This window comes from Hevea brasiliensis, chromosome 3, assembly GCF_030052815.1.
Source record: "Hevea brasiliensis isolate MT/VB/25A 57/8 chromosome 3, ASM3005281v1, whole genome shotgun sequence".
In the NCBI taxonomy this organism is placed as follows: domain Eukaryota; kingdom Viridiplantae; phylum Streptophyta; class Magnoliopsida; order Malpighiales; family Euphorbiaceae; genus Hevea; species Hevea brasiliensis.
Genome location: NC_079495.1, coordinates 6251188 through 6323276, shown reverse-complemented (window position 1 = coordinate 6323276; position 72089 = coordinate 6251188). Strand labels below are relative to the sequence as shown.

The 72089-nt window shown below is 35.4% G+C and overlaps 2 protein-coding genes across 3 annotated transcripts; both read left to right on the top strand.

The window, feature by feature from the left end:
• Window positions 1–12949: 12949 nt before the first annotated feature.
• Window positions 12950–70591, top strand: LOC110668388 (40S ribosomal protein S5-like). 2 transcript variants are annotated; one of them, XM_058143727.1, is made up of 5 exons: window positions 12950–13077; window positions 67957–68062; window positions 69567–69838; window positions 70011–70214; window positions 70307–70591. In XM_058143727.1, the coding sequence occupies exons 2-5, from the start codon at window positions 67964–67966 to the stop codon at window positions 70359–70361; spliced, it is 630 nt and encodes a 209-aa protein (XP_057999710.1). In that variant the 5' UTR covers window positions 12950–13077; window positions 67957–67963; the 3' UTR covers window positions 70362–70591. The 2 variants fall into 2 exon arrangements, with proteins under 2 accessions (XP_057999710.1, XP_057999708.1); XM_058143725.1 differs by lacking the exon at window positions 12950–13077 and adding an exon at window positions 67714–67867.
• On the top strand, window positions 12958–15751 carry LOC131178609 (40S ribosomal protein S5). The gene is made up of 5 exons (XM_058143728.1): window positions 12958–13077; window positions 13167–13266; window positions 14759–15030; window positions 15207–15410; window positions 15505–15751. The coding sequence occupies exons 2-5, from the start codon at window positions 13174–13176 to the stop codon at window positions 15557–15559; spliced, it is 624 nt and encodes a 207-aa protein (XP_057999711.1). The 5' UTR covers window positions 12958–13077; window positions 13167–13173; the 3' UTR covers window positions 15560–15751.
• Window positions 70592–72089: the final 1498 nt, after the last annotated feature.

The following is a 72089-nucleotide window of genomic DNA, read 5'->3' as shown; positions in this document are numbered from 1 at the left end:
CCCCCTTAAATAAATTTCATCCCAAAATTTTACCTGGTTTTAGTCTCTGAATAGTTGTGGATCCTGTCTCCTCATGTCCTCCTCGCACTCCCAAGTAGCCTCCTGGTTTGAATGATAGTTCCATAGCACTTTCACTAGAGGTATTTGCTTGTTCCTCAGCTGCTTCACCTCATGTGCCAGAATTTCTAGGGGCTCTTCCTCATAAGTGAGGTTTGGATAAGGTCCCTTAGGCAAATCCGACATCGGCAAAGCACGGAGATGGTCTTAAGTTCAAAAAATAATGATATATTAAATGGAAAAACTAATCACTAAAGATGCCTTTTGGTGGAATGGCCTGTAGAGTTGGAAGAACTCTAGGATTAAGCGTGCTCGCTTGAGAGAAATCCTAGGATGGGTGACCTCCTGGGAAGTTCTCCATTCCACCTATGGGACAAAATCGTGAGGCTTATGGCCAAAGCGTACAATTCCTCTAGTGGTTCATGCCCCATCGTTACAATTTGTATCAGAGCCGCTCACGTGTCCTCTTGGGCGATGGTGGGGCAAACCTCAGCGAGGACGCTGAGTCCCGAAAGGGGGGGAAGAAAGGTCCCTTAGGCAAAACCCACATCGAAAAAGCACGGAGATGGTCTTGGGTTCAAAAAGCAATGATATATAAAGTAGGAGAACTAATCACTAGAGGTGTCTTTTGGTGGAATGACCTAGAGAGTTGGAAAAACTCCAGGGTTAAGCGTGCTCGCTTGAGAGAAATCCTAGGATGGGTGACCTCCTGGAAAGTTCTCCATTCCACCTATGGGACAAAACCGTGAGGCTTATGGCCAAAGCGGACAATTTCTTTAGTGGTTGGAGCCCGATCGTTACAAGGCCAAGGATAGAGTGGCTCAAGCCCAAGCCCATTAAAACAAAGGTATATCCCCAACAAAACCCTTAACCCCAGTTGCACTTTTATAAATGTCACGACCCAACCTGTGGACTGGATTGACACTAGGATCTAGGCCAGCCTGAAGCCCCCGAGGCTCGTAGTAAGCCTAACTATTCCTTAACTCAATTCTAAGGCCCATTTTCAAGAAAATAATCGGACAGAGTCCGACCATAACATGGATCATACAACAGAGAGTTTTTTACTCACCCGACCTGTAAGCACAATATATAACAAATTGGGGAGCTCAGCTCACCCTCCACATGCTCATCATGTCATAAAATCAAATGGGAGCTCAGCTCCCTCACCCAATCCTATGGACCTAGGCCCAGCCTAAAGCCCACGAGGCCTGTAGTAAGCCTAACTATTCTTTAATCCAATCCTAAGGCCCATTTTCAAGAAAACAACCGGACAGAGTCCGACCATAACATAGACTATACAACGGAGAGTTTTGTACTCACCCGACCTGTAAGCACAATATATAACAAATTGAGGAGCTCAGCTCACCCTCCACATACTCATCATGTCATAAAATCAAATGGGAGCTCAGCTCCCTCATCCAATCCAATTGCAGATCTGGGCGACGATCGAATTTCCACGAAATGAAAGTACATAAGTAAAGTCCACAATACTAGGGTTAGAATAATATATATATATATATGTATATATAATTATTTGAAAATTATGGATGTTATACTTTTTCTTTCTTTTTTCTCCCCTTTTTTCTTTCCTAGTAAGGTATTTATAGGGTTTTGAGAGAGAGGTGTAATAGGGTTTCGAGTCCTAGGGTGATAAGTTTTAGATAACTTAATCAACTGGGGTTGCAGAATTTGGGTGAGACTGGGATATGGGTAAGGTGTTTCAACCAATAGAAAGAGAGAGAAAGGGGGAGGTACCAATAGGGAGTGAGAAAGAGAGTGGGGCTAAGAAGGAGAGAGAGTTTGCATGGGTGAGGGATAGAAAAAAAATATTTTTTTATTTTAATTTTCAGAAAATAAATTAAATGGATCCTATTTAAAATTCCTAATTAGGCTTTCTTAGGCCCATTGGGCCGAATTAAATTTAATTACGTCCATTTAAGAACTACCCATATTAAATTTAAACAAAACAAAATTTTATTTAAATTTAATTAAATTAATTTCTTTAAAAAAACATATTACTATTTTTTGTTCAAGATCATGCCACGAAATTAATAATTTAGCTCCATACCTCCAATTATATCTTATAGTCATATAATTTGTCTTCATTGGGTTTCCCACAGCCTCAATGCATATACTCATCATAAAATAAGAGTTTACAGTTTGCCCCCTACTTTGACAAAAGTTGAAATCAATGTGAAAGCATTGCTCAAGTTTCGTCAAAGTGAAACTCAATCTTCTAATAACTATGAAACATTGGCTATAAGGATCGAGTACATCTTGCTCGGTAGACATACTCTATGTTATGAGACTAGCTACAGTCTCATTATCGTGATAACTGTGTCATGTGAAAATCGAGTGCATCTTACTCTATCGATACACTCTGCGTCATGAGACTAGCTACGGTCTCATGACAATGGCAACTGTGTGATTTGAAATATTGTGGATTCGTATTTAGGATTGCGGTCCTAAACTATCTACGTATCCCCCTCACTATCCTGAGGAAGAATCAAACCCACTCGTAGTTCGACACTTAAAACAGTGGTGATGCATGTTCTTCTACGCCTTACACACCTACAGGGACATGTTGATGTGTGTTCTTCTACGCCTTACACAACTATGCCATGTGCCCTAAACAACGTTTAAGGACTTACCAAAAATATTTGTCTTGAAATGTTGTGGATTCGTATTTAGAACTACAGTCCTAAACTGCCTACACATCCCCCTTGCTATCCTGAGGAAGAATCAGACCCTCACATAGTTTGACACTTAAAACTATGGTGATGCATGTTCTTCTATACTTTACACACCTACAGGTGACATGTTGATGCATGTTCTTCTATGCCTTACACAACTATGTCATATGCCCTAAACAACGTCTAAGAACTTGCTAAAAAACATTTGTCATGAAATATTATGGGTTCGTATTTAGGACCACAGTCCTAAACTGCCTACGTATCCCCCTCGTTATCTTGAGAAAGAATCAAACCCCCTCATATTTTAACACGTGAAACTGTGGAGATGCATATTCTTCTACGCCTTACACACCTACAGGTAACATGTTGATGCGTGTTCTTCTAAGCCTTATGCAACTATGTCGTGTGCCCTAAACAATTTCTAAGGACTTACTAAAAAACATCTATTTCATGATTTGAAAAAAACTAGGATGACTGGATCTCAAAACTCTCTTTGTGAATTTTATGCTTCCTGTATGCTACTTCTTATCATGGGCATGCTGATTTCACTAAAGATTCTAAAAACTTAGTCCTCTGAGGGACCTCTTTTTGGAAAAACTTTCTTTTAACCTTAAAATTTTCTAGGAAAAATGTTCACTAAAAAGACTTCCTTAAAGTCATAAAACAATTCCCCTCTGATTTTTCTTTTTCTTCGCTCCCCTCATGCTCATTATTCTAAAGTTATTTCAAAACCTTGTTTTGCCTTGACTCAATTCTCTTCCATGAACTCCATTCTTTGTTCCCTAACTTTTGCCTGAAATACCCTTTCGGGTTTCATCTCAGCGAGCTTGCTCTAACTTTTGCCTAAGTAGCCCTTTTGAGTTTTCCACCTAGCGAGCTCTTTTTTTTTTTTTTTTGAAATTAGATAATTACCAGGGTATTCATATCAAGCACCTATTCTGTCATGCTCACAAGACAATATGTTAAATCAAAATAATGTAGTTCAATTAGTTAATCTTTTGATGTATCCTTCAAGACACAAACATTCATAATCATAATTAAATAAAACATATTCCTGGTTAATGCAATAAAAGTTTTTTTATTTATTCAGGTACACCATTACTCCCTCTTACATTTAGTTTTACCAAATTTTCAATCTTCCAAAGTTAGAAATAAGTTTATAACCTGCAGAATGGCCTTTTCAGGTTTTCCATCCAGATCTTCTTTCATCTCTCCTTTTGCCTAGACCACATTTTGCAGATTTTTAATCTGACATTTTTTTTCTTTTCTTTTTTTTTTTTCTTTGACACTTACGCCTAGACTACCTTTTGCAGGTTTTCAGCCTAGCGGACCTATCTCACACAAAGTACCATTTGAGCCTGTTTAAATTGACTGGTTCTTAAAATTCATTCTATTCCAGGTTTGATATTCTTACTATGGCAAAATCTTTTTGACTAAGTATGGACCATCCTAGCTTAGGTTAAATTTTCCTCTTAAATCAAAAGGGACAGGCCGAGCTTGTTTCAAAACCATGTCTCTCTCTTTGTTTTTTCTTGGCTTCACCTTCTTATTAAAGGCCTTAGCTATCTTCCTCTGATAAGCCTGCATATGATACAAGGTTCACATTCTCTTTTCATCAACCAAAGCTAGTTCTTCATATCTCTTCTAAGCCCACTTATTTTTTAGGATCTTAGCTTCTAGCATCACTCTTAAGGATTTGATCTCTGGCTTAATAGATAGCATTGCTTTAATTCTATACACTAAAAAGAATGGGGTTGCCCCCGTGGATGTCCGTGTAGTACTACGATAATCTTAAAGAACATAAGGGAGTTTTTCAGGCCAATCCTTATATGTTTCGAACTTTTTTCCCAAGTAGAACCTTTCCATTCATATGGGAACCACACATTCCTACATATACTTCTTTCATTATTTGCTCAGCCTATTTTTCTATCACACATAAGAGTTTATAGAATTGCCCCCTAGCTAAAGTAAGTTGAGTGGTTAATCTATGAACTATTGTTGTATCTCTTTTGTTGGCTTATTGCAAGTATTCTCACTTCCAGAGACCTCCTTATGTCTTCATATCATTTTTCTTCTCCCTCTAGGTCCACATGTGCTACTATTAATCCTTCATAGCATAAAATTTTACTCTTCATTAGGATAACTAGCTAAGTCAACTTTTGATCACTCTTTTCCTATGGGGACACTAGCGTGGCTTGGGAATCGACCATCTGATTTTAAGCTCGAGGCACGTGCTTCTTGGTACTTTGTTAACAAGGCTATAAATTTATCTCTTTTTTCTTGGGTTAAATCTTTAGCTAACTCAATATCTTTAGGATTATTTGGTATACCCAAATTAATAGAGATTGATTTTGATGCATTAATAAAAACTGATTCTAAATGATTATGAATGCCATGCATATACCCATTAGAATAAATATCAAACAAGTAAGTAGAAGGACTGGTCATGTTATTGATCTTCGCCTTAAAATTAGCATCAAGTATATCAGAAATGGAAATATCAGTATCACTACTGTGAGCATTACAAAAGACAAACTCAAACCGAGGGATGTAGCTTTAAGTGCTTAGTTTTCCATGCAGTCCTTAAATCAATGGTCCTAATTTTCTGCTTTAGCACTTTCACATATAGTAACCCCTAATTATATGTCCAGGTAATTGCCCCCCTCTTTCAAGAACTTAGGAGATTTTGGCTCTTTTTCCTCTTTAGTTGGCTCATAGCCCAAACCACACCTTGTGATCTGCCCCTTCATCTCACTAAAAGTTACTAGGCCATCTATAGGTTTTTTGAGGCCCATGCTAGGAAAAAACTTCATCCCTTTCTTCACAGTAGCCACTTTTGGATCCATCAAGTTTTTATAGATCCTACCAACTTGAAAAGCAGACATTGGTAGATCTGAACTATCTACTTGTAATGCAACTATCTCCTCATCAGAATCGGTCCAGATATCCAAAGGACCCTCATCATAGCTAGAATTATGACAAATGTCAACAACTATTATAGGTTGAGGTTTATTGGGCTTTTGGATGGGTTAGATTAAGTCAACAATCCCGTCAAGGTTATTTGGGGTGGTGGAGATCATGTAAAGATCTGGTGGAGATGGAAAACTTGGTTAGGCATAGGGTTGGTGCAAGTGTTTGGTCAGTTTTCTGGGTTGGTTATCTTTTTGGCATCAATTAGGTTTTAGATATCATGCTTAAGTTGGAAGCATCAATCGGTGTCATGACCGTGGGTTTGGTGAAACTGGCAATATTGGTTGATATCATAGCTAGGTGGAAGTGGATTTGGTGTCAGTTTGAGTGTTAAGAGCTACAAGAGGTCTTGAGATTTGAGACAATCAAAAACTTTGGATAAGGATTAGTTGAATTGGGAAAATCTCCTTAGGGTACGAAACACAATTTGAACCTTAATAACTTTAATGCCACTTAATTGACCTACCTCAGGGCCTCTTCTAAAAGTTTACTATAATTTTCTCTTCCAACTCAAATATCTTGGCGTTCAAGGTTTCATCAAGCATGGCCATAGTTTCTTCCATCTTAAGTAGTACAGGTGAAATCCTTATTAGTCTCTTCCCTTCCCTAACCTAAGTGACCTAATCAGAAGTCTCTTTGGTGTGTTTCGAGGCTATGTTTGCTCAAAAAAAAAAAAAGGATTTAAGGGTTAAACTAAACATCCTATGTACATGAATGCAATGCATGAATGAACCTTTTTTTTTTTTTTTTTACCTTTACCTTTACAAAACCAAAACCAAATCATACCAATAGAATCAAAACTGAACCAAAACCAGACCATATAAACTGAACTAAAATAGGACCAAATACTAAATCAAAATAAAAAAAAATATATATCTCTAGAACTAAATCTTTGTCCCCTTATACCTTCAACTCTCACGTGTAGGGTAAGAAAAAAATTATATCCTAGGCTACGGTACACTGGACACACCAACAGGGGGTGGTCCAGGACGATCCTTCCCTCACTAATAAAGGATTTATATCCTTAAAGTTTAACCATAAGTAAGCATCCTCTTGCTTAACATGGGTTTTAAAATGGACTTGGGCCTATACACACATTGGGTTTATGCATAGGCCTAGGTTCATCACAACTAACACTAGAACTTATGGTTTGAATAGTAAGGTTATAAATCCAGCACAACAAAAATCTACGGAGTACCTAGGGCTAAAATCTATGGCTCATGGGCTTTATTGGGTAGGAAAAGGGTCACCCATGTGAGAGCTTGTCCATTAAGCACAACGGCCGGAGCTATGGCTCTTTTATATACTTGAAGGTACGGGCATGGGGTGCTTGTATTCACTAATTCATCATAGCTCGAGTGGAACTATGGTCTCTTTGGCCAGTACTAGCAGGGCTAAAAAGGGCAAGGGTGAACTGTGTGATAGTGTAGTGCAATGCAAAAAGTTTAACAGAGGAATAATATTAGACTAATAGAAACATGTTGGAGGAACTATCCTTTTAGTCCCCAGTGGAGTCACCAAACTGTAGAGCGATAGGGGGCCGTGAGGCAAAATATCATCCACTAGAATTATATAAAATGCACCGGGTAATGCTCAAGAAAAATGGTGAAGTCGCAATGGTCTCACTTAAGTACCACTTCTTTAGATAGTATTTCCTAGACATGCACTTCATACAATCCTAATAGAATCAAACCACTGGTAAGTATCGTCTTCCTATAATACTACCACAGTACTAAGGATTTATGCCATGAAGGCATAGACAGACAGGAGTTGCCACCCGGGTAATAACCGGGACATATTCAGTGTTTCTTTCGAAGGTCATGGATGGTAACTTACTCCTTGCAGAGTTTCCATAATCGTCATTACCATAGCCCAATGTCTAGGTTCGAGATAGTGGATACGTACGGGGAAAGTGTTAGGCACCCCTTACACCTGGTCTAACCTCGTTAATTTGAGTGCCAGTCATCTACTAATATTTCTAGAAGTCTTGTTTATTATTCCTCTATTAAACTTTATCCTAAAAATGTAATTCTAATCCTACACACGCAAGTAATTCATAAAAGGGTTGTTGTTTGCAAACAATTTTCATGCACAAGTAATTCCTATCTATGAGATTGCTAATTATTTAAATGATATTTACCAAATGACTAAAATTAATTTATTATTGATAATTTAATTTACAAATAAATTCAATTTCAAATAACCTTAAGTTTCTATTTAACCTAATTAATTGATTTTTCACCAAGTTACCCTAAGGATAATTAAACTAAATTAATTATGTACATGTGTAATTTATTTTAATATCATATAAGGCCCAAACAATCACAACCTAATAAAGATTTCTAACATGTAAATTTATTTTACAGTTACTAAGTATTAAATTATATTTATTTTACGTGCCAAGGTTAGTTTAGTTACAAACAAGATTAATTTTAATTTACTAAGTATTTATTTAAATTAATTATATAAAAAGTCAATTAAATTAAAAAACATAGTTAATTTTAATTTACCAAATAAAAATCTTATTATTACTACATTTTCATGCCAATAATTATTTTAAGAATTTATGGCTACTTACTTATTGATAATTACAGTTGTCATTAGGGCAAGCTACCCTTAAAAAAGGACTTTCTCTTCTAGTATGGCAATGATATCTCTGGCTTACTCCTGTTTAGCTCCATGTAAGCTCCACGCAAATGTCCTCTTTGATGCTTACCTTAGGGCTACTTACCAATTTTGTTTGTAATAAAAAAATAAAAAAAACTAAACAAAATAAGAAAATGCAAATAACAATTCACATTGAATTCTAATTCTAGTCTCCTAAAGGAGTTAAAATTCCTAATCAGTTATGACTACCTAATGCTCTAAGTCTTCCAACATGATCCAAACACTTTATAACACCTCTTAAATTAAAAGAACACAGAAAAATAGATCAAATATCAATTAGAACCCAAGAACAAACAAGAACTTGCATAAACATACAATTTTCAGATTTTGGCAGATTGACAGTAGTAAGAAATTCGATTTTTGAAAAATAGTTAGACATGCCTAAAAATCATAAAAAAAATTACAGAAGACAGTCAACACATCATACAAGATAGTAAAATTTATAAATTAAACAAATCCCTAACCGAATGGCCTACACAAATTGTAACTTTTTCCAGTGATAGAATCGCACTACTTTTTTTGTAAAATTCATAACTCATCATCCATAATAGTTATGAATGCGAAACCAATTGGAAAATATTCATAAGATTCTGAAATTAATTTTAGACACTAGATTCACACAAAATTATTAAGAAACAAGAGAGATATGGGCTTCACAAATTGGGTATACTGTAAATCGGATTTTGCAGGAATCTTAACTTTAAATAGTTATAACTTACAAATACACAAGCTTTTTAAGTGATTCTTGAGCCTAAAACTAATAGAATTTCGTGAAGAATATGAATATAATTTTACTAAAATTTTTACAGATTCAAAAAATAACAAAAAATAATAAAAATGTGAGAGACAGAAAACTAAATATGTGCAAAGTTGTGTATCCCCTCAAATTAAGCATGATTACATGATCCACATGAGCATGCAAGATAAATTAACAGATAAAGAACATTGAATTAAATATTACATGGCATAGATCCTAAAAAGAAAACAAAAAAAACCAACCTTCAAGAAATCTTACATGAAAATCTTCTCGAAGAAAGGAAAAAAAAATAAGAAATGACTACAAGAGTTTCTGAATATATTTAAATTTTCTATAGTTCTTAGGTATCTCTAAATAGCCCTGAATATTTCTGAATCTTTTTTTCCTTTTTTTTTTCTTTTCTTTTTTTTTTTCTCTTTTTCTTTATTTTTTCTCCCCTTTTTTCTTTTCCAGTAGGGTATTTATAGGGTTTTGAGAGAGATGTGTGATAAGGTTTGGAGTCGTATGGTGATAAGTTTTAGATAACTTAAACAACTGGAGTTGCAGAATCTGAGTGAGACTGGGATATGGAAGAGGTGTTCCAACCAATAGGAAGAGAGAGAAAGGGGGCGACACCAATAGGGAGTGAGGAAGAGAGTGGGGAAGATAGTGGGGTCAAGAGGGAGAAAGAGTTTGTATGGGAGAGTGATAGAAAAAAAGATATTTTTTTTATTTTAATTTTTAGAAAATAAATTAAATTGGTCCTGTTTAAAATTCCATTAGACTTTCTTAGGCTCATGGGGCTCAATTAAATTTAATTAGGTCCATTTAAAAATTACCCATATTAAATTTAAACAAAACAGAATTTTATTTAAATTTAATTAAATTAATTTCCTAAAAAAACATATTATTTTTTTTTCAAGATCATGCCACAAAATTAATAATTCAGCTCCATACCTCCAATTACATCTTACAGTCATATAATTTTTCATTATTAAGTTTTCTACAGTCTTAATACACGTACTCATCATAAAATAAGAGTCTACATAGATATTTTAGATGCTCATCTTTTAGATATATACAAGCACATTGCCGGTGCCTTGCAACGGGTTGAAACAATATATATATATACATCTATAAACTAAAACCTATATAAATAAATTTTTAATTTTATATTAAAGGCTCTTTATAATAAATCAATTTTGAATGTTTACAATTTGATATATTTTTTTCATTAAATTATTACTATTATACTCCATTATTTTTTTTAATAATTATGTTCAACTTATCATGTGACATTTTTAATCCAAATATTTGAGATTTTTTTGCATATAAAATAAAAAAAAATATTTAAGTAAACATTTCAATTTCACTGATATTAGAAATCTCAAAGATATTACATTTAAAAATCAATTTACTAATTAAAGGAAATAAGATACATTATTAAATTATATTAGTTATATAATAAAATATTTCATATTAAAGAATAGTGAAGAGAGTAAATTAGTCATTAAATATAAAAAAGTAGAGATATAATTAAAAAACCTAGAATAAAGTAGCATTTTTTATTGTTTTTAAGAATAGTGAAAGTGATTTCTCTTTTTATATATTTGTATAATAATAATAATTTAATTGAGTTTTTAATGTGTTAATTAAATATATTTTTTTTAAATATATTTTTTTACACTGACTAAAATAATGGGATTATGTTGTTGTTAAGTCTACGGAAATAGTGTAACAAAATTAACAAATTGCATGTTTTGTTAAAATTATTTATTACGCAAGATTTATAAAAATATGTATTAATATATAAAATTTTAATTAATATATAAAAATATGTATTAATATATAAAAATTTTAATTAAATGTTATCCTTATAAATTTTAATGTATAAGGAGGAAAATTATTAACTTAGACTCTTCAAAGTTAACATTTAACTTCGCATAAATATTAATGAGATAAAAAAATTAACATGTTTTTTTTTTAATTATTCAAACAACATTAATAAAAGTTAAAAGTTATAAAAATAATAATCACCTCTTGTTAACCTCATACTAAATACGATATTAGAGTTAATTACATTTTGTAATTCAGTTAATGAACATTTAATCAATATTGCTTCTACTTTTAGGAACTTTTTCATTTTTATCACTAAAATTAAAATTAATTAAAAATAATAAATATAAACTCTTTTGGTGATACAAATATAATTAAAACACACATATTTTATATGAAAAAAAAAATTATTAAACACTTATTTCATTAGTATTTTATTGAATTTTAATTATTATTTTTAAAATGATAAATTCTTTTAAAAAATATTAATTTTTTTATCAAATCACTCGTGATTTATTTTGTATTGTATTTATCATATAATTAGTCATATTATATAACATAAATAATATAATTATTTTCATGCTATTAAGTAAATTTCATCCTTCTTATTTATTGCAAAATAATAACTAAAATTTAATTATATTTAAATAAAAAAGTAATTTCATCATTCAAATTTTAAAATTAGGAAAAGTGATGGTATTTTTTTTCATCAGTTTGAAAATGTTTAAAATGATATAATAGAAAGCATAAATAAATATTTGAGAATCGGAAAAACTAAAACAAAAATATGTTAATGTGATGGCTATAAATATAAGCTAAAATAGAATATGGTCCATACATTAAAATATATTTAAATTAAATATAAATCAATTCATAGAGCACGTGTCATTCATTTTTCTTTGAAAGATATACCAAACGTACAAAGACATAGTATGTCTTATCAGTTGATAAACTGATATTCAACGACATTATGCCTTTGCTCATTTTTTTTACCATCAAGTCAAGTGATAAATGGATATGTACCGATAAATTTTATTTGTCATTCAAGTGCATTGATTTTAATACTATTTCAATTCAAGTGAGAATAATATTTATTTATTTAAATAAATAAAAATACTAATTATTATATAACATTATTAAGATATTTTAAAATATATTATTGCCTTTAGTATTTTAAAGATTAGCCATTTTTTTATCTTTATATCATTAGGAAAAGTTTGAAATTTTTAAAAATTATAATATTTTATGTTATTAATAAATTCAAAAGCTAACATCTTATAAAATTTTTAGAATTTTAAAAACAAAAATGGAAATTTTATTTTAAAATTTTTAAATGTTTCTTATATATAATGCAATTTATATCAATCTTAAAAATAAAATTTAAATACGTTCATCAGTTTATTTGATTCAAACTCTAATTTTCTAATGTTTGAATATTAATCTCATTATTTGATTGATTCTATAAATTTATCGTGATCAAATGAAAATGGGTCAATATATTTTAACAGTGTTTAATAATCAATGGGTCTTATAAAATAATTTAGATTGAAAATATTAATTCACTATAAATTGAATATATAATGGCTAACAAGCTTAAATTACATTATAATCTATAAATAAAAAAAAAGATTTTTTATTAAGTTAATAAAATAACTACATATATATTTATATTTATTGAAAACTACAATAGAAATTGATAAATAATAATAATAATAATAATAATAATAATTTTATGTATTAATATCATTATGATTTATGAAGGATGAATGGAGGAGGGATAGGCGCATTTGCGGGTGATAAGGGAAAGGAAATATTATTATTTATTTGATTAGTGATGTTGGTCCGTGGCGTGGGGCTTTGGATCCAAAATTAAAGTGCAGCTGGGCTTTGAATAGAAGAATCTGTAGAGCACAGCATACCAAATTTAAGCAAAACGAAGAGTCAGGGATAAAAGAGTCTTTTTACCGTTCTCTGGCTGTCTTTTGGTATAGTATAATAACCCGATCAGAAGGAGGGTTTCAATCAGAAGTTTTTCTCTGTTCCTGGTCGCTGAGAGCCGCTTAGCCCTCTCTCTCTTCTCACTCACTCTCTCTACTCCTTCAGCTCTTGGAATCACAGGTTTTCTAGCCTATGTCGTGCTACGATTATCTTTTGTCTACTCTGGAATCTTTCTCTCGTTTGCTTACCATTATGTATCATGTTTTCAGGTAAGCAATGGCGGCAACCTTGACGCCAGTGATGGGAGAACCTACTCAGCCTTACAACGAGGTCAAACTCTTCAACCGATGGACCTTTGAGGAAGTTCAGGTTATAAGTTGCTTCTCCTGTTCACTCTCAATCATTTTAATTATTTTTTTTATTATAATAAGTGTATTTTGCTTCTGATTGATGTTTGGATTAGAACGTGGTTAAATCTTATTTGCAATTGTATGTATATGTTGATCTGTGTTATTATGATTTTTTTTCTGTTTATCATTTGATCTGCTCTTCTGGGTTTTGGGTAATCTCTGGTGGTTTAATATGTGTTGTCCAGTTCCATATTTTATTCACTGTTTTGTATAGAGTTGTGTATAGCTTATTGAATGTAATCTTTTTTAAAATGAAATATCACAGATATTAGAGATTGTGTGGTGTTTCTGAGTTTGTTGCTTTTTGTTTGGATTCATTCTGTTTTGCTTTGTGCCTGCCAATTGTGAATGTCGGGTAGTTTTCCAAGTCCCAACTTTAATTTGGGTTTTTTACTGTGAAAATTTGCCTATAAATTTTTGTTTGGGACGTTCTTAATAAAGATAGCGGTCAAAGGATGAATAACGCAATTCTAGATAATTTGTTTGCTTTATGTGCCTTCTTGCATGTCTCAATTGAGGGAAGAACTTAAAGAATTGTGATAATTTTGTGGTTAGGAAGTATATAGCCGTGGCACTGAGATATTGTTTTTAGGTTGCTTTTGCTTGTCTTGTTGAGGGCCCAACTTGTTAGGCTTAATTGTAATTGTATATAATGTGAGTAGCCACATGCAGACATAGTAAGGCACACCTCATCGAAGTTGTTTCTTGTGCTTTACTGAAATTGTGATAGGTATTAACATTTGCTTTATTGTGCCTATCCAGAGCTCCACCCCCTTTTTGAAATATCACAGCCTATTGTTGTTTTAGGCTCCGTTTGTTTTACGGAAAATATTTTCCTAAAAACATTTTTTGTATTTTCTAGTGTTTGGGAACATCAATGAAAAGTATTTTTCATTTTTCTGGTCAAAGGAAAATTAAGTCATTTATAAGGAAAATGACTTTCATTTTTCAAAAGAGAATGTTATTTTCTATTTTCTAAATTTTGAAAATCTTATTAAAATGTGAACACACTTATACATATATGAGATAAATAAGTATTATTAATTTAATATTACAACCAGAAAATATTTTTATGGAAAATATTTTTTTGGAAAATATTTTTCATATTTTACATATAAAAGTCATTTTTTCCGCGAAACAAACGGAACCTTAATGTGTTATCTTTTATTTTTTGGGCTTGTATAATTTGATGAACTTTGGCTTAAACTGATGGTTGCTGCCTCATGGGACTGCACCTGCTAGTGCTAGTTCCATGGCTTTGCAAACTGGTTAGCCAGTCAAATATATGTTCTCAATTAGATCATATAAAATGCCCTCTGGATCTTGAATCTTTAATATGACTATGGTTTTTATATCTGTGTGTTGGGGCCATATTGCTGTGATCTTTAAAATTAATATGTTAAGATCTATCTTCTCAATTAGGGTTCATTGTTGAATTTTTGGTGCATCAGGTTAATGATATTTCCTTGAGTGATTACATTGGAGTCCAACCAGCCAAGCATGCAACCTATGTTCCACACACTGCTGGGAGGTACTCAGTCAAGCGTTTCAGGAAGGCCCAGTGCCCAATTGTAGAGAGGCTTACAAACTCATTGATGATGCACGGCAGAAACAATGGGAAAAAATTGATGGCAGTTAGGATTGTGAAGCATGCTATGGAAATCATTCATCTCCTAACTGATCTAAACCCAATCCAAGTTATCGTGGATGCGGTGATTAACAGGTGCATCATTTGGTTTTATGCTGGAGTACAATTGGATGTTGGGTTTACTCTGGATATTTAAAGTTCATTGCATGATGTCCCTGTTTTTGTAGGCATTTGGATTTTATGTTTCCTACCTTTATCGATCCATTTGACTCAATTTTTTCTTTGTTTCGGTCAATGTTGTATTACTAAAGCGGGCCCCGGGAAGATGCCACTCGAATTGGTTCTGCTGGTGTTGTCAGGCGTCAGGCTGTGGATATCTCTCCTCTGAGGCGTGTTAACCAGGCCATCTACCTCCTTACCACTGGTGCTCGTGAAGCTGCTTTCAGAAACATCAAGACTATTGCAGAATGTTTGGCAGACGAGCTCATCAATGCTGCAAAGGGCTCTTCCAACAGGTTGAATTTCATTCTTATTTTTCATATTCTCTCTTTCTGAACAGTTGATATCTGTTCTGCTTACTTCTGGTCATGACCCACCCTGCGTTTTCAGTTATGCTATCAAGAAAAAGGATGAGATTGAAAGAGTTGCTAAGGCCAACCGATGAGATATCAATGCAGGATGGGGATGGCGGTGCACAAAGTTTTTTGCTTGTCTCAGGATTTTTTTAGTTCTGTTGTAAAATTTTGAGCATACTAATGATGTTCGCCTGGTGTTTATTTGTGCTAACGATTGCTTTCCTTTTATTTGGAGTTTTATCATGTTATTAAGAATGCATTAGCAACTTAAATTGCTCAAATTTTGCGTTTTCTCTTTATAAATATCATGAATTTTATTTGTATGTGTGCTTTTAACTTATAATGGCATGTGTGTTTCATAGCATGATAAATGCTCGTCTTTGGTGCTTTGGGCCTCGAGATGATTTACTGGATTTTGTCAACTGGCTTCTATTTTGTTTTCTGGAATCTGTTCATCATTTCTATTTGTGCGGAAAAAAAGTTATTGCAAACTGTTTATTAATGACTTCTAAATTCTAATTTAAGTATTTTAGTTATAAAAATTTTAAAATACCAAAATGCTTTTTCAAAATTTTTAATCAAATTTAATGAGTTTTTCTTTTGGGTATAAATCTAGTTTTTATTATTCACGTATTGTTTGTATAAAATTTCGAAAGTGGAGTTCTTATAACACAGGAAGTGGTTTGTCTGAGAAAGCCTTCAACGCTGATGTCTTAGGGTGGTTGTCGAAGTATAACCTATTTTGGGGCCTCATTAGACAACAAAGAGAAAATGCCGATCGTGTAATGTTTTTATTGTTAAATTAAGTTAAAGCTTCAGCACATCGTGGACTTTCTAATTATCATAAGCCCTTTAAAGTTCTCTCGAATAACGCATGCAACAGCTTCTAAGGTCCTACAACAAGATTGGAAGGTTGACATTGGGATATAGCGTTGCTTTTGTAGCCACCAAGATTCAAGAGAGTGAGAAATCAATCTACTGAGCTTCCATTTTTTCAACAAAGTAAGAGCATAAAACAATTAAATAACAGTTTTCTTCGCTAATATGAAATGAAGAAACAGGAATTAGGTTGTTTTTTTATCAAGGACCCAATGATAACTAAAACATATAATTTGTAGAATGAGCATTGTAGCATTTTCTAAGTAAATTATGTCAACCGTCTGCCAATTGAGGTGATTATTTTATTTAAGTTACATAATTTAAAGTTATCAAAATAAAATCTTTCAACTCCAATTATTTTTTAGAAAAAGTTTTTGTATATCTACATTAGCAAGTTTCTAACTAAAGAAATAAATTAAAATTGAAAAATTAAAAACTCACGAAAGCACAAATGAAATAAGAAAAACATAATGAAAAATTGTGGGATGTTGCTCAATGCTAATATTTTCACAAATGACACTACTGATGTTGTCAATCCCTTTGACAAATCTGATAATGATGTACGCCTGTAATGCATATAAATGGTGAGGTTGATGGCCAATTCTAGCCACTCTAACTGTTAATTTAGTGGTTTGTTTGAACGAATAAGAAAGCAATAAGAATAGATTGCATTAATCAATTTGGCATAGTAAGCATGCCTGACTTATGGAGTTGTTCTAATACTTATAAACAAATACTTGGAGAGCATAACCATTACCAAATGCATGTCCATTGCTGGTTAGTTGCGATAAGCCATATTTAGCCGATGATCGGTTGGTCATCGCTCAGGTTATCGATAAAATGTCCAAGCAATCTATTGCTCGGGTCTCACTACCTTAAAATGTCCAAGCAATCTATCGACATGTCCAAGCAATCCAAACAATCGATAAAATGTCCACTCTAACTGTTAAAACTCATTCAATTTTAATTTGAGTATAATTAAAATCATGATAATTGGCTATTGCATATTTCTAGATTAATATGTATTATTTTTTCACTCACAATCATTCAATTTTAGTTATTTTTTCAATATTGTCGCTGAATTTTAATTTTTTTCTTAAAACTCAAAATTTCCTTAATTTCAACTTAAATAAACCTAAAGTCTTATATTATCTATAATAGAAGATTTACAAGTTACCATAAATAAAAAATTCTCTCTCTTAATTTCATATTTTTAATAAATTTCAAGTTGCATGTTTTGTTAAAATTATTTATTACGCAAGCCTTAATAATTTTGGCACATTGTTTTATAAAAATATGTATAACTGAATTCGTAACTGAAAAAAAAATCCTCTTGAATTAATATATAAATTTTTTTTAAAAAAATTGATTAAATGAGATTGATTAAATTTGTTTGGACTTACAGTGTATTTGACAGAAGGTTAAAAAATAAAAAATTTAATATTATCCTTTTAAGTTTTAATCAGTAAGGAGGGTAATTATTAACTTAAACTCTTCAAAGTTAATATTTAACTTCGTATAAATATTAATGAGATAAAAAATTAACATATTTTCTTTTAAGTATTCAAACAACATTAGTAAAAGTTAAAAGTTACAATAGTAATAATCACATCTTGTTAACCTTGTACTAAATATGATATTAGAGTTAATTACATTTTGTAATTCAGTTAATGAACAATTAATCAATATTGCTTCTACTTTTAAGAACTTCTTCTTTTTTTATTATTAAATATAAAATTAATTAAAAATAATAAATATAAACTCTTTCAATGATATAAATATAATTAGAACACACATATTTTATATGAAAAAAAAATTATTAAACACTTATTTCATTAGCATTTCATTGAATTTTAATTATTATTTTTAAAATGTTAAATTCTTTTTAAAAAATTTATTTTTTTTATCAACTCACTCATGATTTATTTTGTATTGTATTTATCATATAATTAGTCATATTATATAACATAAATAATATAATTATTTTCATGCTATTAAATAAATTTCATCCTTCTTATTTATTGCAAAATAATAACTAAAATTTAATTATATTTAAATAAAAACGTAATTTCATCATTCAAATTTTAAAATTAGGGAAAGTGATGGCAATTTTTTTTTTCATTAGTTTTAAAATGTTCAAAATGATATAGTAGAAAGCATAAATAAATATTTGAGAATTGGAAAAACTAAAACAAACATATATTAATATGATGACTATAAATGTACGCTAAAATATAATATGTTTCATACATTAAAATATATTTAAATTAAATATAAATCAATTAATGGAGCGCGTGTCATTAATTTTTCTTTGGAAAACATGCAAAACGTGCAAAGACAGAGTATGTCATATGAGTTGATAAACTGATATTTCACGACATTATGCTTTTGCTCATTTTTTTTACCATCAAGTCAAGTGATAAATGGATATGTACCGATAAATTTTATTTGTCATTTAAATGCATTGATTTTAATACCATTTCAATTCAAGTGAGAATAATATTTATTTATTTAAATAAACAAAATACTAATTATTATATAACATTATTAAGATATTTTAAAATATATTATTGCCTTTGGTATTTTAAAGATTAGCCATTTTTTTATCTTTATATCAATTAGGAAAAGTTTGAAATTTTTAAAAATTTTAATATTTTATGTTATTAATAAATTCAAAAGCTAACATCTTATAAAATTTTTAGAATTTTAAAAACAAAAATGGAAATTTAGTTTCATAGTAAAAGAATAATGGATTGGATAGCTGATAATTTTAAAATAGTAAATATATAATATAAAATAAGAAGAATTTTTAAATTTTTATAATTTGTATATGAATACTAATCAATCAAAAAGAAAATATTTTATTTATAAATTACTCTTAAGATTTCAATCACGATATGATAAATTGACTTACAAATTGTTAATTAAAGTAATTCTTAAAATTATTATTTTTATAATAATTTATATTTAAAATTCCTAATTAGGCTTTCTTAGGCCTATTGGGTCTAATTAAATTTAATTAGGTCCATTTAAGAACTACACATATTAAATTTAAACAAAATAAAATTTTATTTAAATTTAATTAAATTAATTTCTTTAAAAAAATATATTATTATTTTTTTTTTTCAAGATCATGCCATGAAATTAATAATTTAGCTCCATACCTCCAATTATATCTTGTAGTCATATAATTTGTCATCATTGGGTTTCCCACAGCCTCAATGCATATACTCATCATAAAATAAGAGTTTACAGTTTGCCCCCTACTTTGACAAAAGTTGAAATCAATGTGAAAACATTGCTCAAGTTTCGTCAAAGTGAAACTCAATCTTCTAATAACTATGAAACATTGGCTATAAGGATCGAGTACATCTTGCTCGGTAGACATACTCTATATTATGAGACTAGCTACAGTCTCATTATTGTGATAACTGTGTCATGTGAAAATTGAGTGCATCTTACTCTATCGATACACTCTGCGTCATGAGACTAGCTATGGTCTCATGACAATGGCAACTGTGTGATTTGAAATATTGTGGATTCGTATTTAGGACCGTGGTCCTAAACTACCTACGTATCCCCCTCACTATCCTGAGGAAGAATCAGACCCACTCATAGTTCGACACTTAAAACAGTGGTGATGCATGTTCTTCTACGTCTTACACACCTACAGGGACATGTTGATGTGTGTTCTTCTACACCTTATACAGCTATGCCATATGCCCTAAACAACGTTTAAGGACTTACCAAAAATATTTGTCTTGAAATGTTGTGGATTCGTATTTAGGACTACAGTCCTAAACTGCCTACACATCCCGCTCGCTATCCTGAGGAAGAATCAGACCCTCTCATAGTTTGACACTTAAAACTATGGTGATGCATGTTCTTCTATACCTTACACACGTACAGGCGACATGTTGATGCATGTTCTTCTATGCCTTACACAACTATATCATATGCCCTAAACAATGTCTAAGGACTTACTAAAAAACATTTGTCATGAAATATTATGGGTTCATATTTAGGACCACAGTCCTAAACTGCCTACGTATCCCCCTCATTATCCTGAGAAAGAATCAAACCCCCTCATATTTTGACATATGAAACTGTGGAGATGCATGTTTTTCTATGCCTTACATACCTACAGGTGACATATTGATGCGTGTTCTTCCACGCCTTACGCAACTATGTCATGTGCCCTAAACAATTTCTAAGGATTTACTAAAAAACATCTATTTCATGATTTGAAAAAACTAGGATGACTGGATCTCAAAACTCTCTTTGTGATTTTTATGCTTCTTGTATGCTACTTCTTATCATGGGCATGCTGATTTTACTAAAGATTCTAAAAACTTAGTCCTCTGAGGGACCTCTTTTTGGAAAAACTTTCTTTTAACCTTAAAATTTTCTAGGAAAAATGTTCACTAAAAAGACTTTCTTAATGTCACAATACAATTCCCCTCTGAGTTTTCTTTTTCTTCGCTCCCCTTATGGCTCATTATTCTAAAGTTATTTCAAAACCTTGTTTTGCCTTAACTCATTTCTCTTCCATGAACTCTATTCTTTGTGCCCTAACTTTTACCTGAAATGCCCTTTCGGGTTTTCATCTCAGCGAGCTTGCTCTAAATTTTGCCTAAGTAGCCCTTTCGGGTTTCCATCTAGCGAGCTCTTTTTTTTTTTTAAAATTAGATAATTACCAGGGCATTCATATCAAGCACCTATTCTGTCATGCTCACAAGACAATATGTTAAATCAAAATAATGTAGTTCAATTAGTTAATCTTTTGATATATCCTTCAAGACACAAAAATTCATAATCATAATTAAATAAAGCCTATTCCTAGTTAATGCAATAAAAGTTTTTTTTATTTATTCAGGTACACCATTACTCCCTCTTACATTTAGTTTTACCAAATTTTCAACCTTCCAAAGTTAGAAATAAGTTTATAACCTGCAGAATGGCCTTTTCAGGTTTTTCATCCAGATCTTCTTTCATCTCTCTTTTTGCCTAGACCACCTTTTGCAGATTTTTAATCTAGCATTTTTTTTTCTTTTCTTCTTTTTTTTTTCTTTGACACTTACGCCTAGACTACCTTTTGCAGGTTTTCAGCCTAGCGGACCTATCTCACACAAAGTACCATTTGAGCCTATCTAAATTGACTGGTTCTTAAAATTCATTCCCTTCCAGGTCTGATATTCTTACTATGGCAAAATCTTTTTGACTATATATGGACCATCCTAGCTTGGGTTAAATTTTCCTCTTAAATCAAAAGGGACAGGTCGAGCTTGTTTCAAAACCATGTCTCTCTCTTTGATCTTTCTTGGCTTCACCTTCTTATTAAAGGCCTTAGCTATCTTCCTCTGATAAGCCTGCATATGATACAAGGTTCACATTCTCTTTTCATCAACCAAAGCTAGTTCTTAATATCTCTTCTAAGTCCACTCATTTTTTAGGATCTTAGCTTCTAGCATCACTCTTAAGGATCTGATCTCTTGCTTAATAGATAGCATTGCTTTAGTCCCATACACTAAAAAGAATGGGGTTGCTCCCGTGGATGTCCGTGTAGTACTACGATAACCTTAAAGAACATAAGGGAGTTTTTCAGGCCAATTCTTATATGTTTCGAACTTTTTTCCCAACTAGAACCTTTCCATTCATATGGGAACCACACATTCCTACACATACTTCTTTCATTATTTGCTCAGCCTATTTTTCTATCACACATAAGAGTTTATAGAATTGCCCCCTAGCTAAAGTAAGTTGAGTGGTTAATCTATGAATTGTTGCTCTATCTCTTTTGTTGGCTTATTGCAAGTATTCTCACTTCCAGAGACCTCCTTATATCTTCATATCATTTTTCTTCTCCCTCTAGGTCCACATGTGCTACTATTAATCCTTCATGGCATAAAATTTTACTCTTCATTAGGATAACTAGCTAAGTCAACTTTTGATCACTCTTTTCCTATGGGGACACTAGCGTGGCTTGGGAATCGACCATCTGATTTTAAGCTCGAGGCACGTGTTTCTTGGTACTTTGTTAACAAGGCTATAAATTTATCTCTTTCTTCTTGGGTTAAATCTTTAGCTAACTCAATATCTTTAGGATTATTTGGTGTACCCAAATTAATAGAGATTGATTTTGATGCATTAATAGAAACTGATTCTAAATGATTATGAATGCCATACATATGCCCATTAGAATAAATATCAAACAAGTAAGCAGAAGGACTGGTCATGTTATTGATCTTCGCCTTAAAATTAGCATCAAGTATATCAGAAATGGAAACATCAGTATCACTACTATGAGCATTACAAAAAAACAAACTCAAACTAAGGGATGTAGCTTTAAGTGCTTAGTTTTCCATGCAGTCCTTAAATCAATGGTCCTAATTTTATGCTTTAGCACTTTCACATGTAGTAACCCTTAATTATATGTCCAGGTAATTGCCCCCCTCTTTCAAGAACTTAGGAGATTTTGGCTCTTTTTCCTCTTTAGTTGGCTCATAGCCCAAACCATATCTTGTGATCTCCCCCTTCATCTCAAGAAAAGTCACAAGGCCATCTATACATTTTTTAAGGCCCATGCTAGGAAAAAACTTCATCCCTTTCTTCACAGTAGCCACTTTTGGATCCATCAAGTTTTTATAGATCCTACTAACTTGAAAAGCAGACATTGGTAGATTTGAACTATCTACTTGTAATGCAACTACCTCCTCATCAGAATTGGTCCAGACATCCAAAGGACCCTCATCATAGCTAGAATCATGACAAATGTCAACAACTATTATAGGTTGAGGTTTATTGGGTTTTTGGATGGGTTAGATTAAGTCAATAATCCCGTCAGGGTTATTTGGGGTGGTGGAGATCATGTAAAGATCTGGTGGAGATGGAAAACTTGGTTAGGCGTAGGGTTGGTGCAAGTGTTTGGTCAGTTTTCTGGGTTGGTTATCTTTTTGGCATCATTTAGGTTTTAGTTATCATGCTTAAGTTGGAAGCATCAATCGGTGTCATGACCGTGGGTTTGGTGAAACTGGCAATATTAGTTGATATCATAGCTAGGTGGAAGTGGATTTGGTGTCAGTTTGAGTGTTAAGAGCTACAAGAGGTCTTGAGATTTGAGACAATCAAAAACTTTGGATAAGGATTAGTTGAATTGGGAAAATCTCCTTAGGGTGGGAGACACAATTTAAACCTTAATAACTTTAATGCCACTTAATTGACCTACCTCAAGGCCTCTTCCAAAAGTTGACTATAATTTTCTCTTCCAACTCAAACATCTTGGCGTTCAAGGTTTCATCAAGCATGGCCATAGTTTCTTTCATCTTAAGTAGTACAGGTGAAATCCTTATTAGTCTCTTCCCTTTCCTAACCTAAGTGACCTAATCGGAAGTCTCTTTGGTGTGTTTCGAGGCTATGTTTGCTCAAAAAAAAATTAGGATTTAAGGGTTAAAGTAAACATCCTATGTACATGAATGCAATGCATGAATGAACCTTTTTTTTTTTTTTTACCTTTACCTTTACAAAACCAAAACCAAATCATACCAATAGAAGCAAAACTGAACCAAAACCAGACCATATAAACTGAACTAAAATCGGACCAAATACTGAATCAAAATAAAAAAAATATATATATATCTCTAGAACTAAATCTTTGCCCCCTTATACCTTCAACTCTCACGTGTAGGGTAAGAAAAAAATTCTATCCTAGGCTATGGTATACTGGACACACCAACAGGGGGTGGTCCAGGACGATCCTTCCCTCACAAATAAAGAATTTATATCCTTAAATTTTAACCATAAGTAAGCATCCTCTTGCTTAACACGGGTTTTAAAATGGACTTGGTCCTATGCACACATTGGGTTTATGCATAGGCCTAGGTTCATCTCAACTACCACTAGAACTTATGGTTTGAATAGTAAGGTTATAAATCCAGCACAACAAAAATCTACGGGGTACCTAGGGTTAAAATCTTTGGCTCATGGGCTTCATTGGGTAGGAAAAGGGTCACCCATGCGAGAGCTTGTCCATTAAGCACAACGCCCGGAGTTGTGGCTCTTTTATATACTTGAAGGTACGGGCATGGAGTGCTAGTATTCACCAATTCGTCATAGCTCGAGTGGAACTATGGTCTCCTTGGCTAGTACTAACAGGGCTAAAAAGGGCAAGGGTGAACTGTGTGATAGTGTAGTGCAATACAAAAAGTTTAACAGAGGAATAATATTAGACTAATAGAAACATGTTGGAGTAACTATCCTCTTAGTCCCCAGTGGAGTCACCAAACTGTAGAGCGATAGGGGGTCGTGAGGCAAAATATCATCCACTAGAATTATATAAAATGCACCGGGTAATGCCCAAGAAAAATGGTGAAGTCGCAATGGTCTCACTTAAGTACCACTTCTTTAGATAGCATTTCCTAGACATGCACTTCATACAATCCTAATAGAATCAAACCACTGGTAAGTATTGTCTTCCTATAATACTACCACGGTACTAAGGATTTATGCCACGAAAGCATAGACAGACAGGAGTTGCCACCCGGGTAATAACTGAGACATATTCAGAGTTTCTTCTGAAGGTCATGGATGGCAACTTACTCCTTGCAGAGTTTCCATAATCGTCATTACCATAGCCCAATGTCTAGGTTCGAGATAGTGGATACGTACAGGGAAAGTGTTAGGCACCCCTTACGCCTGGTCTAACCTCGTTAATTTGAGTGCCAGTCCTCTACTAATATTTCTAGAAGTCTTGTTTATTATTCCTCTATTAAACTTTATCCTAAAAATGCAATTGTAATCCTACACACGCAAGTAATTCATAAAAGGGTTGTTGTTTGCAAACAATTTTCATGCACAAGTAATTCCTATCTATCGGATTGCTAATTATTTAAATGATATTTACCAGATGACTAAAATTAATTTATTATTGATAATTTAATTTACAAATAAATTCAATTTCAAATAACCTTAAGTTTCTATTTAACCTAATTAATTAATTTTTCACCAAGTTACCCTAAGGATAATTAAACTAAATTAATTATGTACATGTGTAATTTATTTTAATATCACATAAGGCCCAAACAATCACAACCTAATAAAGATTTCTAACATGCAAATTTATTTTACAATTACTAAGTATTAAATTATATTTATTTTACATGCCAAGGTTAGTTTAGTTACAAACAAGATTAATTTTAATTTACCAAGTATTTATTTAAATTAATTATATCAAAAAGTTAGTTAAATTAAAAAATAAAGTTAATTTTAATTTACCAAATAAAAATCTTATTATTATTATATTTTCATGCCAATAATCATTTTAAGATTTACGGCTACTTACTTATTGATAATTGTCGCAATAGATTTTGCGGTCGCCTGGTCGATCACTCACCGAAGTGGGAAAAAGTGAGGAGTCGCCACTTTAGTTTTGAGGGAAACTAAAGAAAACCATTTGAGAAGTTAAATTAAAAAAATGAAACCACTTCAAAACAGAGATTCTAAGTTCGGGGTCCGTAAACGGGTGGGGAAGGTGTTAGGCACCCCACCTCGTCCCTTAATAAGGGTAAGTAGATTTAATTCTGCGTCCTTTATAAATTAGTTAGGAGGGCTTAGACGGCAATGTTAATCCTTTTGGTAAAAGGAATATTTGATTTTTCACTAAATTTGGATCACCCAGATACATAAGTAAATGAGACAACCTTAGTGTACGGGTGTGAGAATCGGATAAGAACTCTCCTCCGATCTCTTTTAAGTTGTTTATTAAAATTTTGAGGGGAGATCGGATAAGAACCCTCCTCCGATCTCTTTTAAGTTATTTATTAAAATTTTGAGGGGAGATCGGATAAGAACCCTCATCCGATCTCTTTTAAGTTATTTATTAAAATTTTGGGGGGAGATCGGATAAGAACCCTCCTCCGATCTCCTTTAGAGTTATTTATTAATGTTTTGAGTTGAGACCGGATAAGAACTCTCCTCCGATCCCCATTTAATGTTTATTAAAATTTTGAAGGGAGACCGGATAAGAACTCTCCTTCGATCTCCTTTTACGTTTATTAAAATTTTGGATTGAGACCGGATAAGAACTCTCTTTCGATCTCTTCCAGATTGACAGGAGCCTGGAAGGGATTTCTCCGATCTCCCGGATTTTTAATTTCGACTACATGACATAAGAACCTAAAGCTAAAGATTCTGGCGTTCTAAGATGCCGGGGATAAGGCTTCTCGATACCTTTTGACTAGATAGGGAAAACTAGACTTGATTTATTGACCTTCCATGCGTTCATTTTACCGATATCTATTAATGACCGATCTACTCTGTTTCGTTTACTTTGGTCTTATTCCACTCTATGACATCTTTGTCGAATTGCTGTTTACGTCGGCCTAATAGTTTGGCTATCTTCCTGACGTGTTATTCATGTTCTCTCTTTTAAAAGAGACCCCTAAGTTGCAATTACCTACGTTTACCCAACCACTTACATACTATTAGGAGTTAGAAAACTTGCTTTCAAAAAAAATGAAGATTAATAAAAATGAACTGATCACTAAATAGATGATTTGAGAGTGTCACTCTTTGGGGATTGTTTGTGCAAAAATAGTCTTGAAGAAAGTTGCAGATATAAGAAGAACACAGGAAAATGCGGAAAGTAAATGTAGACACTCGATAAAACAGTGATATGAGCTCTTACAGTAACATTCTTTGGGGATCGTTTGTACAAAAGTAGGAAGTCACAGATGTGAGAAGAACAAGGAAAATGCAGAAAGTAAATGTAAGCACTTAATAAAACAGTAGTATGAGCTCTTACCTGTAAGGAGCCAAAGCTACTAAAATAACTATGGGGTGCCAAATAGTGATAAGGCAAGGATTGATTGGCCTGAGGGGTGGTGTTCCTCGTGAACTGGAGGGTGATTAGCTAAAATACGATCGATCAAGATAAAAAGAACCGAATAGAATGAAGTTGAGCTTGGACAGAAATGATAAAAGCGAGAAAGTGAGAGTGTGACCGGATAATGAACAAGCGGAAATGTAGAGTTCCAGATTCGAATCTTTTCAAGAAAAACACTTCAGAAAACTTGTTTCAAAAGTCTTTTTGATTGACACTTCTAAGTAGCAGAGTAATAAACTAAATGAAATTTCAGAGTTCCTCTGCTATAATAACAGCCTCTTGTCTATTTTTCTTGCCCGTCCGTCTCTTGAAAAGTTTTTATGCAGGTATTTATAGGAATCGGGTGCTCTTCGTGAAGGGTCAGGATTTATTTGAGGGAGATGGAGGGTCGAGATTTCGAAGGACATGATCGGAGGTTCAGGAATTAAAGAGAATCAAAATGAATGGTTGAGATCACTCTTCATAATATTTGTCCTTTTCTTCTTTCCATCTGACGGTCCCAAATTTCCTTGTCCGGAACGATCCGAGGGCTAAGAGCGAAAGACGCTGGTATTGTCGTCTTCTCTCTTGATCTAAGGGTTCCGGGTTTGTCCTTACAAGTGGGATCAACGGTGGAGATTGGGATGTACAGGACTGTCATGACATACCCTGGCACCTGTCAGCATTGCGGGCGATTCTTAGGCGTGCGGTGGAGATCTCGTCTGCAACGCCTTAACTACCTCGGCTCTGATTCTGACGACGGTTATTGGAATTTGTCTTATTCTTTTTGCCTACCGATCCCTCCTCTTTCTGATCTCTTTCACATGTTCTTTTCGACCTTTCATGCTGGTCTCCCACCTTCCGATCTATTATTCCGATCTCTCCTTTTCTCTGGTCCGGTCTGGTCAAAGCATTAATTGTCCCTCGATTCCCGAAGCGTCCGCTTCGTTTTCTGCTTAGCAATAAATGCTCATCCTCCCCTATATATACCCCTGTCGACGGAGACATTTCCTTCATCTGATTTTCCTCTCTTCCTTTCTTACTTTCCCTGTTCTAGCTGCTCCGGTGGAAGTTCTGGCTATAACTGTGGCTTTGATCTTTTTCCGATGGACTTCTTTACTCACCGACTGAAAATTTACGATCCCGGTGATCGAATGACCTTAACTGACGATGGTGAGAGGACTGGATTTGACCGATCTGTATTGCGGACCTTGGTTGTACCGATCTCGAGTCGCTCAACTGAGTTCATTCGGTTTCTCATCACATTGAGTGTTCCGACAGCGGTTTTCCTCCACATTGGGTGTTCCGACAGCGGGTCGGTTTAGGGTGGTAACATCGGTGACGATGTCTCTCATCTTCATGGGAGTCATAGTCACCCCATCTGAGCTGCACATCTATCCGATGTCAACAGCCGGTCTTCTGGTCAAACACGTCTTTTGACTCAGCCACGAGACTAGGCTTTGACATAGGCCTTTTAGATAGGATGTTCCACCGGTCTCTAGAGATCGCCCAAATGATGTAATCCTAAAATGTAATCAGATCTCTAGAGATCGCCCAAATGATGTAGTTAGACCTTTATTGTAGTCCGATCCCTAGAGATCGCCCAAATGATGTATTTTATTTTCAGTGCAATCCGATCTCTAGAGATCACAGAAATGATGTGATCCAATGTTAGTGTAATCCGATCCCTAGAGATCGCCCAAATGATGTAATCCGATCTTTTAAAAATAAAGACTTTATTTTATCGGTTATCATCTTATTATTTTTGCATTGATTATTTTTCCGATCTCTAATGTGGTTATCCGATCTGGTTCTTTACCTGAATGACACTTAACTGATCCTTTATTCAAAATATTTAACTTATTATGCCGATCTCCAATTAACCGATCTCTGAACATTCGGATATTTGAGAGAAGTGTCGAAACATTGTCGAGTCCCACCAATCGATCTGTTGCCTAGAACCTCGCGAGCATTAAATGCTCGGACTAGTATAAATAGGGGTGGGAGGGTTAGCCGGTTGTTCTCTCATTCCATTTTCAATCCCACTGCTCACAACTTCAAGCTCTCGTTTTCTCAAGTTCTTCCGACGCGATCGGACTCGGTAAGGGCTTTGATCCTCTTTTTAGTTTAAATTCTTTGTTTCTTTTGAAAATGAGCGGTGCAGAAGGTCGAGAGCGGCGAGCCCTCCTTCCATTCGGTTCTCGTGGTCATCGTCGATGAAGAAGAGGCGATCGAATAGCGTTCAACAAGAACCTCCCGTGGCCTCCGCTCCAACTCTGGGCGGGTCATACCATCGAGGCTCGCACCTTCTTCGAGGAGAAGACTCTCCCTATAGACGAGCTACCGTCGGTTCTTCGAGAATCCGATGCAATCGTTTAGCCAAGAATATAACATTCGGCCCGATTAAATGCGAGCTAATCAAGTGCCACGGCGATCTTCGTGTCGATCACTCCTTTGAAGAGAATGACATGGTTATGGTGTACGAGGAAGCAGTTAAAGGCGGTGCGAGGTTCCCTCTAGACGATTTCTATAAGGAGGTCCTAAAACTTCACCGAGCATGCATTGTTCAAATTCACCCCAACTCGTGGCGGATCTTGGTAGCCTTAGAGGTCTATGCCGAGCTAAGGGAATCGGACCTACGGCTAAGGTGTTCGCCGAGCTGCCGCAGACTAACTCGCCAAAGGATGACGAACATCGGTTCTTTCAGCGAAGCCTCATTGCGGGCTCTTTTCCGATCTGCCCTCATCCCTTAAGAATTGGAAGAACCGCTTTCTTCATTCCGAGGAGCAAAGATCCGAGCCGCTTTGAGGACTTCCCCGTGGTTGGTGGTACCAGGGCCCTTGCTTCAAGCACATTACCACGAGTCGAGGAAAGTTTAATAGTGATGGATCGAAGAGTCGGCCGCCACTCAAAAGTATTCTTGTTTGGATGCGGTGACTGCCGAGCTGCACCATTGGACTATTCAATTGCTCACCGGCCAAGACCGCGAACTTCCGCTATCTGACCTCGGCATTGGTATTTTCTATATCTCAGTTTTCACGACCTTAGCGATCTCACTAACCTTTTCTTTGTGCGGTATGGCGGGTGGTGAGGGTTCTAGGAAGCGGAAGAAGGAAAGGAGATCTCGGAAGATAAAGGAGATGAAGCGTTGAACGACTTCAAACACCGGTCATGAGCACAGGGAGATACAAAGAGACCCGCCTCAACCTTGGGTCCGCCACCCTCGAGCTGTCCGATCTCCTCCTAGAACGGAAGAGCGACCTCCACCTCTCCCAATTGTTCCAAGCACGAGAAGGGGGCCTACTCAAGCTTCTGGGAGGACCTCTTCTCGTGGCGCTCAAATACTGATCGACTCCTTGAAGAATAACCGGACTGTTAGAGAGAACCCAGATTTTGCCAAAGTCCTGGGGTCTACCATCTTCTTTCAGGAGGATCGGGATAGGCTATCCCGGAATGGTCTCGATGATATCTTGACTCGATCCATGAGCCTAAACGTAGAGTGTCTGGTGAACCAGACCATGGTTCGGGAAAAGATTCAGCGTCTGGGTAAGGAGATCGGGAAGAAGAATGAGGAACTGGCTTCCCTCCGATCCCAACTCTCATCCGCTCGGGATTATATATCTCAAGTCGAGGGACGGGCAAAGTTCCATGAAGACAAGCTGGCCGAACAGAATCATATTTTGGCTGAGAGGGACCGTGCTCTTGGGGAAGTCCAGGCGCTTCACGCCAACGAAGCTGCCCAGGTCGCCCAACTCATCGAGGAGCTTAAGGAGAAAGACGAGGAGCTTAAGGCGAAGGATGAGGAGCTTAAAGAGAAGGATGAAGAGATGGTGACAGGGATAGCCGAAGCCTATGTGAATGCTCACAAGGACCTCTTGGCCGAACTCCAGAAGCGCTACCCTGAAGAGGACTTCTCCTGGATGGCCGACCTGGCTCCTGAGGGCGACGATGAGGACAGTGGGGAGGAAGCCGAGGGTGAGAGAGAGAGTGAGCAGAATGTAAATCAGGCTGGGGGTGATCCCCCAGCCGAGTAACTTGTACAAATTATGAAATGAAATGGAATGCCTCTTTGTTCAATGAAGGGTTGTGATCGGAAAATTTTAAACCATTGTTTGTCTGAGTATTTGATTGTATGAGCACAGCAAGACAAAAATGCAATTATTAATCTAAGTATAAGAGATCGAAAAGCACAATAAACATTAGATCGGTGGGGAAGAAATGCAGAACGGGACTTGATTAAAATTGAAAATTTAACTTGAAAACTTAAGATCGGAACCCTCGTTAAACCGAAACAAAACCTTAGCTCTTAATCTTCCGAAAAGGAGATCGGCACTAAAACTGGTAAGAAAAGATCTAATGCTAGTTCACTTCATTTATCAACAGAGATCAGGGATATACCCGAGAGATCGGTAAATGATTTGAGAGATCGGCAGGGCTTTAACGAATGTTAGGACTTAGCATTGATTCAATTCCTTTTAAGGAGAGTTCGGAAATATGGTCATCTGGTAAAGAAAAATGAAGAGAAGTCGGAAATGTCATTGGCTGGCCCAGGGAGACCTAGTGCTGGGGATCGGTTTCAAAGTCTTGTTGATTTTGGGGATCGGCCAAAATATGGTGTCGATAATAATTACAGTTGTCATTGGGGCAAGCTACCCTTAAAAAAAGGCTTTCTCTTCTAGTATGGCAATGATATCTCTGGCTTATTCCCGTTTAGCTCCATGTAAGCTCCACGCAAATGCCCTCTTTCATGCTTACTTTAGATCTACTTACCAATTTTGTTTGTAATAAAAAAATAAATAAAAAAAAACTAAACAAAATAAGAAAATACAAATAACAATTCACATTGAATTATAACTCTAGTCTCCTAAAGAAGTTAAAATTCCTAATCAGTTACAACTACCTAATGGTCTAAGTCTTCCAACATGATCCAAATACTTTATAACACCTCATAAATTAAAAGAACACAGAAAAATAGATCAAATATCAATTAGAACCCAAGAACAAACAAGAACTTGCATAAACATACAATTTTCATATTTTGGCAGATTGACAGTAGTAAGAAATTCGATTTTTGAAAAATAGTTAGACATGCCTAAAAATCATGAAAAAAATTACAGAAGACAGCTAACACGTCAAACAAGATAGGAAAATTTATAAATTAAACAAATCCCTAGCCGAATGGCCTACACAAATTGTAACTTTTTCCAGTGACAGAATCACACTACTTTTTTTTAAAATTCATAACTCATCACCCATAATAGTTATGAATGAGAAACCAATTGGAAAATGTTCATAAGATTCTGAAATTAATTTTAGACACTAGATTCACACAAAATTATTAAGAAACAAGAGAGATATGGGCTTCACAAATTGGATATACTGTAAATCGGATTTTGCAGAAATCCTAACTTTAAATAGCCATAACTTACAAATACACAAGCTTTTTTAGTGATTCTTGAGCCTAAAACTAATAGAATTTCGTGAAGAATATGAATATAATTTTACTAAAATTTTTACAGATTCAAAAAATAACAAAAAATAATAAAAATGTGAAAGACAGAAAACTAAATATGTGCAGAGTTGTGTATCCCCTCAAATTAAGCATGATTACATGATCCACATGAACACGCAAGATAAATTAAAAGATAAAGAACATAGAATTAAATATTACATGGCATAGATCCTGAAAAGGAAATAACAAAAACCAACCTTCAAGAAATTTTACATGAAAATCTTCTCGAAGAAAGGAAAAAAAAATAAGAAATGACGAAAAGAGTTTCTGAATATATCTAAATTTTCTATAGCTCTTAGGTATCTCTAAATAGCCCTGAATATTTCTGAATCTTTTTTTCCTTTTTTTTTCTTTTTCTTTTTTTTTCTCTTTTTCTTTCTTTTTTCTCTCTTTTTTTCTTTTCCAGTAGGGTATTTATAGGCTTTTGAGAGAGATGTGTGATAAGGTTTGGAATCCTAGAGTGATAAGTTTTAGATAACTTAAACAACTGGAGTTGCAGAATCTGGGTAAAACTGGGATATGGAAGAGGTGTTCCAACCAATAGGAAGAGAGAGAAAGGGGGCGATACCAATAGGGAGTGAGGAAGAGAGTGGGGCCAAGAGGGAAAGAGAGTTTATATGGGAGAGGGATAGAGAAAAAGATGGTTTTTTTTTATTTTAATTTTTAGAAAATAAATTAAATGGGTCCTATTTAAAATTCCATTAGACTTTCTTAGGCTCATGGGGCTCAATTAAATTTAATTAAGTCCATTTAAAAATTACCCATATTAAATTTAAACAAAACAAAATTTTATTTAAATTTAATTAAATTACTTTCCTAAAAAAACATATTATTATTTTTTTTTCAAGATCATGCCGCAGAATTAATAATTCAGCTCCATACCTCCAATTACATATTACAGTCATATAATTTTTTATTATTGAGTTTTCTACAGCCTCAATACACATACTCATCATAAAATAAGAGTCTACATAGATATTTTAGATGCTCATCTTTTAGATATATACAAGCACATTGCCAGCGCCTTGCAACGGGTTGGAACAATATATATATATATATATATATATATATATATATATATATATATATATATATATATATATATATATATATATAAACTAAAACCTATATAAATAAATTTTTAATTTTATATTAAAGGCTCTTTATAATAAATCAATTTCGAATGTTTACAATTTGATATATTTTTTTCATTAAATTATTACTATTATACTCCATTATTTTTTTTAATAATTATGTTCAACTTATCATGTGACATTTTTAATCCAAATATTTGAGATTTTTTTGCATATAAAACAAAAAAAAAATATTTAAGTAAACATTTCAATTTCATTGATATTAGAAATCTCAAAGATATTACATTTAAAAATCAATTTACTAATTAAAGGAAATAAGATACATTATTAAATTATATTAGTTATATAATAAAATATTTCATATTAAAGAATAGTGAGGAGAGTAAATTAGTCATTAAATATAAAAAGTTAGAGATATAATTAAAAAACCTAGAATAAAGTAGCATTTTTATTGTTTTTAAGAATAGTGAAAGTGATTTCTCTTTTTATATATTTGTATAATAATAATAATTTAATTGAGTTTTTAATGTGTTAATTAAATATATTTTTTAACACTTACTAAAATAATGGGATTATGTTGTTGTTAAGTCTATGGAAATAGTATAACAAAATTAACAAATTGCATGTTTTGTTAAAATTATTTATTACGCAAGATTTATAAAAATATGTATTAATATATAAAATTTTAATTAATATATAAAAATATGTATTAATATATAAAAATTTTAATTAAATATTATCCTTATAAATTTTAATGTATAAGGAGGAAATTATTAACTTAGACTCTTCAAAGTTAACATTTAACTTCGCATAAATATTAATAAGATAAAAAATCAACATATTTTCTTTTAATTATTCAAACAATATTAATAAAAATTAAAAGTTATAAAAATAATAATCACCTCTTGTTAACCTCGTACTAAATACATTTTGTAATTCAGTTAATGAACATTTAATCAATATTGCTTCTACTTTTATGAACTTTTTCTTTTTTATCACTAAATATAAAATTAATTAAAAATAATAAATATAAACTCTTTTAATGATATAAATATAATTAGAACACACATATTTTATATAAAAAAAATTATTAAACACTTATTTCATTAGCATTTCATTGAATTTTAATTATTATTTTTAAAATGTTAAATTCTTTTTAAAAAATTTATTTTTTTTTATCAACTTACTCGTGATTTATTTTGTATTGTATTTATCATATAATTAGTCATATTATATAACATAAATAATATAATTATTTTCATGCTATTAAATAAATTTCATCCTTCTTATTTATTGCAAAATTATAACTAAAATTTAATTATATTTAAATAAAAACATAATTTCATCATTCAAATTTTAAAATTAGGGAAAGTGATAGTAATTTTTTTTTTCATTAGTTTTAAAATGTTCAAAATGATATAGTAGAAAGCATAAATAAATATTTGAGAATTGGAAACACTAAAACAAACATATATTAATATGATGACTATAAATGTAAGCTAAAATATAATATGTTCCATACATTAAAATATATTTAAATTAAATATAAATCAATTAATGGAGCGCGTGTCATTAATTTTTCTTTGGAAGACATGCAAAATGTGCAAAGACAGAGCATGTCATATCAGTTGATAAACTGATATTTCACGACATTATGCCTTTGCTCATTTTTTTTATCATCAAGTTAAGTGATAAATGGATATGTACCGATAAATTTTATTTGTCATTCAAATGCATTGATTTTAATACTATTTCAATTCAAGTGATAATAAAATTTATTTATTTAAATAAACAAAAATACTAATTATTATATAACATTATTAAGATATTTTAAAATATATTATTGCCTTTAGTATTTTAAAGATTAGCCATTTTTTTTATCTTTATATCAATTAGGAAAAGTTTGAAATTTTTAAAAATTATAATATTTTATGTTATTAATAAATTCAAAAGCTAACATCTTATAAAATTTTTAGAATTTTAAAAACAAAAATGGAAATTTAGTTTCATAGTAAAAGAATAATGGGTTGGATAGCTGATAATTTTAAAATAGTAAATATATAATATAAAATAAGAAGAATTTTTAAATTTTTATAATTTGTATATGAATACTAATCAATCAAAAAGAAAATATTTTATTTATAAATTACTCTTAAGATTTCAATCATAATATGATAAATTGACTTACAAATTGTTAATTAAAGTAATTCTTAAAATTATTATTTTTATAATAATTTATATTTAGGTATAATTTTTTAATATAAAAATGTAACACCCCTAATTTTTAAATTTATTATTTTTAGGTAAATATTGATATTTTATTTTATTTGAATTTTAGGAAATTATTTGAAATTTTTCAGATTTTAGAAATCGGGTTCGATTTTTTCGAAAACAAAATTTTTGATGATTTTTAAAAATTAATTTGAAGACCACGTGGTAAAACTAAAAATATATTTGGAGTCTACAAATTTTTCTGAGTTTTTTAGATTTTTTTTGGAATTTTTGGGTCTCGTTTTTAGTCCCAAGGCAGAGTGAAAATTTAAAATTTTATATCCTGAATCGGACCGGCCGAATCGAACCGAACCGAATCGGACCGGTCGAATCGGACCGGCTTCTTCTTCCTTTTTCTTTCTCCCCGCGCGCATCCCGACCTCTCCTTCTCTCTCTCCCATTTTCTCTCTCCTCCCTCCTCCCCTCGCCGACGCGACATCCCAGCCTCCCCCCATCTCCTGCCGCCTCCTGGAACGCCGGGAAACCGCGCGGGAAACCGCGTGACGCGCAAAGCACCGCTTCGTCTTCCTGGCAGTAATCCGGCCGATCCGGCTACCGATTGGACCGGGTCTTGTGTCAAACAACATCTACACCGCGAGAGCTTTTCATAGACACCAAGAACACCAAAATCCATCGAGCGGTTTGTCCAATTTTTGTCCGGGAAGTTTTAGCCCATTTTGACTTTTGGGCTAGATTTCTCGCAAACCGTGAACCCCACGAGAAAACCGAGAGTACCAGAGCGCTCCACTCGTCGAGAGCTTCGCGGCAATATAAATTTCAAAACTTTTCGATACTGTTTTTCGGTGGGTCCTATGGAACTTTGTAGTATTTTTCCGAGCATTAAATGAGCTTAGAAAATTTCGTAAAAATTTTATATTAACCCCCGTGTTATGGGCTTCGTGTAGGTACCTTCAATTCTCGGAAATTCGACAGTTGTCCAGGTCTGTGAATTTCTGACCAGACAAACCGGCTACCGAAAAAGTCTCCAGATCGGATCGAGATTTTGGCTACCCCACCATTGTCAGACGTCCCGAGCGCGTCCCCAGAGTCAGAATCGGCATAGGTAAACCCGAACCTTGCTTTTTCATAATTTTCTAGTGCTTAAATGGGATTAAAAATCCATAAAATATTCGTGGTAGCTCAGAAAATTATGATTCTTTTTGCAATAGCTTAGTAATATTGCTAAGGACCGCGGGGCAAAGTTTTAGAATTTTTATAGCTTATTTGGGCAGTTTTGCAAAAAGGATCAATTATAATGACTAAACTGTAAATTTACATATTGTGATTGATGGCTGTTTGGATGGGCCCAGGAGGGGCTGTGTGATGTGATTGAGTTGTGAGTGTATGATTTATGAATATAAAAGTGCGTTTTGAGCCCTTTTGCAGGTTGAGTAGGCCCTAGGTATAGGGGAGACTCTGCCGGATTTTCGGCACGACTTAGGACGTATTTGGTCTTTTCTTAGTTTATATTGAGTCAAATTTATTAAATGATTGTAATAAAATTGTCAGGTGAGCTGGGACAACCTTCTTCCTCCGCCCAGCCACCACAGTGACCGCTGTCAAGTCTGTGAGTAAAATATTAATTTTAATTGTAATTTCGATATTATTATATGTTCAAGCATGCCCATGCATTACTTATATGCATATATCTATGTAGTTAAACTCTAGGCACGTTTTATGTTGCATTCATAACTGTTAAAGTGCCATGGATATTGTTGTGGTAATTTAGAGCAGTGTGCGTGCGTTGGCGTGCGTGTGATGTGGTGTTGGCTATGGATAGGACGGGTAGACACGGCTTGAGATCTTCGATGGGACCCAGTCCTTCGGGGTAAACACGGCTTGAGTTCTTCGCTGGGACCCCGATTTGGTTTATTAAGGGAAAGTCCGGCTTGAGTTCTTCGCTGGCACAAGTTGGATTCAAGAGAGCTGTATAGGGGATCAGCTCCCATATATTTATGATTTGACATTACTGGGTGTGTGAGTGCTCCAAATTACCTTTTTGCTGTTATAATGTGAAAATATTGCTGATGTTGTATTTCAATCTACAGGGTGCATTAGCTTTAGATAGTTATAGAGATTATGGTTAAAATTGATATTTTACTCTCTGAGTCGAACGCTCACTCCTGTTCAATATTATTCCAGGCCACAGGAGGATATTTTTGAGGTTAACCTGCTTTTCTCCCTCGCAGGTCGTTTATTAATGTTTGTATAATTCTGTTAACTTCTAGAATTTCCGCATGTGTCAGAAATATTAATTTGATTTGGGTTTGTAATATAATTACCATGTTGGACCTGTAAACTTATTATTATATGTATGTTTGATGGACTGGATGAGGGAGCTGGGCTCCCATTTATTTTTATGACATTTGAGTATGTGGAGGGTGAGCTGAGCTCCCCAATTGATTATATATTATGTTTACAGGTCGGGTGAGTCAAAAACTCCCCATTGAAAGGTCCACTTTATGGCCGGACTCTGTCCGGTTAAATTCTTGAAATTGGGCCCAAATGAGCCTTAGAGTTGGGTTAAGGAATAGTTAGGCTTACTACGGGCCTTGGGGGCTTTAGGCTGGCCTAAGTCCTAGTGCCGGTTCGGCCCATAGGTTGGGTCGTGACAAATGTGGTATCAGAGCTGAGGCTCTAGATTCATAGGGAATAATTGTCTAAAGTGTTGGGAAGAGTCGACTAGGAGTCACATGCGAAAAATAGGGTCCACATTCGTCTTGCATTGTCATCTTTGCTTCTAGTTTCTGTTTCATATAATTGTGTGTAATATGAGTCTATAGAGCTGTGTAACATGCTGTTTTGAATATTGTGGGCTAATGCTGCTGAATTTCAGGAAAATGCGTAGAAGCAGGAGAGTTGCCACTGCACCAGAACCAGATGTGCCTGAAGAGGTGTCGGCACAGGATGAGGCGCCTGCCCCGAGGAGGCGAGGTAGGAGGAATAGAGCTGCTCAAGTTGAAGAGCAGCTGCCACCAGTTCAGGATCAGTCTTTTATGGCATAGGGTCCCATGGACCCAATGGTAGCTACTCTAGCTGGGTTGTAGAGAACCATCGATATGATGGCGCAGTATATGGTCCACCCTCCATAGCAGCAGCAGTCCACTGCACCAAGAGGGGAACCTTACAAACAGATAATCAATTTCAAGAAGTTGGTGCCTGGTACTTATGATGTGTCAAACGATGCATATCGGTTTTTGGATTCCTGCAGACAGGCAGGAACAGAATTGCAGTTGACTGATAGAAGACTTATAGAGTGTATGTAGCATGTCATGGGGCCTATGCCTAGACAATGGATGAATGACTACATATTACCTCGGATGGAGGGTTTGTCGTGGACTCAGTTTGTGGAACTGTTTATCAATCGGTTTATACTAGAAAGTTTCAGAGATTAAAAGCAGTGGGCCTTTGAGGCCTTAAGGCAGAATGGCAGGTCTGTAGATGAATATGCTATAGAATTTCTGGAATTGAGCAGGTATGCCCCTACAGTAGTAGCTACAGAAACTATGAAGGTGAAGAGGTTCCTAAAGGGGCTTGATAGGAAATATGCAAACTTGGCCATGATGTCGGATCAGTCTTTTGATGTGGTGGTTGATCGAGCCAGACAGATTGAGATTAGCTATGCTGTCGATAACAGCGGAAGGGCAAAGAAAAATAGAGCAGAGGGTTCTTCAGGTGTTCCCCACATGGGTACTCCGGATAGTGGTGGCCAGAGTAATTACAGAGGAAGAAGTAGGAACAAGAAGAGTGGTTTTAGACACAAACCTCGAGGGTTCAGGCCAGGGTACGGATCCAGCAGTGGCCATAGTTCGGGGTACAGCAGTTCTGGGTCTGGTTCAGGATCCTCCTTTGCACCTTGTGCATAGTGCGGAAGAGGACATTCAGGACCTTGTATGATGGGTTCAGGAGTATGCTTCAGGTGTGGCCAACCAGGTCACTTTGCTAGGGAATGCCCCGTATTCAGCGAGCCACAGATAGGATCACAGGGTTCTGTTGCAAATATTCCTCATCAGTTGTATCCTGGTGCTTCCAGCATGGCAGGTAGTCAGTTTAGTGGCCAACAGGGCCGAGGACAAGGGGGACGTGGATTTGGAGGCAGATCAGGAGGTAGAAGTCAGTATCAGGGTTCTGCCACTCAGGGTAAGGGTCAAGCTCGGGTTTTCACCCTAACCCACCAGGATGCTTAGGCTTCCAACACAGTTGTGATAGGTATTCTTCTAGTCTGTTCCTATGAGGCTCATGTTTTGATAGATCCGGGTGCTACGCACTCATTTGTCTCCCCAGTTTTTGCCATGAGATTGGGTAGGAACCCTACAACTTTAGAATGCCCTTTGTCTGTAGCTACCCCCCTTAGTGACAACATAGATGTAGACGTGGTTTTTCTGGATAGCCCAGTAGTAGTGGATGGAAAGATCCTCCCAGCAGACTTGGTTCCTCTACCAGTAATAGATTTCGATGTAATCTTGGGGATGGATTGGTTGGCAACTCATTATGCTACTTTAGACTGTAGAAACAAAAAGGTGTATTTCCACATACCTGGTGTGGAAGAGTTTAGTTTTGATGGTGACAGGAGCGTGGCTCCATATAATTTGGTATCAGCAATTAATGCTAGAAAAATGTTGAGGTGTGGATGTCAAGGGTATTTGGCATTGGTAAGAGATAAATCTGTAGAAGGTGTCAACATGGAAAATGTTCCTGTTGTCAGAGAATTCATGGATGTCTTCCCTGAGGAGCTTCCAGGGTTGCCACCAGGAAGGGAAATAGAGTTCTGCATTGATGTTGTGCCGGGTACAAACCCCGTATCAATGCCTCCTTACAGGATGGCACCAGCAGAATTGAAAGAGCTAAAGGAGCAACTACAGGAGCTTTTGGACAAGGGTTTTATATGTCTGAGCACTTCACCCTGGGGCGCTCCTGTTCTATTTGTGAGAAAGAAAGATGGGGCATTGAGGTTGTGTATTGACTACAGACAGCTGAACAAGGTGACTGTGAAGAACAAGTATCCACTTCCTCGGATCGATGATCTGTTTGATCAGCTCCAAGGGGCTAGATTTTTTTCCAAGATAGACCTACGATCAGGCTACCATCAGTTGAGAATCAGGAATGAGGATGTGTCTAAAACGGCATTCAGGACAAGATATGGTCATTATGAGTTCTTGGTGATGTCTTTTGGACTCACTAATGCACCAGTAGCCTTCATGGACTTGATGAACAGGGTGTTCAGGCCATTCTTGGACCGTTTTATCATCGTATTCATAGATGATATTTTGGTATACTTTCGGACCGAGAAAGAACACGTGTGGCACTTGAGGATGGTGTTGCAGACTTTGAGGGAGCACCAGCTGTATGCCAAATTTTCAAAATGTGAATTTTAGCATCTCATTCTTGGGACACGTGATTTCTAGTGAAGGCATTCAAGTGGATCCTAAGAAAATTGAAGCTGTAACTGATTGGCTTAGGCTTACAACAGTCACTGAGGTACGAAGTTTTCTGGGCCTAGCTGGCTACTATAGGCGTTTTGTGCAGGATTTTTCCAGGATAGCAGCTCCCCTAACTAAGTTGACTCGGAAGGATGTTCCATTCATTTGGATGGATGACTGTGAGGAAAGTTTTCAGAAGCTTAAGGAGAGTCTAACCACCGCCCTTGTGTTGACACTACCTATGAGTGGTGAAGGATACACCATGTACTGTGACGCCTCCAGAGTTGGCTTAGGGTGTGTTTTGATGCAGAATGGAAAAGTAGTGGCTTATGCTTCAAGGCAGCTGAAGAGGCATGAGCAGAACTACCCCACCCATGATTTGGAAATGGCGGCTGTAGTCTCTGCACTAAAAGTCTAGAGACACTACCTGTATGGTGAAGTGTGCGAGATATACACTAACCATAAGAGTTTGAAGTACATCTTCCAACAGAGGGATTTAAACTTGAGACAGAGGAGATGGATGGAGCTTCTAAAGGACTATGATTGCACCATCCAGTACCACCCTGGGAAGGCCAATGTAGTAGCTGATGCTTTTAGCAGAAAATCTTCTGGCAGCTTGGCACACATTTCAGCAGAGAAGAGACCGTTGATTCAGGAAATACATGAGTTGATGGATCAAGGTTTAATCCTAGATCTTTCAGATGAGGGGGTATTGTTGGCTCATTTTTTAGTGAGACGAGACCTGCGAGACAGAGTTAGAGTTTCCCAGCACAGAGACCAACAATTGATGAAGATCATAGAAAGAGTACAGCAGGGTGAAGGTGGTGAGTTTGGATTTGCCAATGATGGCGCCCTAATGCAAGGTTCTAGGATATGTGTGCTCAATGTGGATAATCTCAGAAATGAAATCATACGAGAGGCACACTATACACTGTACAATGTCCACCCAGGCTCCACTAAGATGTACCATGATGTGAAAGATAGCTATTAGTGGAATGGCATGAAGAGAGACATAGCAGACTTTGTGTCGAAGTGCTTGACTTGTCAGAAGGTGAAGTTTGAACACCAGAGACCGTTAGGGAAGCTGCAAGAGCTCCCTATCCCAGAATGGAAGTGGGAAATGATTACTATGAATTTTGTGACTGGGTTGCCTCGTACCACGCAAGGATATGATTTGATATGAGTAATTATAGACCGTCTAACTAAATCATCTCATTTCTTGCCTGTGAAGACTACATATTCTGTGGCATAGTACGCCCGACTCTACATTCAAGAAATAGTCAGATTGCATAGAGTTCCTGCTTCCATAATATCTGACAGAGGGCCCCAGTTCACTTCTCAGTTTTGGAGGAAGTTGCAGGAGGCACTTGGCACATAGTTGAACTTTAGTACTGCTTTCCACCCTCAGACTGACGGATAGTCCGAAAGGACAATCCAATCACTGGAAGACATACTTCGCATGAGTGTTTTGGATTTTGGAGGTCAATGGGATGATCAGCTAGCTTTGGTGGAGTTTGCCTACAACAACAGTTACCATTCCAGCATAGGGATGGCACCCTATGAGGCACTATATGGAAGAAAGTGTAGGTCTCCTCTGTGTTGGATGAAAATGGGAGAAGCGAAGGTGCATGATGTAGACCTAGTGCAGTACACTTCAGAGATAGTTCCTTTAATCAGGAAATGATTGAAAACAGCTTTCAGTAGGCAGAAGAGTTATGCAGACCCCAGACGGAGGGATGTAGAGTTTGCAGTAGGTGACTATGTATTTCTGAAGGTTTCTCTGATGAAGGGAGTCATGCGATTTGGAAAGAAGGGCAAGTTGGCACCTCGGTATATTGGACCTTTTGAGGTTACTGATAGAGTTGGAGCAGTTGCCTACCGGTTGGAGTTACCACCCAACTTTTCTCATGTTCATCCTGTGTTTCACATCTCCATGCTCAGGAAATACATTCCTGATCCTTCTCATGTGCTACAGCCGGATGTAGTAGAGCTGAAAGAAAACTTGACGTTTGAGGAGCAACCTGTAACCATAGTGGACTACCAAGTGAGACAGCTAAAATCAAAACAGATCCCTATGGTTAAGGTTTTGTGGAGGAGCCAGTCAGTGGAAGAGTGCACCTGGGAATCAGAACGGGACATGCGTAGCAAGTACCCTTATCTGTTCAATGTGTAATCCTATACTTTATTTTGCCTTGTGTAAAGTTCGAGGACGAATTTTCTGTAAGGGGGGAAGAATGTAACACCCATAATTTTTAAATTTATTATTTTTGGGTAAATATTGATATTTTATTTTATTTGAATTTTAGGAAATTATTTGAAATTTTTCGAATTTTAGAAATTGGGTTCGATTTTTCCGAAAACAAAAACTTTGATGATTTTTAAAAATTAATTTAAAGACCAGGTGGTAAAACTAAAAATATATTTGGAGTCTACGAATTTTTCTGAGTTTTCTAGAATTTTTTCTGAATTTTTGGGCCTCATTTTCGGTCTTAAGGCAGAGTGAAAATTCAAAATTTTGTATCCTAAATCGGACCAGTCGAATCGGACCGGCTTCTTCTTCCTTTTTCTTTCTTCCCGTGCGCATCCCGACCTCTCCTTCTCTCTCTCTCATTTTCTCTCTCCTCCATCCTCCCCTCGCCGGCGCGCCAACCCAGCCTCCCCCCATCGTCTGCCGTCCCCTGGAACGCTGGGAAATTGCGCGCGAAGCCGCGCGATGCGCAGAGCGCCGCTTCGTCTTCCCGGCCGAAATCTGACCGATCCGGCCATCGATTGGGCCGGGTCTTGTGTCAAACAACATCTACACCTCGAGAGCTTTCCATAGACACCAAGAACACCAAAATCCATTGAGCGGTTTGTCCAATTTTTGTCCGGAAAGTTTTAGCCCATTTTGACTTTTGGGCTAGATTTCTCGCAAACCGTGAACCCTAAGAGAAAACCGAGAGTACCAGAGCGCTCCACTCGTCGAGAGCTTCGCGGCAATATAAATTTCAAAATTTTTCGACACCGTTTTTTGATGGGTCCCATAGAACTTCATAGTGTTTTTCCGAGCATTAAATGAACTTAGAAAATTTCGCAAAAATTTTATACTAACCCCCGTGTTGTGGGCTTCGTGTAGGTACCTTCAATTTTTGGAAATTCGACAGTTGTTCGGGTCTATAAATTTCCAGCCAGACAGACCGGCTACCGAAAAAGTCTCCGAATTGGATCGAGATTTTGGCTATCCCACCATTTTCAGACGTCCCGAGCGCATCCCCAAAGTCGGAATTGGCATAGGTAAACCCGAACCTTGCTTTTTCATAATTTTCTAGTGCTTAAATGGGATTAAAAATCCATAAAATATTCGTGGTAGCTCAGAAAATTATGATTCTTTTTGCAATAGCCTAGTAATATTGCTAAGGACCGCGAGGCAATGTTTTAGAATTTTTAGAGCTTATTTGGGTAGTTTTTGCAAAAAGGATCAATTATAAGGACTAAACTATAAATTTACATATTGTGATTGATGACTGTTTGGATGGGCCCAGGAGGGGCTGTGTGATGTGATTGAGTTGTGAGTGTATGATTTGTGAATATAGAAGTGTGTTTTGAGCCCTTTTGCAGGTTGTGTAGGTCCTAGGTATAGGGGAGACTCTGCCGGGTTACGGTACGACTTATGACGTATTTGGTCTTTTCTTAGTTTGTATTGAGTCAAATTTATTAAATGATTGTAATAAAATTGTCAAGTGGTAGAGCCGACCTTCTTCCTCCTCAATCGCCACAAAGGATCATTGTCAAGTCTGTGAGTAAAATATTAATTTTAATTGTAATTTCGATATTATTATATGTTCAAGCATGCCCATGCATCACTTATATGCATATATCTATGTAGTTAAACTCTAGGCACGTTTTATGTTGCATTCATAACTGTTAAAGTGCCATGGATGTTGTTGTGGTAATTTGGAGCAGTGTGCGTGCGTTGGCGTGCGTATGATGTGGTGTTGGCTATGGATAGGACGGGTAGACACAGCTTGAGATCTTCGCTGGGACCCGGTTCTTCGGGGTAGACACGGCTTGAGATCTTCGCTGGGACCCCGATTTGGTTTATTAAGCGAAAGTCCGGCTTGAGTTCTTCGCTGGCACAGGTTGGATTTAAGAGAGCTGTATAGGGGATCAGCTCCCATATATTTATGATTTGACATTACTGGGTGTGTGAGTGCTCCAAATTACCTTTTTGCTATTATGATGTGAAAATATTGTTGATGTTGCATTTCACTCTACAGGGTGCATTAGCTTTAGATAGTTATAGAGATTATGGTTAAAATTGATATTTTACTCTCTGAGTCGAACGCTCACTCCTGTTCAATATTTTTCCAGACTACAGGAGGATATTTTTGAGGTTAACCTGTTTTTCTCCCTCGCAGGTCGTTTATTAATGTTTGTATAATTCTGTTAACTTCTAGAATTTTCGCATGTGTCAGAAATATTCATTTGATTTGGGTTTGTAATATAATTACCATGTTGGACCTGTAAACTTATTATTATATATGTATGTTTGATGGACTGGATGAGGGAGTTGAGCTCCCATTTATTTTTATGACATTTGAATATGTGGAGGGTGAGTTGAGCTCCCTAATTGATTATATATTATGTTTACAGGTCGGGTGAGTCAAAAACTCCCCGTTGAAAGGTCCACGTTATGGCCGGACTCTGTCCGGTTGAATTCTTGAAATTGGGCCCAAATGGGCCTTAGAGTTGGGTTAAGGAATAGTTAGACTTACTACGGGCCTCGGGGGCTTTAGGCTGGCCCAAGTCCTAGTGCCGGTCCGGCCCATAGGTTGAGTCGTGACAAAAAAATTGAAACATATTGATTGATTTCCAAAAATTAATTTAAAAGTTGATGCAAAATAATCTTTTAATTGTTCTTAAAACAATAAAAAAATATTAGATATTTTGATATATTAATATAATATAATTTATCTCATCGTTATTATATATTTTTACTTTTCTTAAAAATAGTGAAAGTATCACTCCGTTTAGTTATATATTTCAAATGATTTCTTTAATTGAATATATTTTAATAAGTCATATGTTTCTTTAAAGTAAAAAAATATAATAAATATTAGCAATTTTGAATTTATTATGAAAATTTAAAAATTTTAAATGTTTTTTACATATAAATCGATCTTAAAAGTAAATTTTAAATACGTTCATCTGTCTATTTGATTCAAACTCTAACTTTCTAATGTTTGAATATTAATCTCATTATTTGATTGATTCTATAAATTTAATGTGGTCATAAAAAAATGGGTTAATATATTTTAATAGTGTTCAATAATTAATGGGTCTTATAAAATAATTTAGATTAAATATATTATTTCACTATAAATTAAATATACAATGGTTAATAAGTTTAGATTACATTATAATCTATAAATAAAATAAAATAAGATTTTTTATTAAATTAATAAAATAACTACATATATATTAATATTTATTGAAAACTATAATAGAAATTGATAAATTTAAATAATAATAATAATAATTTTATGTATTAATATTATTATGATTTATGAAGGATGAATGGAGGAGGGATAGGCGCATTTGCGGGCGATAAGGGAAAGGAAATATTATTAGTTATTTTATTAGTGATGTTGGTCCGTAGCGTGAGGCTTTGGATCCAAAATTAAAGTGCAGCTGGGCTTTGAATAGAAGAATCTGTAGAGCACAACATACCAAATTTCACCCATATACCACATTTAGGTCACTAAACTTGTTAGTTTTGGTCATTTTCTCAACACTTAAGTCTTTTAGGCAAAATTGTCAATTTTCAGTTTTTGGTGTCTAGGTTGTACTGTTCCATTGATCACTTTATTGTCGGAATTTGGCAAAACTTTCTTCATAGAAAATGTTCTTCATTGTCTTAAGTTTATTCTCCTTTTTGAATCACCCCAATTGGAGTTTTGTAGCTCAAGTTATAGCCAAAATATAGTTACTGTTCACGTGTACTATTCATGCTGCAGATTTTAGTTCTGGCAGATTTTTGATCCAACTTTGTTCAGTAATTTGATCAAGTTAAGTCTATAATTTGGTCTAATTTTCTTCATATGAAATGTTCTACTATGTCTTAGGTTTCCATCGGTTCAAGAATCACCTAAATCGGAGTTTTCTAGAGAGAGTTATAGCCATTGAAACTTTACTGTTCATATGGCAAATCTGCAGTCTGCAGATTCAGTGATCCAACTTTGCTCAGTAATTTGATTAGGTTAATGGCATAATTTGGGTTGGTGTTCTTCATGAAAGTTTTAGGTCTATATCTCATCTAACCACTGGTAAACTTTCAGGTCATTTTGACCTGTCTAGCTCGAGTTATGACCAAATGAACAAATACTGTTCATTTGGTCAGTTTGTGCAGGGCAGCCTGCGATTTTCCAACTTTGGTCCATTTGTTCACTAGGTTTTAATCACTTTTTGGGCATACTTCCTAAATGAAAATTGTGTCATTTAGTGCCTATTTTCATTCCCAATTAGTCCCATATCAATTGGACTTGTAAAATTTCATTTTTGATCCCTCAAAGTTGACTTTTGGTCATGCTTCATACCCAATCCGAATTTGGCTTTGATTTAAACACTTCTAACACACTTAATTAGGTCACAAATGACCATTTCTTCCCTTAAACTATGTCAAAGACATCATTTAGCACTTCTTCACATTTTTGGTCTCTAAACCCTAATGTTCAAAACCCTAATTCATGTCATTTGTTGCATTTAGCTAATTAAACACTTATAACTATGCTCCCTTAACTCAATTAACCTTCCTAACATGATTAGCTCAAACAAATTTATACTTTGTCCAACCAAACCCTATCTGTCCAAAATTCTATATAATCCCTCAATAAATTTTCTTTCCATTTTAAGTTTATTTACAAGCTCAATAAGTTAGAAATGTAAGAATCAAACTCAAATTATCAAATTTGATTACTAACCTTTTATGTAGAATTTCCAAGTCTTTATTTCTTCAATTTTTCCTTTTCTTTCTTGCTCCAATCTTCTTTTCAAGACTCAAAGACAAGGTTTAACATGAGGAACTAGGAAATTTATGGTGTAATTTATGGTTTTAAAAACTTAAATATAAGCTTTAATGGTGGAAAAATAAAAAGAAAGGGAGAGGAGAGCTTGGGAGAGAGAGAAACGTAAATGAATGGAAGATGAGTGTTTTCTATTTTTTTTTTCTTTTTCTTTTATATCTTTAGTCTTATGGAAGACCATAAATCTAATTAATTAAATATATTAATTATTATTTTTATGGCATCATGCATGATGTCATGCATGATGTCATCACCTTTTTAACTTTTTCATTTTCCATTTTCTTTTTTTTTTCTATTTTTCTATTAGTTCTTTAATTTAATTCTCGATTCCGAAATTTTCTTTTCTCCGATTTTATTTGACAGTTAGGTCAGGAGTCAGCTCTCGAGGTCAATTGACCAAATTGCCCCTTGCCTGTTCATCCCGGTTTGCAAATAATTCAATATTTCTTTCGGCTTCCTGACCCAATTATTTGACTGGCTTAACAGTTCTTTTTCGTGATTTTCTCTTTTCCTATGGGGACACTAGCGTGGCTTGGGAATCGACCATCTGATTTTAAGCTCGAGGCACGTGCTTCTTGGTACTTTGTTAACAAGGCTATAAATTTATCTCTTTCTTCTTGGGTTAAATCTTTAGCTAACTCAATATCTTTAAGATTATTTGGTGTACCCAAATTAATAGAAATTGATTTTGATGCATTAATAGAAACTGATTCTCAATGATTATGAATGTCATGCATATGCCCATTAGAATAAATATCAAATAAGTAAGCAGAAGGACTGGTCATGTTATTGATCTTCGCCTTAAAATTAACATCAAGTATATCAGAAATGGAAATATCAGTATCACTACTATGAGTATTACAAAAGACAAACTCAAACTGAGGGATGTAGCTTTAGGTGCTTAGTTTTCCATGCAGTCCTTAGATCAATGGTCCTAATTTTCTGCTTTAGCACTTTCACATGTAGTAACCCCTAATTATATGTCCAGGTAATTGCCCCCCTCTTTCAGGAACTTAGGAGATTTTGGCTCTTTTTCCTCTTTAGTTGGCTCATAGCCCAAACCATACCTTGTGATCTGCCCCTTCATCTCAAGAAAATTCACTAGGCCATCTATACGCTTTTTTGAGGCCCATGCTAGGAAAAAACTTCATCCCTTTCTTCACAGTAGCCACTTTTGGATCCATCAAGTTTTTATAGATCCTACCAACTTGAAAAGCAGACATTGGTAGATCTGAACTATCTACTTGTAATGCAACTACCTCCTCATCAGAATCGGTCCAGACATCCAAAGGACCCTCATCATAGCTAGAATTATGACAAATGTCAACAACTATTATAGGTTGAGGTTTATTGGGCTTTTGGATAGGTTAGATTAAGTCAATAATCCCGTCAGGGTTATTTGGGTTGGTGGAGATCATGTAAAGATCTAGTGGAGATGGAAAACTTGGTTAGGCATAGGGTTGGTGCAAGTGTTTGGTCAGCTTTCTGGGTTGATTATCTTTTTGGCATCAATTGGGTTTTAGATATCATGCTTAAGTTGGAAGCATCAATCGGTGTCATGACCGTGGGTTTGGTGAAACTGGCAATATTGGTTGATATCATAGCTAGGTGGAAGTGGATTTGGTGTCAGTTTGAGTGTTAAGAGCTACAAAAGGTCTTGAGATTTGAGACAATCGAAAACTTTGGATAAGGATTAGTTGAATTGGAAAAATCTCCTTAGGGTGCGAGACGAAATTTGAACCTTAATAACTTTAATGCCACTTTATTGACCTACCTCAGAGCCTCTTCTAAAAGTTGACTATAATTTTCTCTTCCAACTCAAACATCTTGGCGTTCAAGGTTTTATCAAGCATGGCCATAGTTTCTTTCATCTTAAGTAGTACAGGTGAAATCCTTATTAGTCTCTTCCCTTCCCTAACCTAAGTGACCTAATTGGAAGTCTCTTTGGTGTGTTTCGAGGCTATGTTTGCTCAAACAAAAAATTTAGATTTAAGGGTTAAACTAAACATCCTATGTACATGAATGCAATGCATGAATGAACCTTTTTTTTTTTTTTTTTTTACCTTTACCTTTACAAAACCAAAACCAAATCATACCAATAGAATCAAAACTGAACCAAAACTAGACCATATAAACTGAACTAAAATCGGACCAAATACTGAATCAAAATAAAAAAATATATATATCTCCAGAACTAAATCTTTGCCCCCTTATACCTTCAACTCTCACTTGTAAGGTAAGAAAAATATTCTAACCTAGGCTACGGTACACTGGACACACCAACAGGGGGTGGTTTAGGACGATCCTTCCCTCACAAATAAAGGATTTATATCCTTAAAGTTTAACCATAAGTAAGCATCTTCTTGCTTAACACGGGTTTTAAAATGGACTTGGGCCTATATACACATTGGGTTTATGCATAGGCCTAGGTTCATCTCAACTACCACTAGAACTTATGGTTTGAATAGTAAGGTTATAAATCCAGCACAACAAAAATCTACAGGGTACCTAGGGCTAAAATATATGGCTGATGAGCTTCATTGGGTAGGAAAAGGGTCACCCATGCGAGAGCTTGTCCATTAAGCACAACAGCCGGAGCTATGGCTCTTATATATACTTGAAGGTACGGGTATGGGGTGCTAGTATTCACCAATTCATCATAGCTCGAGTGGAACTATGGTCTCCTTGGCTAGTACTAATAGGGCTAAAAAGGGCAAGGGTAAACTGTGTGATAGTGTAGTGCAATGCAAAAAGTTTAACAGAGAAATAATATTAGACTAATAAAAATATGTTGGAGTAACTATCCTTTTAGTCCCCAGTAGAGTCACCAAACTGTAGAGCGATAGGGGGCCGTGAGGCAAAATATCATCCACTAGAATTATATAAAATGCACCGGGTAATGCCTAAGAAAAATGGTGAAGTCACAATGGTCTCACTTAAGTACCACTTCTTTAGATAGCATTTCCTAGACATGCACTTCATACTATCCTAATAGAATTAAACCACTGGTAAGTATCGTCTTCCTATAATACTACCACGGTATTAAGGATTTATGCCACGAAGGCATAGACAGACAGGAGTTGCCACCCTGGTAATAACCGGGACATATTCAGTGTTTCTTCCGAAGGTCATGGATGACAACTTACTGCTTGCAGAGTTTCCATAATCATCATTACCATAGCCCAATATCTAGGTTCGAGATAGTGGATACATACGGGGAAAGTGTTAGGCACCCCTTACGCCTGGTCTAACCTCGTTAATTTGAGTGCCAGTCCTCTACTAATATTTCTAGAAGTCTTGTTTATTATTTCTCTATTAAACTTTATCCTATAAATGCAATTCTAATCCTACACACACAAGTAATTCACAAAAAGGTTATTGTTTGCAAACAATTTTCATGCACAAGTAATTCCTATCTATAGGATTGCTAATTATTTAAATGATATTTACTAGATGAATAAAATTAATTTATTATTGATAATTTAATTTACAAATAAATTCAATTTCAAATAACCTTAAGTTTCTATTTAACCTAATTAATTAATTTTTTACCAAGTTACCCTATGGATAATTAAACTAAATTAATTATGTACATGTGTAATTTATTTTAATATTACATAAAGCCCAAACAATCACAACCTAATAAGATTTCTAACATGCAAATTTATTTTACAATTAGTAAGTATTAAATTATATTTATTTTACATGCCAAGGTAAGTTTAGTTACAAACAAGATTAATTTTAATTTACCAAGTATTTATTTAAATTAATTATATAAAAAATGTCAGTTAAATTAAAAAACATAGTTAATTTTAATTTACCAAATAAAAATCTTATTATTACTAAATTTTCATGCCAATAATTATTTTAAGAATTTACGGCTACTTACTTATTGATAATTACAGTTGTCATTGGGGCAAGCTACCATTAAAAAAGGGCTTTCTCTTCTAGTATGGCAATGATATATCTGGCTTACTCCCGTTTAGCTCCATGTAAGCTCCACGCAAATGCCCTCTTTGATGCTTACCTTAGGGCTACTTACCAATTTTGCTTGTAATAAAAAAATAACTAAATAAAATAAGAAAATACAAATAACAATTCACATTGAATTCTAACTCTAGTCTCCTAAAGGAGTTAAAATTCCTAATCAGTTACAACTACCTAATGGTCTAAGTCTTCCAACATGATCCAAACACTTTATAACACCTCTTCAATTAAAAGAACACAGAAAAATAGATCAAATATCAATTAAAACCCAAGAACAAACAAGAACTTGCATAAACATACAATTTTTAGATTTTGGCAGATTGACAATAGTAAGAAATCCGATTTTTGAAAAATAGTTAGACATACCTAAAAATCATGAAAAAAATTATAGAAGACAGCCAACACGTCATACAAGATAGTAAAATTTATAAATTAAACAAATCCCTAGCCGAATGGCCTACACAAATTGTAACTTTTTTCAGTGACAGAATCGCACTACTTTTTTGTAAAATTCATAACTCATCACCCATAATAGTTATGAATGCAAAACTAATTGGAAAATATTCATAAGATTCTGAAATTAATTTTAGGCACTAGATTCACACAAAATTATTAAGAAACAAGAGAGATATGGGCTTCACAAATTGGGTATACTGTAAATCGGATTTTGCAGGAATCCTAACTTTAAATAGCCATAACTTACAAATACACAAGCTTTTGTTGTGATTCTTGATCCTAAAACTAATAGAATTTCGTGAAGAATATGAATATAATTTTACTAAAATTTTTATAGATTCAAAAAATAACAAAAAGTAATAAAAATATGAGAGACAGAAAACTAAATATGTGCAGAGTTGTGTATCCCCTCAAATTAAGTATGATTACATGATCCACATGAACATGCAAGATAAATTAAAAGATAAAGAACATAGAATTAAATATTACATGGCATAGATCTTGAAAAGAAAACAACAAAAACCAACCTTCAAGAAATCTTACATGAAAATCTTCTCGAAGAAAGGAAAAAAAAAAGAAATGACTAAAAGAGTTTCTGAATATATCTAGATTTTCTATAGCTCTTAGGTATCTCTAAATAGCTCTGAATATTTCTGAATCTTTTTTTCCTTTTTTTTTTTCTTTCTTTTTTCTCCCCTTTTTTCTTTTCCAGTATGGTATTTATAGGATTTTGAGAGAGATGTGTGATAAGGTTTGGAGTACCAGAGTGATAAGTTTTAGATAACTTAAACAGCTGGAGTTGCAGAATCTGGGTGAGACTGGGATATGGAAGAGGTGTTCCAACCAATAGGAAGAGAGAGAAAGGGGGCGACACCAATAGGGAGTGAGGAAGAGAGTGGGGCCAAGAGGGAGAGAGAGTTTGTATGGGAGAGGGATAGAGAAAAATATATTTTTTTTATTTTAATTTTTAGAAAATAAATTAAATTGGTCCTATTTAAAATTCCATTAAACTTTCTTACGCTCATGGGGCTCAGTTAAATTTAATTAGGTCCATTTAAAAATTACCATATTAAATTTAAACAAAACAAAATTTTATTTAAATTTAATTAAATTAATTTCCTAAAAAAACATATTATTATTTTTTTTTTCAAGATCATGTCACAGAATTAATAATTCAGCTCCATACCTCCAATTACATCTTACAGTCATATAATTTTTCATTATTGAGTTTTCTACAGTCTCAATACACATACTCATCATAAAATAAGAGTCTACATAGATATTTTAGATGCTCATCTTTTAGATATATACAAGCACATTGCCAGCGCCTTACAACGGGTTGGAACAATATATATATATATATATATATATATATATATATATATATATATATATATATATATAAACTAAAACCTATATAAATAAATTTTTAATTTTATATTAAAGGCTCTTTATAATAAATCAATTTCGAATGTTTACAATTTGATATATTTTTTTCATTAAATTATTACTATTATACTCCATTATTTTTTTTAATAATTATGTTCAACTTATCATGTGACATTTTTAATCCAAATATTTGAGATTTTTTTTGCATATAAAATAAAAAAATATATATTTAAGTAAACATTTCAATTTCATTGATATTAGAAATCTCAAAGATATTACATTTAAAAATCAATTTACTAATTAAAGGAAATAAGATACATTATTAAATTATATTAGTTATATAATAAAATATTTCATATTAAAGAATAGTGAAGAGAGTAAATTAGTCATTAAATGTAAAAAAGTAGAGATATAATTAAAAAACCTAGAATAAAGTAGCATTTTTATTGTTTTTAAGAATAGTGAAAGTGATTTCTCTTTTTATATATTTGTATAATAATAATAATTTAATTGAGTTTTTAATGTGTTAATTAAATATATTTTTTTTAAATATATTTTTTTACACTTACTAAAATAATGGGATTATGTTGTTGTTAAGTCTATGGAAATAGTGTAACAAAATTAACAAATTGCATGTTTTGTTAAAATTATTTATTACGCAAGATTTATAAAAATATGTATTAATATATAAAATTTTAATTAATATATGAAAAATATGTATTAATATATAAAAATTTTAATTAAATGTTATCCTTATAAATTTTAATGTATAAGAAGGAAAATTATTAACTTAGACTCTTCAAAGTTAACAATTAACTTCGCATAAATATTAATGAGATAAAAAATTAACATGTTTTCTTTTAATTATTCAAACAACATTAATAAAAGTTAAAAGTTATAAAAATAAGAATCACCTCTTGTTGCGATATTAGAGTTAATTACATTTTGTAATTCAGTTAATGAACATTTAATCAATATTGCTTCTACTTTTAGGAACTTTTCTTTTTTATCACTAAATATAAAATTAATTAAAAATAATAAATATAAACTCTTTTAGTGATACAAATATGATCAAAACACACATTCATATGAAAAAAAAATTATTAAACACTTATTTCATTAGTATTTTATTGAATTTTAATTATTATTTTTAAAATGATAAATTCTTTTAAAAAATGTTAATTTTTTTTATCAAATCACTCGTGATTTATTTTGTATTGTATTTATCATATAATTAGTCATATTATATAACATAAATAATATAATTATTTTCACGCTATTAAGTAAATTTCATCCTTCTTATTTATTACAAAATAATAACTAAAATTTAATTATATTTAAATAAAAAAGTAATTTCATCATTCAAATTTTAAAATTAGGAAAAGTGATGGTATTTTTTTTCATCAATTTGAAAATGTTTAAAATGATACAGTAGAAAGCATAAATAAATATTTGAGAATCGGAAAAACTAAAACAAAAATATGTTAATGTGATGACTATAAATATAAGCTAAAATAGAATATGATCCATACTGTAACACCCCAAGATTTTAAATTTTGTTATTTATGAGTATTTTTGGTATTTTAATTTTTTTTAAAAATTTTAGGAATTTTTTTGAGATTTTTCGGATTTTAAGAATCGGGTTCGATTTTCCGAAAATATAAACTTTGATGATTTTTAAAAATTAATTTAAAGACCACGTGGCAAAACTAAAAATATATTTGGAGTCTATGTATTTTTCTGAGTTTTATGAAATTTTTTTCGGAATTTTTGGACCTCATTTTCGGTCCCGAGGCAGAGTAAAAAATTCAAAATTTTGTATTTCGAATCGAACCGGCCGAATCGAACCAGACCGGTCGAATCGGACCGGTCTCTTCTCTTTTTCTTCCTCCCGCGCGCGTCGTCCCTCCCCTCTTCTCTCTCTCGTTTCCCTCTCCTCTCCACCCCCAGCCGCCGGCGCTAGCCCGACCCGGCCGTGCGCCTCCATTGACCGGTAGTGGCCGCCTCGACGGCGGAAAGCGCGCTGAACGCCCCCTGCGCGCGTATGCCGACTTCCTCGGCCAAATCCGGCCGATCCGGCCACCAATTGGACTGGGTCTTGTGTCCAAAATCATCTACTCGGCGAGAGCTTTCTATAGACACCAAGAACGCCGAAATCCATCGAGCGGATTGTCCGATTTTTGCTCGGGAAGATTTTAACCCATTTCGACTTTTGGGCTAGATTTCTCGAAAACCGTGAATCCCACGAGAAAACCGAGGCCACCAGCACGCTCCATTCGTCGAGAGCTTCGCAACGACATAAATTTTGAATTTTTCCGACACCGTTTTTCGGTGGGTCCCACGGAACTTCGCAGTGTTTTTCCGAGCATTTAATGAGCTTAGAAAATTCTGAAAAATTTATGTACTGACCCCCGTGTTATGGGCTTCGTGTAGGTATCCTCGATTCGCGGAAATTCGACGATTGGCCAAGATGCGCAAATTTCGGGCGAACGGACCGTTCTGGAAAAGTCCCGAATTGGATCGAGGTTTTGGCTAGCCCCCATTGTCGACGTCGGCGCGTTCGAAGTCGGAATCGGCAAAGGTAACCCCGACCCTTGCTTTTTCGTAATTTTCTAGTGCTTAAATAGGATTAAAAATCCATAAAATATTCGTGGTAGCTTAGAAAATTACGATTCTTTTTCAATAGCTTAGTAATATTGCTAAGGACCATGGGGCAAAGTTTTATAATTTTTAGAGCTTGTTTGGGCGGTTTTGCAAAAATTATCAATAATAACGACTAAATTGAAATTTTGCTGATTGTGATGGGTGATTGATTTGATGGGCCCGGAGAGGGGCTGTGTGATATGATTGAACTGTTGATATATGGATTGTGAATATAGAAGTGCGTTTTTAGCCCTTTTGCGAGTTGGGTAGGTCCTAGGTATAGGGAGACTCTGCGGATTTTCTGCACGACTTAGGGCGTAATTGGTCTTTTCTTTGTTTGTGTTGAGTCAGTTGTATTAAATAAATGTAATATGATTGTCGGTGAGCCGACCTTCTTCCTCCGCCCGGCCACGGTGATTGTCGTCAAGTCTGTGAGTAGAATATTAATTTTAATTGTAATTTCGATATTATTATATGTTCAGCATGCTCATGCATCACTTATATGCATATATTTATGTAGTTAAACTCTAGGCACGATTTTTGATGCATTGATAAATGTTAAAGTGTCATGTATGTTGTTGTGGTAATTTGGAGCAGTGTGCGTGCGTTGGCGTGCGTGTGATGTGGTGTGGACTATGGATAGGACGGGTAGACACGGCTTGAGTTCTTGGGGACCGGTCCTTCGGGGTAGACACGGCTTGAGTTCTTCGCTGGGACCCCGATTTGGTATTTAAGTGGAAGTCCGAGCTGAGTTCTTCGCTGGCACCAGGTTGGATTTAAGAGAGCTGTATAGGGGATCAGCTCCCATATATTATGATTGATGTTACAGGGTGCGTGAGTGCTCCAAATTACCTTTGTGATGTTATGATGTGAAAATGATGTGGATGTTGCATTTCAGCATGCGAGTGCATTAGATTTAGATAGTTATAGAGATTATGGTTAAAATTGATATTTTACTCTCTGAGTCGAACGCTCACTCCTGTTCAATATTTTTTTCAGGTTACAGGAGGATTTTATTTTGGTTAACCTGCTTTTCTCCTTCGCAGGTTGTTTATCAATATTTGTGTAATTTTAATTACTCCTAGAATTTCCGCATGTGTTAGCCGTAATTATTTGAATTTGGTCTGTAATATTATTATCATGTTGGACCTGTAAACTTAATATTTTAAGTCTGTTTTGATGGATTGGATGAGGGAGCTGAGCTCCCATTTATTATTATGTTGATGAGTATGTGGAGGGTGAGCTGAGCTCCCCAATGGATTGTTTATTGTGTTTACAGGTTGGGTGAGTCAAAAACTCCCCGTTGGTAAGTCCATTTTATGGCCGGACTCTGTCCGTTTGTTTTCTTGAAATTGGGCCCAAATGGGCCTCAGCATTGGGTAAATGAACAGTTAGGCTTACTACGGGCCTCGGGGGCTTTAGGCTGGCCCAGGTCCTAGTGCTGGTCCGGCCCATAGGTTGGGTCGTGACAAATGTGGTATAAGAGCTTAGGCTCCAGATTCTTAGGGAAAAATTGTCTAAGTGTTGAGAAGAGTCTACTAGGAGTCACATGCGGAAAAATAGGGTCCATATTCGTCTTGCATTGTCATCTTTGCTTCTAGTTTCTGCTCCATATATTGTGTGTAAATATGAGTCTATAGAGCTGTGCAATGTGCAGTTTTGAATTTTGTGGGCTAATGCTGCTGAATTTTAGGAAAATGCGTAGAAGCAGGAGAGCTGCCTTGCACGAGAACGGATGTGCCTGACGAGGTGTCGGCACAGGATGAGGCCCTGCCCCGAGGAGGCGGGGTAGGAGGCCTAGAGCTGCTCAAGTAGAAGAGCAGCTACCCACAGTTCAGGAACAGTCTTTCATGGCACAGGGTCCCATGGACCCCATGGCAGCTACTCTAGCTGGTCTGCAGAGAACCATCGACATGATGGCACAGTACATGGTCCACCCTCCACAGCAGCAGCAGTCCACCGCACCAAGAGAGGAATCTTACAAACAGATCATAAATTTCAAGAAGTTGGTGCCTGGAACTTATGATGTGTCAGACGATGCATACCGATTTTTAGATTCCTGCAGCGAGAGCAGTCTGATTGGTGATAGAAGATTGATAGAGTGTATGCAGCACGTCATGGGGCCCATGCCTAGACAATGGATGAATGACTACGTGTTACCTCGGATGGAGGGATTGACATGGGCTCAGTTTGTGGAACTTTTTATCAATCGGTTTGTGCCAGAAAGCTTCAGAGATCAGAAGCAGTGGGCCTTTGAGGCCTTAAGGCGAGAATGGCAGTGCAGCAGATGAATATGCTCTGAAATTTACGGAATTGGCGATATGCCCCTACAGCAGTAGCTACAGAAGCTATGAAGGTGAAGAGATTCTTAAAGGGGCTTGACAGGAGGTATGCGAACCTGGCCATGATGTCTGATCAGACTTTTGATGTGGTGGTTGATCGAGCCAGACAGATTGAGATTAGCTATGCTGTGGATGACAGCGGGAGAGCAAAGAAAAAGCAGGCAGAGGTTCTTGGTGTTCCCCACATGGGTACTACTACGGATAGTGGTGGCCAAACTACTTCTGAGAGGAAGAAGCGGGAATAAGAGGTGGTTTTAGACACAAATCCGAGGGTTCGGACCGAGTGCGGATCCAGCGGTGGTAATAGTTCGAGTGCAGCGATTCGGCTCAGTTCAGATCCTCTTTGGCACCTTGTGCACAGTGTGGAAGAGGACATTCAGGACCTTGTTTGATGGGTTCAGGAGTATGCTTCAGGTGTGGCCAACCAGGTCACTTTGCTAGAGAATGCCCCGTTTTGATGAGCCACGGATGGGGTCACGAGTTACATTGCTAATGTTCCTCTTGATTGTATCCGGTACTTCCAACATGGCGGCGATTCAATGGCCAATGGCCGAGGACAAGGGGCGTGGATTTGGAGGCGGTCGGGAGGTAGAAGCCGATGTCGTGGTTACGCCACTCGAGTAGGGGTCAAGCTCGAGTTTTCACCACGACCCACCGGGATGCTCAAGCTTCAAATGCGGTTGTGGCGGTATTCTTACAGTGCATTCTTATGAGGCTCGTGTTTTGATAGATCTGGGTGCTACGCACTCATTTGTCTCCTCTGTGTTTGCCATGAGGTTGGGTAGAAACCCTACAACTTTAGAATGCCCTTTGTCGGTAGCTACCCCACTTAGTGACAACATAGATGTAGATATGGTTTTTCCGGGTAGCCCAGTGGTAGTGGATGGAAAGATCCTCCCAGCAGACTTGGTTCCTCTATCAGTAATGGATTTCGATGTAATCCTGGGGATGGATTGGTTGGCAACTCATTATGCCACCTTAGACTGCAGGATCAAAAAGGTGTATTTCCACATACCTGGTGTGGAAGAGTTTAGTTTTGATGGTGACAGGAGCGTGGCTCCATATAATTTGGTGTCAGCAATTAGTGCTAGAAAAATGTTGAGGCGTGGATGCCAAGGGTATTTGGCATTGGTGAGAGATACATCTGTAGAAGGTGTCAGCATGGAAAACGTTCCTGTTGTCAGAGAATTCATGGATGTCTTCCCTGAGGAGCTTCCAGGGTTGCCACCAGGAAGGGAAATAGAGTTTTGCATTGATGTTGTGCCGGGTACAAACCCCATATCGATGCCACCTTACAGGATGGCACCAGCAGAATTGAAAGAGCTGAAGGAACAACTACAGGAGCTTTTGGACAAGGGTTTTATACGTCCGAGCACTTCACCTTGGGGCGCTCCTGTTTTATTTGTGAGAAAGAAGGATGGGTCATTGAGGTTGTGTATCGACTACAGACAGCTGAACAAGGTCACTGTGAAGAACAAGTATCCACTTCCTCGGATCGATGATTTGTTTGATCAGCTCCAAGGAGCTAGATTCTTTTCCAAGATAGACCTGCGATCAGGCTACCATCAGTTGAGAATCAGGAATGAGGACGTGTCCAAAACGGCTTTCAGGACAAGATATGGTCATTATGAGTTCTTGGTGATGTCTTTTGGACTCACTAATGCACCAGCAGCCTTCATGGACTTGATGAACAGGGTGTTCAAGCCATTTTTGGACCGTTTTGTCATCGTATTCATAGATGACATTCTGGTATACTCTCGGACCGAGGAAGAACACGTGTGGCACTTGAGGATGGTGTTGCAAACGTTGAGGGAGCACCAGCTATATGCCAAATTTTCAAAATGTGAATTTTGGCTAGAAAGCATCTCATTCTTGGACACGTGGTTTCTAGTGATGGCATTCAAGTGGATCCCAAGAAAATTGAAGCTGTAACTGATTGGCTTAGGCCTACAACAGTCACTGAGGTGCGAAGTTTTCTAGGTTTAGCTGGCTACTATAGGCGTTTTGTACAAGATTTCTCCAGGATAGCGGCTCCCCTAACTAAGTTGACCAGGAAGAATGTTCCATTCATTTGGACAAATGACTGTGAGGAGAGTTTCCAAAAGCTTAAGGAGTGTCTAACCACTGCCCCTGTGTTGACACTACCTGTGAGTGGTGAAGGATACACCGTGTATTGTGACGCCTCCAGAGTTGGCCTAGGGTGTGTCTTGATGCAGAATGGGAAGGTAGTGGCTTATGCTTCAAGGCAGCTGAAGAGGCATGAGCAGAACTACCCCACCCATGATTTGGAAATGGCGGCTGTAGTCTTTGCACTTAAAATCTGGAGACACTACCTGTATGGTGAAGTGTGCGAGATATACACCGACCATAAGAGTTTGAAGTACATCTTCCAGCAGAGGGATTTAAACTTGAGACAGAGGAGATGGATGGAGCTTCTGAAAGACTATGATTGCACCATCCAGTACCACCCTGGGAAGGCCAATGTTGTGGCAGATGCTTTGAGCAGAAAATCTTCTGGTAGTTTGGCGCACATTTCAGCGAGAGAAGAGGCGTTGATTCGGAAGTACATGAGTTGATGGATCAAGGTTTAATCCTAGATCTGTCGGATGAGGGGTATTGTTGGCTCACTTTTCGGTGAGGCCGGACTTGAGGGACAGAGTTAGAGTTTCCCGGCCACGAGACCAACAAGCGATGAAGATCATAGAAAGAGTACTGACAAGGTGAAGGTGGTGAGTTTGGATTTGCCAATAATGGCGCCCTAGTGCAAGGTTCTAGGATATGTGTGCCCGATGTGGACAACCTCGGGAATGAAATCATGCGAGAGGCACACTACACAGCATGCAGTGTCCACCGAGTTCCACCAAGATGTACCATGATGTGAAAGATAGCTCTTGGTGGAATGGCATGAAGAGAGACATAGCGGACTTTGTGTCCAAGTGCTTGACTTGTCGAGAAGGTGAAGTTTGAACACGAGAGACCGTCGGGGAAAGCTGCAAGAGCTCCCTATCCCGAGAATGGAAGTGGGAAATGATCACTATGGATTTTGTATTTGGGTTGCCTCGTACCACGCGAGGATATGACTCGATATGGGTAATTGTAGACCGTCGACCAAATCGGCTCACTTTTTGCTGTAAAGACTACCTACTGCGTGGCACAATATGCGACTCTACATTCGAGAAATAGTCGATTGCATGGAGTTCCTGCTTCCATAATATCGGCAGAGGGCTGATTCACTTCTCGATTTTGGAGAAAGTTGCGGGAGGCACTTGGCACCTGATTGAACTTGATGCGGCTTTCCACCCTCGAACAGACGGACGATCAGAAAGGACAATCCAAACATCGGAAGACATGCTTCGCATGAGTGTCTTGGATTTTGGAGGTCAATGGGATGAGCGGCTAGCTTTGGTGGAGTTTGCCTACAACAGCGATTACCACTCCGGCATAGGGATGGCACCCTATGAGGCATTATATGGAAGAAAGTGTAGGTCTCCTCTGTGTTTGGGACAGAAATGGGGAAGCGAAGGTGCATGATGTAGACCTAGTGCGGTACACTTGAGGTAGTTCCTTTAATCGAGGCGATTGAAAACAGACTTTCGATGGCGTAAGAGTTATGCGGACCCGAGACGGAGGATGTGGAGTTTGCGATGGCGACTATGTATTCTGAAGGTTTCTCCAATGAAGGAGTCATGAGATTTGGAAAGAAGGGCAAGTTGGCACCTCGGTATATTGGACCTTTTGAGGTTCTTGATAGAGTTGGAGCGATTGCTTACGGTTGGAGCTACCACCCAACCTTTCTCACGTTCATCCCGTGTTTCACATCTCCATGCTCAGGAAATACATTCCTGATCCTTCTCATGTACTGCAGCCGGATGTGATAGAGCTAAAAGAGAACTTGACATTTGAGGAGCAGCCTGTAGGCATAGTGGACTACCAAGTGAGACAGCTGAGATCGAAACAGATCCCTATGGTTAAGGTTTTGTGGAGGAGTCAGTCAGTGGAAGAATGCACCTGGGAGTCATAACGGGACATGCGTAGCAAGTACCCTTATCTGTTCAATCTATAATCATGTGCTTTATTCTGCCTTGTGTAAAAAATTCGAGGACGAATTTTCTGTAAGGGGGGAAGAATGTAACACCCCAAGATTTTAAATTTTGTTATTTATGAGTATTTTTGGTATTTTAATTTTTTTTAAAAATTTTAGGAATTTTTTTGAGATTTTTCGGATTTTAAGAATCGGGTTCGATTTTCCGAAAATATAAACTTTGATGATTTTTAAAAATTAATTTAAAGACCACGTGGCAAAACTAAAAATATATTTGGAGTCTATGTATTTTTCTGAGTTTTATGAAATTTTTTTCGGAATTTTTGGACCTCATTTTCGGTCCGTGAGTAAAAATTCAAAATTTTGTATTTCGAATCGAACCGGCCGAATCGAACCAGACCGGTCGAATCGGACCGGTCTCTTCTCTTTTTCTTCCTCCCGCGCGCGTCGTCCCGCCCCGCTTCTCGCTCTCGTTTCCCACTCCTCTCCACCCCCGTAGCGGCGGCCGCTGACCCGGCCGGCGCCGTGTGACCGACCCGGTAGTGGCCGCCTCGAGCGGCGGAAAAAGCGCTGAACGCCCCTGCGCGCGCCGCGCCGCTTCGACTTCCTCGGCCAAATCCGGTCGATCCGGCCACCAATTGGACTGGGTCTTGTGTCCAAAATCATCTACTCGGCGAGAGCTTTCCATAGACACCAAGAACGCCGAAATCCATCGAGCGGATTGTCCGATTTTTGCTCGGGAAGATTTTAGCCCATTTCGACTTTTGGGCTAGATTTCTCGGCCGTGAATCCACGAAAAGCGAGGCCACCAAGACGCTCCATTCTTCGAGAGCTTCGCGACATAAATTTTGAATTTTTCCGACACCGTTTTTGGTGGGTCCCACGGAACCGCGGTGTTTTTCGAGCATTTAATGAGCTTAGAAAATTCTGAAAAATTTATGTCTTGACCCCGTGTTATGGGCGTGTAGGTATCCTCGATTCGCGGAAATTCGACGATTGGCCAAGATCGCAAATTTGGGCGAACGGACCGTTCTGGAAAAGTCCGATTGGATCGAGGTTTTGGCTAGCCCCCATTGTCGACGCGTCGAGCGTTCGAAGTCGGAATCGGCAAAGGTAAACCCGAACCTTGCTTTTCGTAATTTTCTAGTGCTTAAATAGGATTAAAAATCCATAAAATATTCGTGGTAGCTTAGAAAATTACGATTCTTTTTGCAATAGCTTAGTAATATTGCTAAGGACCGCGAGGTAAAGTTTTATAATTTTTAGAGCTTGTTTGGGCGGTTTTGCAAAAATGATCAATAATAAGGACTAAATTGAAATTTTGCGTATTGTGATGGGTGATTGATTTGATGGGCGGGAGGGCTGTGTGATATGATTGAAGCTGTTGATATATGGATTGTGAATATAGAAGTGCGTTTTTAGCCCTTTTGCGAGTTGGGTAGGTCCTAGGTATAGGGAGACTCTGCGGATTTTCTGCACGACTTAGGGCGTAATTGGTCTTTTCTTTGTTTGTGTTGAGTCAGTTGTATTAAATAAATGTAATATGATTGTCGGTGGCGGGACGACCTTCTTCCTCCGCCACCGCCACGGTGATTGTCGTCAAGTCTGTGAGTAAAATATTAATTTTAATTGTAATTTCGATATTATTATATGTTCAGCATGCTCATGCATCACTTATATGCATATATTTATGTAGTTAAACTCTAGGCACGATTTTTGATGCATTGATAAATGTTAAAGTGTCATGTATGTTGTTGTGGTAATTTGGAGCAGTGTGCGTGCGTTGGCGTGCGTGTGATGTGGTGTGGACTATGGATAGGACGGGTAGACACTGCTTGAGTTCTTGTTGGGACCCGGTCCTTGGGGTAGACACGGCTTGAGTTCTTCATTTGGGACCCGATTTGGTATTTAAGTGGAAGTCCAGTGAGTTCTTGGCACCGGAGTTGGATTTAAGAGAGTGTATAGGGATCGGCTCCCATATATTATGATTGATGTTACGAGTGCGTGAGTGCTCCAAATTACCTTTGTGATGTTATGATGTGAAAATGATGTGGATGTTGCATTTCACTGTACAGGGTGCATTAGATTTAGATAGTTATAGAGATTATGGTTAAAATTGATATTTTACTCTCTGAGTCGAACGCTCACTCCTGTTCAATATTTTTTTAGATTCTGAGGAGGATTTTATTTTGGTTAACCTGCTTTTCTCCTTCGCAGGTTGTTTATCAATATTTGTGTAATTTTAATTACTCCTAGAATTTCCGCATGTGTTAGCCGTAATTATTTGAATTTGGTCTGTAATATTATTATCATGTTGGACCTGTAAACTTAATATTTTAAGTCTGTTTTGATGGATTGGATGAGGGAGCTGAGCTCCCATTTATTATTATGTTGATGAGTATGTGGAGGGTGAGCTGAGCTCCCCAATGGATTGTTTATTGTGTTTACAGGTCGGGTGAGTCAAAAACTCCCCGTTGGTAAGTCCATTTTATGGCCGGACTCTGTCCGTTTGTTTTCTTGAAATTGGGCCCAAATGGGCCTCAGCATTGGGTAAATGAACAGTTAGGCTTACTACGGGCCTCGGGGGCTTTAGGCTGGCCCAGGTCCTAGTGCTGGTCCGGCCCATAGGTTGGGTCGTGACACATAAATTAAAATATATTTAAATTAAATATAAATCAATTCATGGAGTACGTGTCATTCATTTTTCTTTGAAAGATATACCAAACGTGCAAAGACATAGTATGTCTTATCAGTTGATAAACTGATATTTCACGACATTATGTCTTTGCTCATTTTTTTTACCATCAAGTCAAGTGATAAATGAATATGTACTGATAAATTTTATTTGTCATTCAAATGCATTGATTTTAATACTATTTCAATTCAAGTGAGAATAATATTTATTTATTTAAATAAATAAAAATACTAATTATTATATAACATTATTAAGATATTTTAAAATATTTATTGCCTTTAGTATTTTAAAGATTAGCCATTTTTTTATCTTTATATCAATTAGGAAAAGTTTGACAGTTTTAAGAATTATAATATTTTATGTTATTAATAAATTCAAAAGCTAACATCTTATAAAATTTTAGAATTTTAAAAACAAAAATGGAAATTTAGTTTCATAGTAAAAGAATAATGGGTTGGATAGCTTATAATTTTAAAATAGTAAATATATAATATAAAATAAGAAGAATTTTTAAATTTTTATAATTTGTATATGAATATTAATCAATCAAAAAGAAAATATTTTATTTATAAATTACTCTTAAGATTTCAATCACGATCTGATAAATTGACTTACAAATTGTTAATTAAAGTAATTCTTAAAATTCTTATTTTTATAATAATTTATATTTAGGTATAATTTTTTAATATAAAAAATTGAAACATATTAATTGATTTCCAAAAATTAATTTAAAAGTTGATGCAAAATAATCTTTTAATTGTTCTTAAAACAATAAAAAATTAGATATTTTGATATATTAGTACAATATAATTCATCTAATTGTTATTATATATTTTTACTTTTCTTAAGAATAGTGAAAGTATCACCCCCTTTAGTTATATATTTCAAATGATTTCTTCAATTGAATATATTTTAATAAGTCATATGTTTCTTTGAAGTAAAAAAATATAATAAATATTAGCAATTTTGAATTTATTATGAAATTTTAAAATTTTTAAATGTTTCTTATATATAATGCAATTTATATCAATCTTAAAAATAAAATTTAAATACGTTCATCTGTTTATTTGTTTCAAACTCTAAGTTTCTAATGTTTGAATATTAATCTCATTATTTGATTGATTCTATAAATTTAAATGGGTCAATATATTTTAACAGTGTTTAATAATCAATGGGTCTTATAAAATAATTTAGATTGAAGATATTAATTCACTATAAATTGAATATATAATGACTAATAAGCTTAAATTACATTATAATCTATAAATAAAAAATTTTTTTTATTAAATTAATAAAATAACTACATATATATTTATATTTATTGAAAACTACAATAGAAATTGATAAATAATAATAATAATAATAATAATAATAATAATAATAATTTTATGTATTAATATTATTATGATTTATGAAGGATGAATGGGGGAGGGATAGGCGCGTTTGCGGGTGATAAGGGAAAGGAAATATTATTATTTATTTTATTAGTGCAGCTGGGCTTTGAATAGAAGAATCTGTAGAGCACAACATACCAAATTTAAGCAAAACGAAGAGTCAGGGATAAAAGAGTCTTTTTACTGTTCTTAGGCTGTCTTTTGGTAGAGTATAATAACCCGATCAGAAATAGGGTTTCAATCAGAAGTTATTCTCTGTTCCTGGTCGCTGAGAGCCGCTTCGCCCTCTCTCTCTTCTCACTCAGTCTCTCTTCTCACTCACTCTCTCTACTCCTTCAGCTCTTGGAATTACAGGTTTTCTAGCCTATGTCTTGCTACGATTATCTTTTGTCTACTCTGGAATCTTTCTCTCGTTTGCTTACCATTATGTATTATGTTTTCAGGTAAGCAATGGCGGCAACCTTGGCAGCGACGCCAGTGACGGGAGAACCTACTCAGCCTTACAACGAGGTTAAACTCTTCAACCGATGGACCTTTGAGGAAGTTCAGGTTATAAGTTGCTTCTCCTGTTCACTCTCAATCATTTTAATTTTTTTTTTATTATAATAAGTGTATTTTGCTTCTGATTGATGTTTGGATTAGAACGTGGTTAAATCTTATTTGCAATTGTATGTATATGTTGATCTGTGTTATTATGATTTTTTTTCTGTTTATCATTTGATCTGCTCTTCTGGGTTTTGAGTAATCTCTGGTGGTTTAATATGTGTTGTCCAGTTCCATATTTTATTCTCTGTTTTGTATAGAGTTGTGTATAGCTTATTGAATGTAATCTTTTTTAAAATGAAATATCACAGATATTAGAGATTGTGTGGTGTTTCTGAGTTTGTTGCTTTTTGTTTGGATTCGTTCTGTTTTGCTTTGTGCCTGCCAATTGTGAATGTCGGGTAGTTTTCCAAGTCCCAACTTTAATTTGGGTTTTTTACCGTGAAAATTTGCCTATAAATTTTTGTTTGGGACGTTCTTAATAAAGATAGCGGTCAAAGGATGAATAACGCAATTCTAGATAATTTGTTTGCTTTATGTGCCTTCTTGCATGTCTCAATTGAGGGAAGAAGTTAAAGAATTGTGATAATTTTGTGGTTAGGAAGTATATAGCCGTGGCACTGAGATATTGTTTTTAGGTTGCTTTTGCTTGTCTTGTTGAGGGCCCAACTGGTTAGGCTTAATTGTAACTGTATATATGTGAGTAGCCACATGCAGACATAGTAAGGCACACCTCATCTAAGTTGTTTCTTGTGCTTTACTGAAATTGTCATAGGTATTAACATTTGCTTTATTGTGCCTATCCAGAGCTCCACCCCCTTTTTGAAATATCACAGCCTATTGTTGTTTTAGGCTCAGTTTGTTTTACGGAAAATATTTGCCTAAAAAACATTTTTCGTATTTTCTGGTGTCTGGGAACACTCAGGAAAATTGGTCAATGAAAAGTATTTTTCATTTTTCTGGTCAAAGGAAAATTAAGTCATTTCTAAGGAAAATGGCTTTCATTTTTTAAAAGAGAATGTTATTTTCTATTTTCTAAATTTTGAAAATCTTATTAAAATGTGAACACACTTATACATATATGAGATAAATAAGTATTATTAATTTAATATTACAACCAGAAAATATTTTTATGGAAAATATTTTTTTGGAAAATATTTTTCATATTTTACATATAAAAGTCATTTTTCCGCGAAACAAACGGAACCTTAATGTGTTATCTTTTATTTTTTGGGCTTGAATAATTTGATGAACTTTGGCTTAAACTGTTGGTTACTGCCTCATGGGACTGCACCTGCTAGTGCTAGTTCCATGGCTTTGCAAACTGGTTAGCCAGTCAAATATATGTTATCAATTAGATCATATAAAATGCCCTCTGGATCTTGAATCTTTAATATGACTATGGTTTTTATATGAGTGTGTTGGGGCCATATTGCTGTGATCTTTAAAATTAATATGTTAAGATCTATCTTCTCAATTAGGGTTCATTGTTGAATTTTTTGTGCATCAGGTTAATGATATTTCCTTGAGTGATTACATTGGAGTCCAACCAGCCAAGCATGCAACCTATGTTCCGCACACTGCTGGGAGGTACTCAGTCAAGCGTTTCAGGAAGGCCCAGTGCCCAATTGTAGAGAGGCTTACAAACTCATTGATGATGCACGGCAGAAACAATGGGAAAAAATTGATGGCAGTTAGGATTGTGAAGCATGCTATGGAAATCATTCATCTCCTAACTGATCAAAACCCAATCCAAGTTATCGTGGATGCCGTGATTAACAGGTGCATTATTTGGTTTTATGCTGGAGTACAATTGGATGTTGGGTTTACTCTGGATATTTAAAGTTCATTGCATGATGTCCCTGTTTTTGTAGGCATTTGGATTTTATGTTTCCTACCTTTATCTATTTGACTCAATTTTTTCTTTGTTTCGGTCAATGTTGTATTACTAAAGTGGGCCCCGGGAAGATGCCACTCGAATTGGTTCTGCTGGTGTTGTCAGGCGTCAGGCTGTGGATATCTCTCCTCTGAGGCGTGTTAACCAGGCCATCTACCTCCTTACCACTGGTGCTCGTGAAGCTGCTTTCAGAAACATCAAGACTATTGCAGAATGTTTGGCAGACGAGCTCATCAATGCTGCAAAGGGCTCTTCCAACAGGTTGAATTTCATTCTTATTTTTCATACTCTCTTTCTGAACAGTTGATATCTGTTCTGCTTACTTCTGGTCATGACCCACCCTGCGTTTTCAGTTATGCTATCAAGAAAAAGGATGAGATTGAAAGAGTTGCTAAGGCCAACCGATGAGATACCAATGCAGGATGGGGATGGCGGTGGAAAAAGTTTTTTGCTTGTCTCAGGATTTTTTTAGTTCTGTTGTAAAATTTTGAGCATACTAATGATGTTCGCCTGGTGTTTATTTGTGCTAACGATTGCTTTCCTTTTATTTGGAGTTTTATCATGTTATTAAGAATGCATTAGCAACTTAAGTTGCTCAAATTTTGCGTTTTCTTTTTATAAATATCATGAATTTTATTTGTGTGTTTTTAATTTATAATGGCATGTGTGTATCATAGCACAGATAAATGCTCGTCTTTGGTGCTGTGGGCCTCGAGATGATTTACTGGATTTTGTCAACTCGCTTCTATTTTGTTTTTTGGAATCTGTTCATCATTTCTATTTGTGCAGAAAAAATGTTATTGCAAAATGTTTATTAATGACTTCTAAATTCTAATTTAAGTATTTTAGTTATAAAAATTTTAAAATAAAAATTTTAAAATGCCAAAATGCTTTTTCAAAATTTTTAATCAAATTTAATGAGTTTTTCTTTTGGGTATAAATCTAGTTTTTATTATTCACGTATTGTTTGTATAAAATTTCGAAAGTGGAGTTCTTAAAACACAGGATGTGGTTTGTCTGAGAAAGCCTTCGACGCTGATGTTTTGTGAAAGGCTCGAGTAAGGGCACAGGTTGTAAGGCGGACAGCCCATTACCCCATGAGGATTGGCCAATCCTCATGGGGTAATGGGCTGTCCGCCTTACACCCTGGACTTTTCCTTATTTATAAAAGTGTCCCGCCAACTTCTCATTCTCATCAATCGTGCCCTTATATCATTTCATAGGCCTACGGCTTGGCTGGGTTTGGCCAATCCTCATGGGGTAATAGGCTGTCCGCCTTACACAGGTAAGCCTTCGAGTCTTGGGGTGGTTGTCGAAGTATAACCTATTTTGGGGCCTCGTTAGACAACAAAGAGAAAATGCCGATCGTGTAATGTTCTTATTGTTAAATTAAGTTAAAGCTTCAGCACATCGTAGACTTTCTAATTGTCATCAGCCCTTTAAAGTCCTCTCGAATAACGCATGCAACAGCTTCTAAGCTCCTACATCGAGATTGGAAGGTGAGTTTCAGATTAGCTAAGTGGGTGTTTGACATTGGGATATAGCGTTGCTTTTGTAGCCACCAAGATTCAAGAGAGTGGGAAACCAATCTACTGAGCTTCCATTTTTTCAACAAACCAAGAGCATAAAACAATTAAATAACAGTTTTCTTTGCTAATACGAAATGAAGAAACAGGAAGTAGGTTGTTTTTTTATCAAGGACCCAATGATAACTAATACATATAATTTTTAGAATGAGCATTGTAGCCTTTTCTAAGTAAATTATGTCAACCGTCTGTCAATTAAGGTGATTATTTTATTTCAGTTACATAATTTAAAGTTATCAAAATAAAATCTTTCAACTCTAATTATGTTTTAGAAAAAGTTTTTGTATATCTACATTCGCAAGTTTCTAACTAAAGAAATAAATTAAAATTGAAAAATTAAAAACTCACGAAAGTACAAATGAAATAAGAAAAGCATGATGAAAAATTGTGGGATATTGCTCAATGCTAATATTTTCACAAATGACACTACTGATGTTGTTGTGAATCCCTTTGACAAATCTGATAATGATATATGCCTGTAATGCATATAAATAGTGAGGTTGATGGTCAATTCTAGCCACTGTAACTGTTAATTTAGTGGTTTGTTTGA

Excerpts from the sequence above, each read along its gene's own strand:
- LOC131178609 (XM_058143728.1), top strand. The coding sequence starts at position 13,174 with ATGGCGGCAACCTTGACGCCAGTGATGGGAGAACCTACTCAGCCTTAC. Across the intron at positions 15,031-15,206 it reads GTGGATGCGGTGATTAACAG|CGGGCCCCGGGAAGATGCCA; the intron begins GTGCATCATTTG and ends GTATTACTAAAG. Across the intron at positions 15,411-15,504 it reads GCAAAGGGCTCTTCCAACAG|TTATGCTATCAAGAAAAAGG; the intron begins GTTGAATTTCAT and ends CTGCGTTTTCAG.
- LOC110668388 (XM_058143727.1), top strand. The coding sequence starts at position 67,964 with ATGGCGGCAACCTTGGCAGCGACGCCAGTGACGGGAGAACCTACTCAG. Across the intron at positions 69,839-70,010 it reads GTGGATGCCGTGATTAACAG|TGGGCCCCGGGAAGATGCCA; the intron begins GTGCATTATTTG and ends GTATTACTAAAG. Across the intron at positions 70,215-70,306 it reads GCAAAGGGCTCTTCCAACAG|TTATGCTATCAAGAAAAAGG; the intron begins GTTGAATTTCAT and ends CTGCGTTTTCAG.